This window comes from Hirundo rustica, chromosome 6 (assembly GCF_015227805.2).
Source record: "Hirundo rustica isolate bHirRus1 chromosome 6, bHirRus1.pri.v3, whole genome shotgun sequence".
Lineage (NCBI taxonomy): Eukaryota > Metazoa > Chordata > Aves > Passeriformes > Hirundinidae > Hirundo > Hirundo rustica.
In genome coordinates this window covers 52,910,593-52,982,155 of record NC_053455.1, presented here as the reverse complement: position 1 = coordinate 52,982,155, position 71,563 = coordinate 52,910,593, and the positions used below count along the sequence as shown (strand labels likewise).

At 44.1% G+C, this 71,563-nt stretch overlaps 1 protein-coding gene and 1 long non-coding RNA gene across 3 annotated transcripts; one reads left to right on the top strand and one right to left on the bottom strand.

Annotated features, from left to right (window-relative positions):
- Positions 1-16,316: 16,316 nt before the first annotated feature.
- LOC120754796 (uncharacterized) lies at positions 16,317-32,562 on the top strand. 2 transcript variants are annotated; one of them, XR_005701566.2, is made up of 4 exons: positions 16,317-16,489; positions 24,049-24,207; positions 27,849-28,106; positions 28,405-32,562. It is a non-coding gene; the product is annotated as an uncharacterized LOC120754796 (long non-coding RNA). The 2 variants fall into 2 exon arrangements; XR_005701567.2 differs by lacking the exon at positions 16,317-16,489 and adding an exon at positions 23,841-23,908.
- Positions 32,563-35,176: 2,614 nt separating this feature from the next.
- Positions 35,177-70,830, bottom strand: SWAP70 (switching B cell complex subunit SWAP70). Its single transcript, XM_040067814.1, has 12 exons — positions 70,599-70,830; positions 62,157-62,297; positions 57,321-57,494; positions 49,407-49,634; positions 46,793-46,939; positions 46,425-46,533; positions 45,012-45,193; positions 41,245-41,352; positions 39,881-40,047; positions 38,975-39,173; positions 37,526-37,622; positions 35,177-37,203 (listed from the first exon to the last, which is right to left on the bottom strand). Exons 1-12 carry the CDS (start codon positions 70,695-70,697, stop codon positions 37,094-37,096), a joined length of 1,761 nt encoding a protein of 586 aa, XP_039923748.1. The 5' UTR covers positions 70,698-70,830; the 3' UTR covers positions 35,177-37,093.
- Between the last annotated feature and the right edge of the window lie 733 nt (positions 70,831-71,563).

The window sequence follows — 71,563 nt, the reverse complement described above, 5'->3', positions numbered from 1 at the left end:
GTTTCTGTGAGCACTGGGGTCAGTCACCTGGGGCTCTGTTTCATCCTGCTGGCACTGTCGTCACGGTGTCTGCTTTTGTGCCTCAAAGTGGCTGGTGCCTAGCAAAAGTCACACAGGTTTTTGAGGTGGGAACCAGGCTCCAGCTTCACTGCAAGAAAACTGAACTCCCATCTCCTTGTGCACAACTGTGAGAAAGCTCATCAGTAGCAGCAAGAGAATTTGAATTCACAAACAGCTTTTGGGTGTTTGAGGTGTTTGTTATATTTGTTTGGGGTTTGTTTTTTTCTAAAGAGAAAGTGTGTGGTAAATTATAGATACAGGTAAGTCCTAACACATGATACATTGTGGATCATACATTCTGATGATAGAATCCTAGCATGGGGTTATGTTGAGGATTTGTCAGAGACTCATCATAGTTTAGACTTTATCCACTATAGGTTTAGGTCTGATTCCTAAAACTGTAGCTTGTACATGTCATCCTTTCCCTTCCTAAAGCCTCATTAAATGTATACTTTAGTAAATTGCTTTATGCTTGTCGTACAGTTGACTGACCCCTAGTGCTTAATGGAATTTAGCAGGAGAGCTGGAGCTGCAGTGGGGTGATGGATGTCATCAGACTCTAGGACAGCTTGCAAGATGCATCAAATGTGAACTCAAAATGTGTGCACTTATGAGGGAAAAATGTACTCCAGCAATAAAAATAGTTCCCTAATGCCATATGAGTTAGTATGTCACAAGGGCATTAATCAATATGTTTACTCCAGGAATTATTCTGAGGCTGAAGGGCAATCTGATCATCAGCAGAAGGATATTTGGTACTGCCAGAAACAAAGCTGCAAACAGCATAGGAATTTGAGAAAATGCATTCAGTGCTGTATTTGTAATGGATTTACATATTTGTATAACTGCAGAGTGAAATAATTTTATCCCCACTGCTTACAATACAAGGAAATCTGGGAAAGTAATATTTTCCACTGATGGTGATAATAAATGTGATCTGTATTAAGTAGTTAAAAAGTATTTGAACAAAAATTCGATAAAAAAAATTGGCAAGTCATGTATGGGCAGTTTTTCCTGAAAACTGGCAAGAAAGTGAGCTCAAGGAGTGCTGATGGAAATCTGCATGTTTATCCATGCTTCTAATGCTGTTGCAAAAAGCCAAGAGGTTTTATACTGGCTTATGAAAAAATATGCAAAATTATGAAACCCTACAGGAAACAGAAATTATTTCCCCACCACCTTTACATTGCTCAATGCAGCTGCTGTTCCATCCACCTCATTACTGAGGCCAGGGCCACTTTGTCACCCCCCCTGGGCTCCTCCATGCCAGGGCTGGGCCAGGGGGGCTCTGGTTGCCTGTCTCGGTTTTGAAAGAGAGTTGTCTGCCGCTTTGTACACTTGTGCTTGTCGGTTTGCTCAGTGCAAAACCCATGTTCGTTTTCACTTGTTCCAGCAAGCAAACATGCTACTGCAGCAACTTTCCTGCTAGTTTCAGTACTGGTATCATCATTCTGATGATACAGTGTGTGTTTTCCATGTCTGCAGCAGCAAGAGCATGGGCGCTTATGGCTAGTTCCTCTCTTTCCATATTCGAGCTGTGTCTTGGATTTGAAAGACAGCTGTCTGCCAGGGAAAGCTAGAGCCTCCCTTGGAATGGAGAACGTAAACCCCCTTCCCTCCAAATTATTATAATTTTGCAATTAGGGGCTTTCAGGTAAAGATATGGGACTAGGAGCAACAGGAATAGGAATATATTAAAAAAAAAAAGAAGATACAAATGTAGTAGTACAAAACAAACCAAGCAAGGAAGCAAACAAAAATCCTGGAAAAACCCTGACAGAGTCAGGAATATGACCTGGCACCTCGTTGGTCAGGGTGTTGGAAGAAGTCCAAATAAATCCTCCTGGAGTAACAGATGTGGTTCTGTGGAGTAGAGATGGTCTTGTAGAAAGTGCAGAGGTGGCGAGATGGGTCCGGTCTTCCTCTGGGAATCCAGTGGAAAAACAGGATGGTGACTTCAGTCTCAGTTTTTATCTAGCTAGGAACAGCTGGCTCCTCCCCCACTGGGTGGAGCATCTCCCAATGGGATGATGGAATGTGTCATGTCATTGGTGGGCCCTAATAGCCCATTATCAGAAGATGTCCCCCTGGAGGATGGAGGGGTGGTGAAAGAGATAAGAAACACTGCCCCACCTGGTTTTAATGGCTGGGCCATTATCAGAAGGCATTCCCCCTGTCCCCTCTCCACTGGAGTCGCAAGAGATAAGGAAAAAAACATCTCACAAAAAACAGCTTTCAACAGATGAAATAGAATACACCTTTTTTTTGGTTACATAACCCAAGACATTGCTTCTGCTCTGCCCTGCCAGCCCCTGGCACCTGGGAATACCTCCTCAAGGATTCTCTAAATGCTTTTGAGTTGTGAGGCAGGGATATTTCTTCCAAAATCCTGTGGGGATTTTTGGTATGTCCATACAAAGGTATTTTCCCCTCATTGTTTGAGTGGGGAAGATTTCAAAACCTTGTGTGTATTTATGTGGATATATAATAAAAAGTATCTCTAGATAGATAGATAGATAGATAGATAGAAAGAGAGCAATATATATGTGTAAAATAAAGATGTCTCTGACCACACATATTTAGAGATGAGACTGAAGTCAAATCTACCTTTAAGCCCCAGATTGTCCCAGTCCCTTTGCAGTCAGCAGACAGACAACAGAGCCAGCTGCAGAGATAGGAGCCAGTCCTGCTTGGGCAGGGTGATTAAACCCTCCTGATCTGAACTCCCACTGACGCCCAGCACTTCTGCTTCAGATCTGAACCTGGGGGCACAGGCCAGTCTGTAGCACCAGTGCAGATAGCTGAACCACTCCAGCAATCGCAGCTAAGCCCTGGAAAATGGAAGGGGTGAGTCACATGAGGGAGATGAAAGCCAACACTAAGCGCTGTGCTTATTCTATCAAAATGAGTGCTATAAACATACAGTTAGAAGGGGGAAAAAAGAAAAAAAAAAAAACACCACAAACCTATCCAAACAATGCCATCAGGTGACATTAGCTGGTGACACTTTCTAATCTGGGATTATGAACTAGCTGGCTGCGTGTAAGCTTTGCTTTGCTTTGCTTTGCTTTGCTTTACTTTGCTTTGCTTTGCTTTGCTTTGCTTTGCTTTGCTTTGCTTTGCTTTGCAGCAAATGGGAGTAGAGGGGTAGCTGCGCTCACCAGGCTGGGCCCACTGAAATTCAGAGCCCAAAAGAGCGTGGTTTTGGGACCCTGATGGGCTCATTTCTGTGTTGCTTGGGATGGTAGTTTGAAACTTGTTAGTGCCTTTCTGTATACACTGAACTTGCATGGCAGAGCTGTGCTATCACTGTAAGAGGCAGAGCTGCACTTGGGCAAGTTCAGGGGCCCACCGTGGTTTGGGTCAGCAATTGTGGCTCGCACAGTTACAGCCACTACAAAGCCAAAAAGTCCAATTACTGCAGTGCTTTGGTGGGCAGAGGAAACCCACTCCTTTGCTGTGGTGGCTGCACTTGCAGCTGCTGTGTGGCTCCCCTGGCAGCTTCAGCAGCTGAAGCCCTCCTCTGCAGGAAAAGTCTGTCTGTAACCAGGGGCACTGGCTGTCCCTTTCAAAGAGCTCCAGAAGAGGAAAGGAAAGGTTTTTCTCACACCACTGGCTCTCTTCAGGAGAGTTAAACCCTTTTAAAAGTCCTCTTAAATGTCAGGATGATGTAAGGTACCTGTGTCCCACCCGTCTTGGGTGTTCTTGGCTCCACTGTCCTTGACCCCAGTAATTTCAGTACTATTTGTTTTGAGTAATTTTGGTTTTGCTGCTGCATGTCCCTGTGAATAAGAAACAATGTTTCTATTGGCAGCAGTCAGTTCTCCATCCACCCATGTCTCCTCCTCAAGTACAATAAAAGTGCAGAACAGGCGCTCAGTCTCTGACCTTTCCAATGAGTGTGCACTTTGACACCCAGGTGGACTGAGAACAGCATTACATCCTTCGAATGCTTATGCGTCCATGCCAATGGCAGAAGGCGCAGGATTTGTGTCTAGGCTGTGAAGGTACCTCAGGATCTGGATTTGGAGGTTTGATTGTTGATGACACTTGTAAATCCAGCTCCAGCTTCTGTAACTTGAGAGCTGACTGTGTGAAGTCACTGGGAGCACTGCCATGCTTATTTGGGCATAACAGCTTCACACTCATAATTTCCTGGGTTTGAGATTCAGTGCTTCTATTCCAACCAACTTTAAGTAGGGAGAAGCAGATTATTAATAAGGTTAGATCTCCAGGGCTTGGTGTTTTTTTCTTTGCATGTTGCCATTTCTGGGAACTCCACATTGCAAAGCTTTGGACCAAAGGTCTTCTCAGGTTTTAAAAAGCTAGAAGGCTTCCTACAAGTCTGTGGGAGGCATCCTTCTGGCATCCTCATGTGCTTGACTACAATCTTCAAGCCTCTTGGGAAGTGAGTGAGAATCCAGCCTCCTGCATGCAGTGTCAGAATGCCTGCTTGCTTTAAAGTTAAGGGGTTTTTAAATTGGCTAAAATATTTTCTGCTTAAGAAGAATGAATCTCTCAAGAAGGATGTCTGCTGCAAATGAGAGGACTGCATTTCCCATAAGCTCCTCCAAAGTCTGATGGAAGTTTCCTGCTAGATCTGTAAGCACACCCGATCAAGTTCTAAGAAAATATCTCTGAGTTCAGATTTCAAGACTGTTTGTTCACTATATTTGTTTACGCTTCACTGAAATGTTGGATTGTTAAATTTATAACACCTGCTGATGCCACTGGCTGCAAAAGGTAGAAGCTGTCACTTACTAGGAATGTGACTAGACATGCTGGATGACTTTGTGGGGTGCCTAGTTTATTTTTCTTTGGTACTGTTCAACAGACATGGTTTTCATCTTGCAATGTTCCTAGAACCAAAAACAAGACCAACTCTTGCATCTTCCTCATGGCCTAGAAAGGGAAGTGTAGTGCTGCTGTTCACAGGGGAGCACAGCTCTGTGGTGACAGGGCTGCATGGGGACTAAAGGTCCTTCTGGAACTGGGTGTCTGCCCCATGGCATTTTCAATTCCAAGCTCTGGTTTCCTTTTCCTAGACAGGATACTCCCAGTCCATGCTAGAGTAGTTGCTGCTTGGTGCATGACTGTAGCAAGATGATTGTGTGAGGTTCTTGCTTGGGCTGTGCCCTGAACATAGATTATTATCATTCCAGAACAGAAAAGTATGTATTAAGCATATACCTCTACAGGGTATATAAAAAACATATGTACCTGAACAGAAAAATATTGATTCTGTTTGTAAGTGGAATGAAGTGAGGCCGGAGCAGTTGCTTTGTTGTTGTGTGCTTACCTGGGTCTTATTTCCTTTTTTCCCCTCCCCTTAAGGAAGGCAGTAAGAGCCTACATTAGAGAAAAGAACTCTCCGAACTTCTTGTCAGGGTCACATAGTGGTTACATGATAAAAAAAGAATGTATATCCTTGAGCAGACTGTGACTTGCTTGACCTGGTGAAATGTTAGGGCCTGTGATCCCATGAGAACCAGACAAATTGTGGAGTTTGGACTTTTTCCTCTGCATCCACACCATTTTGGTCAGATGTTCCCTTCACAGTGCTGTTGCTTCTATGTGATCCTCCTAAATTCCTCAAATTCTTCACTCTTCTGCTCAGTAAAATACAGAAAAGGTTCATTTATTCCTGCCTTACAGGGTTAGAGTGACTAATGTGCCCCGTGTGGTGAGATGCCCTGATGAAAGCTGTTGTGTAAACTCTGATAACGCAGCATGCCCACATTGAAAAGCATGCAGTCTGGAGAGCTAGACCTACTTTCTTCTCACTTGCAGAGAAGACAAGCCTTTCAACATGTTTTGGGTTTGGATTTTGATCTTTAACCTTGACACTTACGATGATTTGGAAGAGGGAGAGGGTTGGCAAGTGTCTTTCTGCTAGAGATTAACCAGACCGAGAGCAGTGGAGCAGCTGGGGGGGATCCCAGCTCCTTCCTGCACAGCACACCTAGCCCAAAAGTAAAGCCTGTGTCATGTCAACAAGAGAAGATCTGCCTCCGCTTGGCAACAAAGTCTGTAACACTAAACTTGCTTTCTTGCTGTTCTTTCTCTCTGCACTGCTGGTATTTTCTTCACCTTCCCATGACAGCTCTCTTGACCAGGCACAATGGGGGATCAGCACTGTGTTCCCTTAACAAATTGGAGATGAGGAAGCGATGCTAAAAATGCTTTAACAGCACTTAAAAATCCTTCTTTACCCCCTTGTGAGAGGGGAGAAAATGATGTGGAGACATTTTGGGGTTTTGTTTTGACCTTGATTTGCCAAGGTGTAGAAACTACATGAAGTAGCCCACGGTTTTAACTTCATTTGTTCTGTCCTCTTTTTTCTTCATTTTGGAAATGTAAACAATGCACAGAGTATCTTGTTGCAACATCTTCCAATAAGAGCAGCATAAAAGCACCCTGGCTATGTGACTCTCTTAGATCCCTGCTGCCTGTAATATCCCTTCTGATGAAGTAATTCAAAAATGTATGGGCAAATCAAGAGGTTCTCCATCTCTCCCAATGCCATAGTGGCATCTACTGACAGAAAGACTAAGCCTTGGCCCCATTTCTGCAGTGAACATCTGTGCTCCTGCAGCTAGAATGTCGATATAGAATTCTGAAAGCAGCTGATACCTTTGTGCCACTGGGGGAAGGGCTGCTCTGCTCCTTGGCTTGCCCCAGGGGAGGGACAGGGCGCACAGGCAGGGTCCATCCCTCCCGGGCTGGCTCCTGGATGTGCGGAGGAATGCTCCCCAGGCGTGCTGTGAATTATTCACACCTACATCCCCCAGAAGTTCCTTCTTGGTGAGGTTTTGTATGTGTCTGTGCAATTTCCTGGGCAAAGCCCTTCTGCTGTAAATCTATTACATTGTCTTTGTGCCGACGATGCAACAGTCATAAACAAGTGACAGTTCTCACAATTAATGCCAGCACATGACTGGACTCCTCCACTCTAAAGTAAGTAATTCCATGGTCTAGTGAGGGCGAATATGAGGAAAGAGATTCCGAAATACTAAGTACTTGAGGGAATTAGCAAAAAAATGCAAACGTTTGTCTTTCAGGTTAATAGCCCCTGTGGATGCTGTCATTCTGCCCCTGGGAACCTGTGGGTTGGCATCAAGGCCGTCTCTGAGCGTGTTGAGAGTAGTTAAACTATTATTAATATGGGCCACATTCCATGGATGTGCAGCTCTGAGGTGCTGAGGACACCCTTGTTAAAATCCTGGCAGATCATCACAAGCATCTTCCATGCTTTTGGCCTGAGGGAGATGTTCCTTTATGAGCTGCATTAGTCAGGAAAAAAAGGGGAAGGTTTCAAAACAAAACCAAAGTTCAAACTCTGAAAAAAAAAAACCAAAAAAAAACCCAGAACTTTTTACACTAGGATATTATTCTGGAGCACGTTGTTGCAAACCATGCAGGCATGTGCAGAGGCATAGGGAGTGTTTGAGGAAAGTGTAAGCTTTGCTGAGAAGGGAGCTCTCAAGCTTCCTGCATGGTTGACAAGTACTGACTCCTCTGTTAAAGACCTGCACTCTGCCAGGAAGTTTTCCAGCTGAAGTGGACATATTTCTACCACTGAGATAAAACAGCTTACTGAACTTCAATGAACTTCCAGAAAGTATCTGAAATTTTTTTGCTCTAAAAGCCTTTTCACTGTGCAAATGAATGGAATGCATAGGACTTATGACTAATGGCAAGAAACTTCAGAGCAAAATGAGGGCATCACACAGTCACAAGTCTGTTCCTCGGCACCTGGCCTGTGCAGAAGCTGCTCAGGGGATGCCTTCTTTGGTTGCAGCCCCATGAGGAACCTGCTGAGAAGTGTTCATGTAACAAGTACCAGTTCTGCCTGCTCTGCAGTGGGGAGCCTCAGGGGCTGGGTGAACACATCAGGAGAGTGTCCTATGCAGTCTTACTCTCCCAGTCCTCCTCCTGCCAGCACAGGTTAAACATTCATAAAAGTGGATGTTAATCCTCTGGAAAGGGAACAGACAGGACAGCAATTTAGAAACCCTTGTCCAGTTATACTAGAGCTTTATCTCTTGTTGTGTATTTATTTTGAGCAAGAGTGATGGAGGCTGGTTTAAATAAAAGCATGCTTAAACTTCCTCTGTGCTTTGTAATAAGTGCTTTCAACCCCAGCTCTCGTGTATGGAAAAAAAAGTCCAAATAAAATGCAATTGTAGCACAGAGTTAGCTTTTCTCCTCACTTCAAAGCTTGGAATCTGGTTGTTTTTACAGTTTGTAAAAATTAATAGCATTGTCAGGCTTGGTGAAGCAATACCCACTTTCTGTATAGCTGAGGACCTTCATTCCACACTGTTTTCTTCAGAGGAGGGAAATGCTGACCACTGTCAGGACTGTAAAAGCTCAGGTGGTCCTTGGAGTGGTCACCAGTTCAGACAGGGCTGAAGTTTGAATATTGCTGAGGGTTTGATACCAGAACTTCCTGGTGGTGACTGGTACAGCAGCTGAACCTGTGGCTCTGCTCTGGTGCTGGTGATAGCCCCTGCTTCCAGCAGGAAGCTGGGCTCAGTGACACCCCCTGGACCTGTGCTCTGTAGCAGTCCATAGAGGTCACTCTGAGGTTCAGTAAAATGCAGAGCCAAGAAGGCAGGGTGCAGAAAGAGAAGGAATAATCACAACAGCATCAGGCCACAAAGGGACGTTGAGGGGTGGCACTTTGGGTTCCCGTGCCTGTACAGATGCTGGGGTTTGCCTGCTTCCAACATGTTAATCTGGAAGTGGAAAATGTACTGCTCCATCTCAAGAGATATCCAGCCTCCTGGAAATATTTATAGCTGTTAAAGTTTCTGTGTTCAGAACAAAAATATTGGTGTGCTTTGGATGAGTGTGTCCCTATTCATATTTCAAAAAATGCTTACCAGTTAAAGGACCTTCTGCAGGCTGCTAGAAAGTGCCAGAGAAGGGCTTTTATACATTTGTATAAATTGCATATTATATATATGTAACTGTACTGGCTTGAAAGCAAAACTAGCGAGAGACTCTAAGTCAGAAAAAACAATTTAATAGGAGGAAAAAAAAGGTAAAATAAAACAAAACAAAAATCACTGACAGGGAATACAACCTGATACCCAGTGGTGGTAGCAGCCCAGATGAAGTGGTCTTGTTGAAGCAGTGATCCCATAGGAAGGTCTGGCAGCTCTTGTCCTCTGGGAATCCAGTGGGTAAGGCTGCCTGTGCTGTCCCAAATGCCAGATTATATCCAGGTGGGAATGCTTGGCTCCTCCTCCTGGGCAGAGCATCTCACAATGGGCTGATATCATTTTATCAGTCATGCAATGGGTCCTTGATTGCCCATTAAACAGAGATAGCTCCTGGAGGGAGTTATCCATGAGTCATGCAGCAGGGCATTGATGGGCCATTAACAGAAGATGGTCTGGAGGGAGGGGGCACGGGAAACACTGCCCAACCTAGTTTCAACAGCTCATGTAGATGGTGATAGAGTACATACTTTGGGCACATCTTACATTGTAACCTAGGACAGTAACAGAAATACATATAAATACAACATTGTTGATCTTGTATCTGCCATCTGATTTTGAAAAAAATCAGTACAAATAGAGGAGAAAATGTTTCCTATTTTAAATCTCTTTGATTACTTGCCCGTGAACAGTTTATGAATCCAGTTAGCCTGCTGTAAATCTGGGAGGGGTTCTTTGGACAAAATACCTAGTGTATTTTGTACTATTTTAGCCGAAAACAAGTCATCTTTTTAATTATCACTTTGAAAGGATGCCCACTGGCTAAAGTCAGCAAAATTTTGCATGCATGTTGGGAGAGGTTAAGAGCAGCCTGAAAACAAATCTATTTGCTCTGAAGAGAAAACTTTCATCAGGGTAAAGGGAAATTATTTGGGATTGATACTGGCCTTTTAGTTATTTCTGGAAGGCAAAAAAAGTGGGGAAAAAATCAGTTCTGCCCCACAGCCTATGTTGGTGAGTAGAGGATGGTCATGCTCAGCTCACTGCACAGAAAAGGGAAACTACACAGCAGGAGCTCCCTTGTTGTCTCTGATGCATCTGCAGGAGAGCTTGGTGGCTCACCACATAAAGTCTGAAAAGCTTAGGCATCACTCATCCTCTTCCCTGGGCTTCCAGGTGGGTATAAGGCTGTGCTCCCAACCACTGTCCAGCACCCCATGAACATCCTGGGCCTGGGGACAGGTAAGAGCTGTCCTGCATGGGAAGCAGTGCCACCTTTGCATCTTTCCAGCCTGCCAGAGCGGTCAGTGGCAGCACAAGGGTGTCCCCAGCAGCTGTGCTGGCTGCAAGCCACCACTTTGGCAGGGCAGGAAGCCACAGCTCAGCAAAAGGCAGAAGGGAAGACCCAGCCCAGGGGAAGGAGGGTGATGGTGTGCTGGGTTGGCAGGAAGGGATGTGCAAGGAGCAGTTGTCTGACCAAGGCGGTGTCCCACGGGAGATCTGGGGCACACTCAGAGTGCGTTTGCTCAGCCTCTGCCGAAGGCAGGCCCAGGGACCTCGCTGTGTCCCCCGGGGTCCTGCTGAGGCAGTGGAGCAGATATTCAGGGCTCCACTGGAGCAGAGCTAAGCCCAGCAGCACACAGCTGTTTGACCATCATAGAAAGCCTGACTACAGAGAGGAATTTTTCCTTGTGGATTTGTATGATTTTCTTTGGAGAGCAATGGTCTTTTGGGCTCTCTGCTTTTTCACTCATCTGTTTAAAAAGCCCCATTTTGGGACATCCCAAATCTTTCAGCCAAGAAAAGCTGGATTCTGCTCCTGGCTTGCTCAGAAATGGTTGCTCAAGAGCAAAATGAAGCATTCCTGTCAGGAATTGGATGCACAGCATCCAATGTGCTCCTGGGGTCAGAGGAATAGGTCTTAGGCTTGCGGAGAAATCCTCCGCATGGCAGTCCATGACGTCAGTGCAGAAAGGGCCCGTCCAGCTCTGCATTCCGAGAGAAAACACAGCAGCCAGGTGATACATCCAGCAACAGGCCAGCTTAATAAACTTCCTGCTCAGCTTGAGGACAGAATAAATAGTTCCATGATGTCTGCTTAACAAAGCCAAATTGCACACCTCTCTGTATTGCAGAGCTGCTCTGGTTAAGGGACTGGTCAACATTTCCCATCTGGATGGATAATTTAGCTGCTTTCCTTCACATCAGGATGTTTCACTTACCCAGTCCTGCTACAGGATTCTGTTTTTACAGAATGTAATTTTCATCCACTGGCTGCGTCATCTTTCGGCTTGAAAAAGGAGTTTTAAGCAGTATTGGAGTAAAAGGATAATGAATATTTAAACACATCAATTTGCAAACCCCTGAGAATAAGAAGAAACTTAGAAGCAGACACATACCAAGTCTGGAGATGGCAAACATTCTCCCCTCCTTGCCTTTAGTTTTAAAAGGCTCCATGGGATTGAACTATTACTCCTTAGGTTCTGCCCCCACCCCCAGCTTTCTGTTCCGTGCTGGATGTGCAGTGTTTGCACAGAAAGCAAACTTATTGCACTGTGTAATAAGATTTGAATACAAACATTTAATTATCTGTTCAGAAGCATTGTTAAACAACAGTTAACCTGAATGAAACTTTGAAACTGAAGGTTGGGGTTTTCTGTTCTGCTGACCAGTGCCATGGATTGATGTGCTGTTGATACAACCGCTTTCTCAGGTTTCATGTATGGAAGTCTGTGATGGAGAAGTAACTTCATTAATTTGGCCCATACTGATTCAGCTGAATGCTAATATTTTGACCTTATTCCCTAGGAAATATTCTTCCCTCTGCACAGACTTGGAAAGCGTGACCATCCCTGTGTTCTGAGCCACATTTATGACAAACTTTCAGAAAGATAATATTTCACACGTAAATATGTGAGTGTTGGTTGTTAAGATTTTATATATTAACAGAAAAAGGTATGAGTCCTCATTGCTCTGTAGTTTTTGAGTGTTCCTTTGTATTTTTCAGCACCCTGAGGTGTACTGCCTGCCCTCTTAACACAGGAGGGACAAGGATGTGTGCAGCTGACCTCACCTGGGCTTGACACAGTTGTGAACCTCACGCTCCAGCACAGAGGATAAAGATGTAGAGGTACTTACAAAAACAAACAAACAAACAAAACAAAACAAACAAAAAAACCCACAAAAAAACCAAAAACCACAAAAAAACACCTGAAATGCAAAGGTCTTTAAGCAAATACCTCCTTTAGTGTCTTTGTGCATCCAAAACCCTGAGGTGGATCCAGAAGGATCTGTTAAGTAGGAGTGTGGAGAAGCTGAACATTGGTTGCGCATTGACTGACCCACATAATCTAACTCAGTGATCACTGAGGTGGAATCTGCCTGGTTATCTCAAGGAGGAGGAAGAAATTGGGCTAGGAATTATGTTTTGTCAAAATACAATACAAATTCCTAACCCAGTTTTCAGCTGGGAGAACATGTTATTGTTGAACAATTGATACCACTTCATGGAAGCTTATTTTCTGTGCCTTAAGGGAAATTCAATTAAGTGAACTTCTATTTTAGAACACTGCTCTTTCCTGTCACTGATGAAGCAATAACAGTTGCAGAATGCGGGGTTTTCTGGGAGCATTGGTTGTTGCACTAATTCATTTTAATTTTTCAGCCTCTATTTGGATCTTCTCTATAATACTCTCTTAGAGAGCCCACTAGAGACCTAACCGATTTCACTGGTGACTCCAGGCTGCTGTGTGCTTGCTGCCACAAGGCAAGGAGAAAGACATGTCCCACAGCTGCAGGAGGTAGTGCCAGAGGTGCTGTGGCCCCAGTGAACAGGGCTGTACATGACAGCAACGGAGGTTTGTGGTATGCTCTACAGATAGGCTCTTGCTGACATCTAGACGAGCCTGTTCCTCCACATAGTGAACTGCTTGTGTCACTATCCAGCCCAGAAACCAAAATGTTCACAAGTGGTGCAAGTCCATTGTCTAGTCATTGCATTTGCTGAGCTGTAATGAGCATTTGAATGGAAAGGCAGAGCTTTGACTCTCACAGGACAAGAAGTGTCAGGATTGGGAAGTAATTCCCTGTGAAACAATTTTGGTGATGGGATGCTGCCAGGAGGCTTGACTCTGCATTCTTCAGACACCCCAGATTCCCACAAGCTGCAAGAAGAGGACTGTGTAGGCAAGGAATGCAGCATGAACTTTTAAACTTTGCAGATACCTTAGATATCTTAGAGATATCTTAGCACCTTAGTGGGATGGTCTCAAGAGCCTGCTATGCCAAAAAGGTGACCCTTCTAGGACTAGGACCATTTCTAGAATGCTGGGTTTTAGTGCAGGCACATTTTTATGACTGACTCCTATAAAAGGCTAAATACCAGGTTAATTAGGCTTGACCATGCTGACAGGATTTTAATGAAATCACTGTGAACAATATCATTGTTACATAACTCTATTTCCATCAAAATCACCAGACATTATGATATTTTTGTTGCTCCTTGTAAGAGGTGAAGGTCTGTCGGAGAGCTTGTTCCCATTTCCAGTACTGTGGGTTCATTAATTTGTCCATAATCCTGAACTTGCTACTCCAGTCCCATCTCTCTTTGGTTCTCTGTTCCGCTTGCTTAGCACTGACATTTCGGCTCATCGCGTATCGTGCTGTATTGTGCCTTTCCTGCAAGCCTTCTGTCCCTCCATCCAGCCACAGAAATACAAATGTGCAGTCCATCAGGAAGGACATCTGCAAAACCCTACCTACCACGAGCTTGTATCTGGTGTACCTGGTGTTCAGCACCTGTTTTTTGGGGTTTGGGGTTTTTTTTGGAGGCTGAGTCCCTGTGCAGAAGTAATTTAAGCAGGGTGGAAATCCAGCCTGAGCCAGGGCCACTCCGGGATGTTGGCAACCCACGCGACTCCTGGGTGCTGATTAATTGCTGGGTCTGTAAGAGTTAAAGAGAATGCAATGCCTGGTCTTGCTGCCAGAGTCTCCTGCCTGTCTGTCTGTAAAAGGGGAGCCACTCCATGCCAGCCTTTGAGTCATGCCAGGAGCACAAGCCAGGGCAAAGCCCTGGGCTTGCTGCACAAATCCCTGGAGCAGCTTGCTGCTTTCTCCTTTTCGGTACCTGCGCTTCCTGGCACCTGAACCAGCTCTTAGCAGAGGTGAAGACAGGAAATGATCTTGTGAGTTTTGGGACTTCAGCCTTCTGGGCTTCTAGCCAGGGGACAACAGCAGTGGATGCCTGTTGTCCCCTCCTGTCACCAGCCATCTAGGGAGCCCCTGCTTTCTCAGCGGGGAGCAGGCAGCACAAGTCTGGCTTCACCTGGCCTTATGCCACCTGTGGGTCACCTCAGGAACAGGAAATTCCCAGCTGGTCCATAAGACGTCCCAAATCTGGAAATGGTGCAAGGGGAACTCGACCTGGACGTGATAACTGGGATCTGGCCTGAAATCTCCTCTTCAACTCAAGAAATAGTTTGCTGTCTCTGTCTAAACGTTTTTGTCTGTCTCTGCTTAAAAGCTTTAAATAATGTCGTAAAACTACTCACACATCCCACACTGTAGAACAGATAAACAGTGAGAGGAGCTGGAACACAACCAAAAACAGACCTAAAGCCTGTGATCAACTGGTGGCACACAGGAGCCACCAGAGGGTGATGACAAGGGTCGACTCAAGTTCTGTTCCCCCTTCTGCTTTCTTATCCAATTCTGCATCTGTGATCTCCAAGTTAATTATTCTTTGATTACTTAGGCTGATCAAGCCTTCAGCTCTCGTTGCTGCCACTTCAGGGAACATGTGGATCAAGTTCTCAGGATCTTGAAAGAGCCACCATGTCTTGAAATCCCATTTCTTAGGCTGCAGTTCATCTTGCCTGTTCTCCATAGCTGCCCTCTTGCCCTCTTGCTTTGTGTTCGTACTCAGCCCTTGTGATGTAGAATGCCAATAAAAAGGTTCTGTGGGAGAATACCAGAAGATTGTAATCTTCTTATCTCTCATTCCAGACATATCCTGAAATGACTCGTTCTTTCTTCTCTTTTTCATTTCACAATGTAAGCATTTCGCAGAGGAGGTGACATCTTTCAGTGCTCTAGTATTTCATCTCCCTGTGTCTTCACATTTTTTTCCACTTTCTCATCTGCATGTTACCAACTTAATTATGCTGCACAATGACTTTAAAAAGGCAAACTCTAACAAAGGCTAACGAGGATGTTTCTTGGCAGCTGGTCATTGTTTCGCCTTGGGCCCATAACTTTGCTTGCCGCTCTCCGCTGGGCACTGAAGCTGTTCTTGTATTTAAAGATAATTGCTCTGAGCAGGATTATATCATATTTTCTGTCTATGCTTTCAGGAGGGTTTAATGCTGTATAATCTGCCCATTATAACCACATCTCCAGACAATAGCAGACTGCAGAATACAGTGTGATAAAGTGTTAGCAAAACTTGTTCGTGTTCATTCCCTGTCATTATAATTAGGTTCTAATGGTTTAAGAGGACACAGAATTTTTTTTTTTTTAAATGGGGCTCAAATTAATGGCTGCAGATGTGCCCAGCTTTCTTCATCTACAGCCAAAGATGACATGGACTCTAGAAGAGGTGCATGATATTTTTCTGAATCTGTCTGTCAAAGCTTAAGTAAGATCTTGCTATCTAATGGTGCATATTGACTAATCATGTTGATGTAACTGAACCAACCTTCAGTAAAGGCATTGGAGAATAACAGCAGCAGCTACCACCTTCTCCAGGGAACTCCAGGTAAATTTCTGAAGCTCAGCATGTCCTGTCTTTTTATGGCCCATTTTCCACAAGCAGTACCACGATGCTCATTTCTTTTGTAGCAGAACAATTTCTTGTGATTTACTTCCCTTCTGTGAACGTGGCTGGTAGCTGAAGTAGTCAAATTCCTTTCAAAATTGAGAAGAAGTGGCTTTGCCTCAGTTTCCCGTCTTGTTAAAGATATAATGAATGTTTAAAGACTCAGGAAGCTGTGTTTCTTGAAAGACCAGTTCCTTTGACTACCTGCATACATATTTAATTTCTGAGTGCCACGTGTCAGTTTAGTCCTGAAAACATGGTGAAGACACATTATTTCCACGTGGGTCAGAACCATCTTTTGCAAGACTAGAAAGGATCTGATCAGTACTCCTGGTTCCTAGAAATACTCTTGCTAGGAGATAAGGAATATGATGTAACCATGGATGTCCCCTGGGTATTCTGGATTGAATGAAATCCTCCTTGTCTGCTATGAGAGTGGTCATAGAATAAAAATTCCAGATGGGCTAATCATAACACAAACATATACTGAGGTTTCAAGCTGGGACATCTGGGACAACAACTATGGAGCAAAATGCTAAAAAGAAGAGGTGCATTCATCCTAACTGGGACCACTTTTATCCCAGAGCAGCTGGGGAAGTGCTGTCTTCATTTGGCCAGCAATAATTAATGTCGGGAATAATTAACCGGTCTACTCTTGGACTTGAAGGTGAGCTCATGAAGGTACTTACTGGGGGTGAGGAGGGGTCTCTTGGGGGGCCTTGTCCCTGGAGAAGGGCACTGTGGAAATCTCTGATGCTTGGGTGAGACCTTAAAGTGATATTCCCTGTTTGTCATCATTAATGTTTATATCTACCATGTGAGGCATAGAGCCGACCTTGAGTTTGCTCTGTGTGCCATCTACAGGTACGGGGATGAGAGAGGCTTCTCCTCCCGCTGAAAACATCCTCATGCTTCGTGTTTGATGTAAACAGTGTATTTAGAAATGGATTGTCTGTGGCAGACCTGACATCACGACCAAATTCTTTAAAATAAAATGTTTAGGAGGAATGGTGTGTCAGCTACCTAGCCCTGAAATGTATTGAATGGAATTAAGCAAACTTTTTCTTAATTAAAAAAATGAAAATGGATTCTGAACTTTATCTAAGGGTCACTTTGGGATGATTTTTAGACAGAAAAAATCTTGGCTTTCTGGCAGGACAGCTGTGAGGGAGTGTTCTATTCATTAGAACACAATTTGTCCAGGAAAATACGTTCCAAATCCTAATCAATTTAGATGAAAACTTGCTGGACAGGGTTCAAGCAGTCCAGTTATGGAGTCTTATAAAGCCAAACCCACATGTCTCAGTGGGCAAGAGGCATGATAATCTTAGTTTACAATGGAATGTTTAAATTTATACAGCTAAGACACTGACATAGGCACAAGGGTTGTTTCTTTCGTAATTTTTTTTTTTAACCCATCACAAAGATGAATTACAATTTTTAAGAAGAATTGGAATTTTTAAAGAGAGGGAATATCCCTTTAAGATATAATCACTCATGCCGAATGGACTGTGGCCAGATCCATCCTTGCTTTGGCATCTATAGAAAGATTTTTGGAAAAGACCAGCTTCCAAAGCACTAGGAATGGAGGTGTGCCTCCAAATAAAGGTCCTTGGCATCACAGGCTCTTGAGGAGTTTTATTATTCCCAGCTGTATGAGGAAATTTTATTTTTATTATTATTATTTTTTTTTTTTTAATGAGCTGCTTCAGCAGTGGAAATGGAGCAGTTTGGAGACATTGCATGGTGAGCCCCTGGGAAGGTGACACCATGCACAGCATTGTTCTGCTGTTAAATGCAGCCTCTTTATGATGACGCGTTGCTACTGAGCACAGAAAACCACAGCTCAACACACCCCCAGCCCTCCTGGGGTTAATGATAACTATTTTAGGGTTTGCTTTTCTGTCATTCAGTTAGTTTCTCCATTATTGCAGCTGGTAGCTTTAAAACAATGTATTTGTTTTAAAGATCCTCACAAATTCCCATAGGGATGAGATATATAACCTGAGCAGTCTTTAGCCTGGGGAATATTTAATTTCTTAATCTGAGATAGTTTTCTAACTTGTAGTCTTAGTTAAAGTTGATCTCCATCACAAGCATGAATCGAGGGTGCCTTTCACGGTAACTTTCGATGCCTGGCAGAAAGCCACAGCAACAAGTTGGTCTCTGAAGTGCCAGTTCACATTCACTTCTTCACTAACGGATCCTCTGCTCTCCTGCATCCATTGCTGGGAAGGGATAAACACAACATTTCTCTCATGACTCTCTTCTGGCACTGGAAGACCTTCACTGTCTTCGCGGGGGAAAAAATTCTTTCTAGCTGTAAGTGGCCCTGTCTACATCACAGGGCAGCCCCTCAATCCCAAACTTGTTACTGACCAGCCTTCTCCTGTCCAGGGACTGAGACCTGACCCAGGAGCTGTCTTTTCTCTTCACAACTCCTGTAATTTCAGGGAGCAGTGTGAAACAACCCTTCTGCCAGTCCTCCTCCTTTGTCCAACACCACCATCCTGCACCTGCATCCCCTCTCTTGACTCACAGAGGGATTTACCAGCATGGCTGGGGCTGGGTGCGAAGGAGAAGGATCTCACATTATTGTTAAGCAACTTGTGGTTAAAGTCACAAACTCTGGAGACTTCTTGACTAGTGTAAATGCTAGCGGCTCGTCCCACAGCCTCTTCCTTCCTTCGCACCCCTCTCTGCCAAGTCAGCCACCTGAGACTCTGCCTATTGCTCTTGTTTTCCCTGGCTCTTCTCACTTGTTTACTTAAAAATCTCTTTCCCTCCCCTTCCCTTCATTTGAATTTCTCGCAGGAGGGTCTTGTAAGGACACCTACTTTAATCAGAATTTCCTGTGAATTAATAGGCAGCTATTTTTTTTTTGAGCTTTACAAGTTTTGAAATAAAAATGTGATGATTTCCTCATTGCCCCTTCCCCGAGCTCTGTTTGTCTTCAACAAACCCTTTTCTTACGGAAAGCCGTGGTTTTAAAGGCCCAGCTTAAAAGGCAGGCTCTGTCCCGCAGAGAAGGAGGAGGAGGGGTACTTTGGATGCAAGAGGACAGCCTGTCACCCAGGGGAAAACAGCCGACACACTACTGAAGCTGGCCGCATATTTTTGTTTCAAAAAGCGCTCCGGACTCAAACCACCTGTGAGTGAGTCTGGCTGGCTGATTTAGCAGGGCCTAGTGTGGGGTGTCCTGTCAAAAGCCACGCTTGTTTGCACAAGGGCAAATGAATCAGGTTTTATGTGGCAGGGCGACAGCTCACCGGGACACGCTCCTTAAAGCTTTGTAAAACGAACTGCAAGCGAGAGGTGCAACATTTCCTTATCCAAACCCGGAGAACAGACAGGCGTCCTATGGAAAAGTGAGTCATATTCTCTGCGGTACATTCTGTTCATTCTGTTATAACAAACACGAGTGTTTGTTTGCTGAGTCCATCAGCATCCAGATCTAAACTTGATTAGGAGGACAAGCTCCTCAGCTGCCGTCGGGCTCGCGTGCGCACTGCTGTCTGCTCGCTGTTTTGTGTAACAGCACCGGGCTGCCATTCCAAGAGGAAGTAACTGCACTTCCCTCATTTCTTTCAAATCCATCCCGAATTTCTATAAAAGATATCAAAGCACTTACTCTGATACTTCCCATGCTTTCCAAGTGACTCATCTTTTACAGAAACTGCTGGAAAATCAGGCACAACCAAGGTTTCTCTGTTCCAAGGTTTGAGACTTTTAAGAATCTCATGGAAACAAGTCCAACTAAGAAGCCACAAACTCACCTTCTCATAAAACCCTTCTCAATGTTTTATATATTTCTCTGCTACCAGTTGGAGTTGGTTTTACAAGCTACACTGCCAGGAGATAAAGCAGGTTGTTAGTCCAGCTCCATGACTGCAGAAGGTGAATTAGCTGGCCAAATGTGTTTATTGCTACTGCTGTTGGAAAATTACTTTTAAATGGGAAGATGCTTGGCTGCATCTAGAACCAGTAGTGAAATAAGGGATTGTCTGCTGGGAACAAGGGTACTTCTGGGAAGGAAGCTACTAAGCAGCATGAGTAGCATTTTGTAAATCTGACTCTTGCCCTGTTATAAGAATGGGCAAGCTCTCCAAAATGTAAAATGTTCACTGCATTTCTAAGAACTGTAGGTGGGTCGGGACGGATTGCTTCTGACTTCAGTGGGAAGAGAGTTGGAGATTGGCTATGGGTTAGAAATTTGTTGGGCTATAGCTTGAAGCATTTCAGCTATTTCCATAGAATCACTTGCTAATTACAATTGCTTGTCTAATGCAGCGCTCCAGGAAGTGAGGTTACTGTCCTGTAAAATCTGAAAGGAATGGCTAGGGACAACGAGCATCCCCTGCCTGGCTCTTAGAGGTAGGAAATCCCAGATTCTGAGGTGCGTGAAGGTACCCTTAAGACTGCTCATTTTGCTGACTTTTTTCTTCCACCTTTACCCACATGTGGAAGGAGCAGTGGCATTGCTCATGCAATGCCTCTCTCATGCAAGAGGACCACGCACCAAAAAGCTTTGGGGTACCAAAAAACATAAGACTGTGGGTAAAATGGCTACTTCGCTCCTCAACCTGAACCTACCGGAGGCACTCATGTTGAAAATAAAAACTGTTTTGTCTTTTGTCTCTGACAAATACATGGTGATACTTTTTTTGGTGTTTTCTGCCCCAAAAATATTTTTGTAAAAAAAAAAAAAATCTCTGCAAGTTATCCAATCACTGAAGTCCATTCAGCCTTTCCTGTATTAGAGGTATTTTTAGCAGTTGAGGTAAACTCTGTATTGTCCCTCCTCAAAGTCTCCTTGTGCCATTGTTGAGGTTGGAAGTGCTTCAGAGCCATGTAAGATGCTCTCAGCATGCACAAGGCAGCTCCAGAAGCTAGTTCAACTCCAGGTTCCCAGAAAGAGCCCAGAGAGGTGTCCCATCCCACGGGGAAGCAGCATCAAAAGGTTCTACTCACTCACTTCACTGGAACTGAAGTGTCCCAGCTTCTCTCTGAGTCGTGTTACGGGAGGGCATCTCTCGACCATAAGTGGGCTGTTTAATAAATCTGAGGGCTTTAATCTTTAGATGTTCACAGCCGTTCACAAAAACATAAAATACATAGTCCAGCATGAGCAGCTACACCCTGGGAGAAAAAATACAGAGCATTGTACTTGATCAGGGGCCAGGATGTCTCCGTGGGTCCTCTGGCATGCATAAGTGGTTGGCATTGTATTTTTCTAGGTAAAATACAAGAGGGTTTTCCAGTAATAAAGCCTGTCGAATCTAGAGCAGCCTGACTTCTTGTAACACCCCTGCATGTCCATGCCTGTGTTGCAGGTGGGAACACCACATTTTAAGAAGTGAAGGATGACTTCAAGTCTTTGCAACCTAAACTGTTCTATGATTCTAAGATCACTGAGTTGAACTGACTGATTTTTGCTTTTTATCCCTATCAGTCACTGCCTTCTTTCCACTGTGGAAAGTGTCACCCTGTGACCACATTGTTGAAGGTATTATTTTTAATTCTTTTTTTTTTAAACCTGCTTGTTATGGTTTTTAAACCATTTTTTTTAAATTTTATTTTTTATTTTATTTTATGTGTGTGTTTGCTTAGACAAAAGCAGGGGTTGTTGGAATCTGTAGGTTCCGGGCTTTGCTGTGCTGGCTCCTGGTGAGGCACAGATGCATAAAGCTGTTTGGTATGTGCTGCTGCAAGAAATACACGTACAAGCACGATGAGGTACCTGTGGGTGCAGGAATATCTCCCAGGAAACTTAACTGTTTGGTTTGCTGACAGTATGGTCCCACCGAAGCAGCTTTCTGTTGCTTTCTACCTCATCTTGTTTATCTGTAGTATGGAAATGGGGAACTTCCTAGAGAATCCAGAGCCATATTTTTAATTACTCATAGCTTTTGCATACCCTTGAGAAGAGCATAAGCTGTAAATCTCTGAAGCTGCATACCAACATTTCTGTGGTTTGAGCATCAGGGGAGCCCCTTTTCCACAGACACTGCTGTGTTCTCCTGGCTGTCTGTTTCATGGCAAGCCTGTTTTCAGCCCCTGGCGTGCAGACCGAGCACTGGGACCCCTGACCCCTTTCTGTGTCCGGAGCCAGGTGTTTTCCTACAGAGCCTGTTCTGCTGGGGGCTGCAGGCTGGAGCTGGAAAGGTGCCTGTGTCCTGCGCTGTGCCCTGGAGGTGCCAAGAGAGGTGTGTGGCAGACCTGAGCTCCACAATCTGGGGGGCACAGGGCAGTGGCCCCCTCCCAGCGCCAGCACGGCCCTTCCCCAAGCCCCAGCCACGCTCTGCACCCAGGGCCAAGCCCTGCCGGGGCTGTGGGTGCACACGGTGCATCCCAAACAGGATGGAAGGTCGCTCAGGTCACCCTGTGCCTCTTGGTAAGTGGCCACATGCTTTACCATCAGCTCCCTGGAGGCTGTGACATTTGAGCTTGCACTGGCTGCCCCAGCTCAGAGAGGTCAAACAAATTGAATTTCTCTCCTAATTAGCTGTCTATGGCTTTGATCCCTGTCTGTTGTGTGTGTTAGCTGGAAGAATACACGCCACGTTCCAGCCCCCTCCCACAGCCAGGGAAGAGGTGATGGCGCAGCAAATGCTTGGAGGGGTGCTCAGCTGGAGAGCCATCACTGGAGCACGGCCTCTGTCAAGAGGGATCCCAGCTTCCCTGGGCCTCCCTCTTACAGAAGTTAATTCCTTCCTATTGTCTTTGCAAGTTCTAACAGAATAGTAAGCTGCAGTAAAGAGAGGGGATATGTTCAATTTAAGTGGTGAGATTACAATGTTCCGAATAAAGCTGTATTTATTAATACCTCTCTGCCATGACTTTAAATTCAAGCAGCTGGACAGCCTCTGCTCTTTATTAATTTCCTTGGCTCCTTGGCACGAAGTCCTCAATTCCTGTGATGTAATGGTATAAAAAGTTGGCTCCTGACCGAGATCCCACCCACAAGTTCTAAATTTGGAGCATGGCAAATTTCTGCAGATTCCAGAGACAGGCTATGCTCAAGACGTGCTGATGCCTTCAGTCCCATTCTATTGCACCAAATGACAAGGTTGTGTCTTTTTATAACGGGGATCATAAATATGACTCAGATGCACATGCTGTCTATGTAAGCACTTGGGGTTGGCTATCACTTTATGGCACTGGGAAGAAGCCAAGCCAAATAAAAATTGTTTTGAGTAAATATTACATTTCTAGAGCATGAATAAGTTTTCTCTGCAGCCAACGTGTCACTAATGGGAATAAGGAAGAAGACGGGGTGGGGGGGAAAGCAGTAACTAAATCACCCCTCTGAACACAGACAGTCTGCAGCAAGACCTGTTGTTCGGACTCATCTGGGGTGTGATATCCCAGATAATTCGTAGCAGGTCTCACTCAGCAAGGCCTCGAGAGATGGAAATAAAAATAGCTGTACAGCTCAGCACCATGCTGCTGCACGGTTCTCTTTTGGGTGGGATCTCCAGGAGTGGTATGTAAAGCAGGCAATCAGAGAACCCAGTGTCCTCCTCTCCCCCGCTCCCAAATGTGCATGTGGATTGCTCAAGCATGTGGATTGCTCCGTGGAGATCGGTGTTGCTACTCACATGCTCAGCACTAAGCATGTGCACATGTCTGTCCAGGATCCGGGCCAGAAAGAAGGATGAGTTTTTCATCCTGCAGTTTTGGGACCTTGGGGGAGATCTGCACTGCAGAACAGGGGGAAACAGAAAATGAGCCCACGTGCAACTCTGCATCCAGAAGGAAGCAACTCCCTGGCAGCTCTGTGGGGCAGAGATGTGCCATTCCACCACCAGCACAGGGCTGGTTCATCACAGCTGCTGGCTCTGCTCCAGTTCCTCCAGCAAGCTGATAAGCCTCAGCATCCCCCAAAATCCCAATTTCTCCTGTCCTTGAGCAGTACTCAGGGTGCAGCTTATGAACTGCTTCATGTACCTGAAATGCAAAGGGATTTATTAAAAAAAAAAAAAAAAAAAAAAAAAGCTTTTTCTGCGAGAACTTTTCAGGAAACATTCCATGATAAAAGGAATCCTGAAGTCCTTCAAAAATAACAGCCAGAGAGAAATAACAAGTGAGAGTCTAGCTTTGAAGATCATTAATGCCTTTCCCATTTTCCTGATGGGCATGTGCATTCCTTTCTGTTGCACCTGTGAGCTTCCACATGTCAGGTAAGTGCTTCCCTGAGCTTTGCTGTCCTCTCCTTTTTTATAGGCATCAGATAGCAGGCAGAAAACCTGGCTTTAAAAGAGGAGCTCAGACTGGGAGCAGCAATGTTCCAGGAGGATTTCTGAGTCAAGCAGGAGAGCGACTGGCTTTGTGAAGTGTGAATTTCAAAGATCCTTAAAACCCTTGGCTGCACAGTTGGAGCAGGTGAGCGGGGAGGCATCAGGAGCCCTCGACATTCCCATGTCCCACCCGTCCCTATCAGGAACTTTTGAAGAGCTTCTCTGTGCAGTGGGCTGAACCAGGGCTTGCAGATAGAATGTTTGAAGGGCTGTGAGCCCTGCAGTAATCACAGCAGGCTTGATTACTGCTGGTCAGCAGACCAGTACCTCCAGGGATTAGTTCTGAGAAATCAGGGCCGGTTTGCCCAGCTAAGGTGGTTTTGACTCTTTGAAGGATCTGGGTGATAAGTCCTTTTTTGCCTGCCGTGAGCGCTGCCAGTGGTCATTTTCTGCCAGAAGAGCAGCCCAAACAGCGTACATGGACCTGGCTTCCTCCCCTTTGTAATGCATTTTACAACTTGGAGAAACTTTTGTAACACAAGAAAGTGTTTTTACATATTAGAGCTTCTAAATTGTTGGAAGAGTTGGAAAATCCTAATTGCCTTTAAAAGTCAAGGGAAAAAAAGCAAAGAAAACATTTTGGATTGCGGAATTAACAAAACTGGGAGCTGAAGTTTAGTTTCCTGGACCGAAAATTTAGTCAGGGAGTCCTGTTGTACTCGTGACTTTAAAACAAATACTTGAACCTTCAACAAGGGATTTGCACCTACCCCCAAACTTGCTCTGAGCTGCAGAGCTTAAGCTCTGAAAACTCTCCAGAAATGCATTGTTGAGGCTGGTCATGTTTAGATTTACCCCAGGGCTCCACATGCACAAGGGAGGGGAAAACCTACCTGGGATTGATTCAGCAGCTTGAATGAGAGATGACAAAAGAGGGCTTGGCCGGACTGCTGGCCTAATTGCCATGAAATTTTGGGGGAGCTATGCGGTGATTTAACTCCAGTTAATTTAGAAGCTAAAGGCTGCTTCAATTTGTGGTTGTTACCCAAGAGCACCGAGGAGATTTTCTGGCTGCCAGGGATCAGGAATAAAGGTGGAGGAGCTGGAGGTGACACTGCCAGGGGGGTCTGGTCGTGCCCTGGTATAAGTGGTGCTTTCCAGGCCTCACTCAGCAATCTGATTTGCACCTGGTGAACACAGGTTCAGGGTGTCACTCAAAGAGTCCTCTTTTTAGGGACAGTTTACTGCTTTGCAGATGTCTCTGTGCTTTCCTAATGGGTAATCATCACTCATCTTTCATCAATGCCCAGCAGAGGCACAAGGAGGTTAAGGGACCCAACGAAGGTGATAGCAAGTCAAATTGTTCGGAATTTTGTAGCTCTGAAATATCATCTTTTTAAAACAGGAAACCCTCTCAGGAGTTGTAGGTTTTCATTAAAACAACAGTTCAAACCTGTCGATCTTGATCTGTGAGGAAAAAGAGGAATGTAGAAAATGTGAGAGCTTAGCCTCCCTTAAACTAAACCACCAGATTCACGTTCCTATGGAGAAACAAATACCCTGCAGGCATCGTGGTGTCTTTGATTTATTTTTGGAAGTTGAAAACTCCCCCTCTTGGTGTCTGAGCTAAGAAAAAAACAAGAATTTTTTTGAGCCAACAAAAGGTTTCTGGAGGAAGAAACGTACAGTCCCACTTCTCAAGGGCTTATGACATGAGCAGTTGAGCTAAGGTAATCCAACTTAGCCTCCCCTACATTTCAAAATTGGGTTAAAGTTCCTAAGTCATTGAGGGAAACTGTTACTCAACAGAGTAATGACACTCTAATTGGCGTGCCAGGCCTTGGCAGCGGCGGGTGCGGACCCTGGTTTCAGGCACCCGAAGAGCTCAGGGTGACCGGCGTGTGCCCGCAGGAGGGAGCGGGGGCAGCGCGGCTGCACAGCCGTGGGTGAAGCCCCGAGTCGCGATGCCCAGCTGCGCTGGCAGCCTTGGTCATCAGCTGCCAGCTGCTCTCCCTCCTTTCTTTGCAGGCCAGCGCAGCCCCAGGCAGAGGTTTTGGCTGTTGTTGGGTGTGGGTCTGTAGCGAAGCAGCGGCAGTGCGCTGCCGCACGTACGCGAGTGACGCGGCTCCGAGCGTGGGACCGGCTCGGCGGTGAAATCCCCGCGCGGTGCCGCATCCACGGCTCCGTCTCCCCGGGCGGGATCCGCAGATGTGATTCATTAGGAGCCTGCCGAGCAGGGCCGTGCTCCCCGGGCTCTCCGGGGCCGTGCGGCGGTGTCCGGCTGCCATCTGGTGTCCGGCGCCCGGGAGGGGGGCCGGAGCATCCCCCGCGCGTCCCCGCGCGTCCCCCGCCACCGCCGCCGGCGACAGCGCGGCCTGAGTGGCATCCCCTGGGCTGCGGCCAAGCCGTGAGCAAATGCTGCCCAGACTCTCAGGGCCCCCCGCCACGGTATCTCCCGCATTCCTGCGGCAGATCTGGTATTCCTTATTGTTCTCCCCATCTCTGGGGGAGCAGCTGCCGCTGCCTGGCCGGCCTGCCGGGGCAGGAGCTGGCGGAGCCCTGGGCTGCGGGTCCCACGAGTCGCTGGGGGCTTTGGAAAAATCGTGTCAGTCTTCTCACCCTGCTTGGCACGTAGGGACTTGGGGCTCATCAGGAGGGGCGAGATGAAAATGAGAAAAGAATGGAAAACTGGAAGAGCGGCGAGGGGTTGTGCAGCTCCACTCTCCTGGAGGTGGTGTGGGCTCAGCTGCCCCAGGCTCAGCACTCATTCTGGAGCTTTCTGCTGAAGTAGCTGTGCCAGCATGCAGCACACAGCACCTCGAATTTGCTGGCAGCTACAGGGACACCAGTGGCAAGGGCTGGTCAGAACGGGACAAGGGGGGAGGCAGAGAGAGCTGCCTTGGAGCTGTGCAGGACGGGTCCCCAGTCTGCCCCCACGGCACAGCTGCTGCTGAGCAGCCTGGCCCAGCACGGGGGTCCAGCGCTGTGGCGTTTCCTTGTCCCCTGTCCCTCTGACAGGCTGCTTCTCGTACCGTGCCCCATGCCCGCACCACTCCTTGAAGTATGATTTCAAGGAATACGTTTTCTCCTGCGGGTGGGAAGGATTTGCTGGCTGGAGGTGGACTGAGAGCAGCTGCAGGCTAGGCTCTTGCCATTTGTAAGGGTGACAGTGTGCTGGAGCACAGGCAGGCTGCAACTTTCTTTTGCCACGTGGGCCAAGTGCAGCTAACCTGTGAGACCAGGCTTGAGGCGTTGGTTATTTTGGCCAAGCCATCTCCCCAGGAAGCTCCATGGGCCAGCAGAGACTCCCTTGGACATCGTGCAACCCTCACAGACAGACAACGGCCATGCTAAAGCAAACCAGCAAACACAGAATGTGCCACCTCCATCCCCACAGGGAGCAGTGCCACACCACTCAATTTTTGGTGGCAGGCTGGGTGTGAACAGGCTGTACCCTGCTCCCATCATTTCCCACCTCCTGTCTGGGAATAAGCAGTCCATGGGCCACAAGGATCTTTCCAGCGAGGAGGAAAGCCTGGCTGAAAAAATGGGGCATGCTCCTCCCTCACAGAGAGATGTGGTGGTTGACTTCATGCCTTGGAGAGAGTAGAATGGCCCAAAGCACCACTGGAACAGGAAATGGTTCCAAGAACACAACCTGGCACTTGCTCCAAATGTAAAAATCTAACCCCAGTGTGAGAGGGACTTTCTGAAAATGTCTAAGCAAAGTCTGACCATAAATAAGTTTTTTAAGTGTGGTTTGTTTTGTTGTTTTTCCTTTTCTAGTCAGGACCGAAGAACCAGCACCCCAGAGGACCTGCATTTCCCCGGCACTTGCACTTTGAGTCATGGCTGAGCCGCACAAGTTTCTTCAGAGTGAGAAAAGAAATCTCCATGCTCAGGCAGGCATTGAAACAGCTAATTTATGTCAACACCAAGTCCGGGCTGCTTTAGAAACTGTCTCATGTCTATGCCTGAGCCTTTAATCCCATCTGAGATATCAGCCTGTGCTCAGAAATAATGTAACAACAAGAGTGACAGCAGGTGAGTGTTTGCATGAAGACTTTGTTAGGCCTGGATCCTGTTAAAGCCTTTTGTGTGCTGCAGCCACAGCAAGCAGCTCTAATAATTAGAAATTATATTAACAACTGTGTGTAAAGCTGGTGCTAGATCAAACCCATTTGGTAGGCAGAAGAGTGATTTGAGCTATAAGCACACTGAGCAGGGTAGAATGGGTTACATTTTTGTGGGTTTATTCATCAAGGAATTCAAAGTAACATTTGATGGGGAAAGTGAATGTAATTGTGCTGGAGATCATGATTTCTTTTTTTCTTTTTATCAGCATTATGACCAGTCTGCCACGGGCTTTTCTCTGACCCTGCTGCTCATATCCTTTTACATTTCTTCTGTCAATTAGGTTAAATATGAGAAAAAAGGCAGGAGAAGGGCTCTTGTCAACTGGGGTACTAGCACAGCGCCTCGGGAACCAAGGGGGGGCTGTGGCCCACTTCTCCAAACAGGTAGAAAATGGTGCCCAGGGCTGGCCAGGATGCTTGATCCAGGAAGCCCAAAAACTCACCCTTGGGAGACACATTGTAGTGTATGTACCCCATGCCGTAGCAGCTGTACATGAACAATAAGGGGGACATTGGCTATCTGGTAACTGTATGCTTAAATATCAAGCAACAGGCTGATGTTACCCTGAAAACAACTTCTGTTGTTAACCCTGCCATGTTTTTTTCCTCCACCTTAATTGACCATGAACCTGAACAAAACAGACAATTGAAGAAGTCTATTCCAGCCAGCCTGACCTGAAAGACGTGCACCTGGAAAATCCAGATTGGGAGCTTTTTACATATGGGAACAGCTTTATGAGAAATGGCCAAAGGATGACAGGCTATGCAGTGACCACGCAGGATAAGGTGATCGGGGCAAAGGCCTCGCCAGCAGATGTGTCATCACAGAAAGCCCAACTGATTGCACTGATGAGAGCCCAAGACCAGAGCGAAGGAAAAAAGGTAAACATATGGACAGACTCTAAATATGCATTTAGTGTTGTCCATGCCCATGGAGCCATCTGGAAAGAGGGAAGACTTCTGAACGCTCAAGGTAATCAAATCAAACATGCTGAACAAATACCTGCCCTCTTAGAGAGCATTAAAAAACCTGCAGAAGTAGCTATTATGCATTGTAGAGGTCACCAAGAAGGGGAAACCACCCCAGAATTAGGAAATTGTTTCGCTGATAAAGCAGCAAGAGGGAATGCAGAAAAATATATTCGCAGTAATTCCACAAAAAGAGATTGACTTATTGGGGTTCACCCCAAAATATGACCAAGCACACCACAAACTAATCAAGTTTCTTAAAGCTGAGATCACAAAAAGTGGGTGGGCTGTTACACCAGCAAATTAGGTTGTAGTCCCACCCCTGATACTTCGACAGCTAGCTCAGAGAGAACATGAAAACACTCATATTGGGGCTGAAAACCTTCTGAAACATCTAAAAAAGGTAGTAATAGGAAAGGGAATTACTGACAGTAGTGAGCAAATGTGAAATCTGCTGTAAAAACAACCCTGATGTGAAGAAAAGAGTTACATTAGAAGTAACAAAAGTGGGGATCTTCCTGGAGATTACTAGCAGATAGATTTTGTGGAGTTGCCACGCAAGGAGGGAGAGCAGTACATACTGGTGTTAGCTGACACCTCCAGTGGATGGCCGGAGGCTTACTCCTGTCGCACTAATACAGCCAAGGAAGTGGTAAAAGTTTTGCTCAACCATATAATTCCAAGGTTCAAGGTTCCCTTGGGGATGTCATCAGATAGGGGATCACACTTGGTTGCAACAGTGGCTAAAGAAGTTAGCCAGATTTTGAGAATTACTTGGGATCTGCATACACCTTATAGACCTCAAGCGAGTGGTAAAGTTGAATGTATGAACAGGACTCTCAAAACACAAATTAGCAAAATTTGTCAGGAAACATCTATGACATGGGTTCAGGCCTTGCCTATAGCTTTTCTGAGAATCCACATTGTAATGGTCTTGATTTAATGAAACCAGGCAGAAACACCAATTAATGTGGAGGTTTTAGTATTTATTCTTTTTCTGTGGGAAGGAGAGATTAGGAGAAAAAAAACCAAAACAGGCTTAAGCTTAAAAATGAACAAAAATAGTTTTATTAACACACACTAAAGGAATGAAAAAAGTTGAGAAAAAGAAAAACTAAAACAGAATGACACTTTAAAACACCCTTCTCTCCTCTTACAAACTATTAACTTTCTTATTAAACAACATAGAAAGACACAAGTTGAGATTTTCAGTCAGTTTCACTATTTTGACATAATCACTCATTACTTTAGGAGAAGAGTCTTTCTAAGGTCTTTTTTATGAAGATGTTTGCCACAAGACAAAATAGTCCAGTGCTTCCAATATCACACATCTGCTGATGCCCAGGGTTTTTGCAGACTGTGATATTCTATCATCAAGACCTCTCAGCGTATCTGGGGTACTATTTACAAATACTTCTTCTAGTCTAAAATCATCTTTGTCTCAAAGGCTGAGACCTCCTTTTAACCCAGGAGCGGGGGCTTCGAAGTTCTCAGTTAAATCTCAATCACATCAGTCCTCAGTTTTGATTAGAACTAGCATTCTCTGAAACAACACTAAGATGGTACAAAGAACAGCCCATTTCTCCATAGTTTACCTTAGAGAATTCCAGTTAAAAATGTCCACTTCTTCAATCCTATTCCAATATTATTGGTTCTTTCACTTCTAACCCACTGACTTCATTTGGTGTCTGTTCTATGTACTCTCTGTTTTCTTTCTTCTTTCTCTCAAGGAAGAGTTGTGCTTTAAAAGTTCCATGTTGCTAGGAAAGGGTTAAATCTGCCCAGGCCTGCAAGGGCCACGTGCATGCACCGGGCTGCATGGGGCTGAAGAAAATGCAAAGCTGTGCTGATGGAGGAAGCTGGTGGATGTCCTTTCTTCCACCCCTCGGTCTCATCCAGGGCAGTCCGGTTCGGAGCTACCACAGAGCTGTAAAAGGGCTCAACCCGGGCCGCTCCCGTGTGGGCAGCAGCTCTCGGAGCTCCGGCTGGGCCCAGCCCAGAGGGCAGCAGGGCCCGACCCGGGCCCGGCCCGGCCGCCCACGATGGTACCTCATGGCTGATTCCGAGAGAGAGACCCATCTGCTGCAGATTAGTTTTAAATGCCCTTTCCAAAGTCACATTGACATCCTTACTGGTCAGCCTAGCTGCCAATATCTTGGCTAGCTCTCTGATACGTCACTGTCCTCTCCCCAAAAACCACTCCATGGTCCTGGCAGGGAAAAACATTTCGCATTTCTCTATAACCAGAAAACAAAACTGTGCCAACCCATGATACACATACAACCAAGGCAGAGACATAACATCAGTCCCTATAAAATACTGTATGGCAGACCATATCAGATCCCACATGTTCCATGTGAAATTCACATGAAGGGGAAACTTGGTTTACAGAGATATCTAATGGCTCTAGAGATATCTAATGCACTTTGCAGAAGCTCCAGACTTACATTGTGCTATCCAGACCCATAGGATTGGACACACCTGCACATCCCTTCCAGCCTGGAGACTGGGTCTATGTTAAGTGGTGGGACAGTGATCCTCTACAAGCCAGGTGAAGAGGACCGTTCAAAGTTCTGCTGACCACCCTCACTGCAGTCAAAATTGCTGACAAAAGACCCTGGATTCACTACTCCAGAGTTAAGAAAGCTTCTGCTCCTGAGACAACTGTAAAAACGGAGGCTGATGCAGAAAAAAACATGCTTTAAATGATTCCTCTTCTGTGCCTAAAGAACTGTTAACAATCATCATTATTCTTCTTTGCATGATACCCAACTGTACAAAACATTATTACTGTTAGATGTTTATTACAGTTTATTTTTAATTATTGCTAGATATTAATATATTATTAGATATTTACTGTTGTTAGATATTTACTGTTATTAGATATTTATCTATTTTAGATGTTTATTATTGTTATTTATTATTGTAAGACATTTATTTGTTGTAGAATACCTATTATTAGTAAATATTTAAAATAGAGACTCGATAAGGAAAAGACCCCCTCTAAAGGGCGGAAACAAAGCTTTAAGTTTTAGCTTTTGTGTTTTTCACATTCTGTGTTGCCTAGGGGTGTAGTTCTGAGCCTCATTTAGTGCTAGTAAGCTCTCTTCACAGAGTAGGTAGACAAAACAAATCCTTTTCCTGCTGGAGACCAAGGACAATGAGTACAGCTTTCAGGCCCAAAAGCCCAAACAACGGTAGGCTGAAGAGAGAAAACAAGAAGGATGAGACCTCACAACCTGGAGCTGTAAGTGGACAGTTAAACCCCAATATGCAAATGGACCAAAACTTATAAACGTGTAAGACCTCATGACCGGTTGTCAATTTTGATGACTGCTCTAAGTTCACCTTGGGTGTAGTCCTGGCCAGATTCTTGTATTGCCCAAGGTGTACCCTTACAGGCCTTTCAATAAATATCTATTCTCTAGCTCTGTCCAGTCTTTGTTTCAGGTCAGACTTCCCAAGGCATACCCTTAAAGGGCTTTCAATAAATATCTATTCTCTAGCTCTGTCCAGCCTTTGTTTCAGGTCAACCTTCCCAAGGCATCGTCACAGTGTTCACAGTGAGAGTGAATGTGTGGAAACCGCAGCAGTCTCTAAATTCACGAGGTGTCACAAAGCTTCTGTTTGCATATTATTTTGGCCTTCATGGCCACATTACCCCGAACCACGGGCTGATCCCCTCTGCTCACACACCCACCCTGTTGGTGGCTTGAAGAGATGAGCGGGAGTGCTGCTCCCAAAAGGGGAGTACGTGATGCTGAGCCCATCATCGGCTCAGCGGCGCTCCGGCAGCCTCGGGGCGTGTGCACAGGCACCTGTTGGCAGGGAAGTAACCTGCCGCAGGCATTTTTCCTTGCTCTGCTTTACGGCCCTTAGGAAAGCCGCATGGCAGCCCGGGCTGCGCCGGCAGATTCGAGATTGCGGGATGCTGTATCCCGCTGTAAGCATTATCCTTCTGCGGCGCGCCGCGGTTTGTTCGGAAAATATGTCGTAATTAACTCACAGGTCCGTGGTAACAAAAAATAATCCTTTTTTTCCGAGGCTGAGGGATGTCTGTGAGTATACTGGGCTGGCAGAGGAACCGACCGGGCTCCTGGACCAGGGGCAGAGCTGCGGTGGCCGCGGCAGGGAGATGGTGACGGCGCTCCAGGCGCGGCACAGCGCTTTTCCCCGGCATCCCCTGCTGGGAGGGGAAGGAGCGGCAGGGCGGCTGTGCCGGGACTCCTCTCCAGCCTGGGAACACCGCAGGGCCACCGTCGGGGGACGCCGGGCTGGGCCACCACGAGGTGGCAGCCGGAGACCAGCGATGAGGCAGCCCCGGGTCCCGGCCCGGCGCCCTCCTGCCCCGCGGTCCCGAGCTCCGTGTGCGGGGGGCGCAGGGGGTGCCACAGTGACCCGAAAAGATATGTTTAAAAAAAAAAACGAACAAACAACAACAACAAAAAAGTCAGAGAGAGCCACAATTACCAAGTAACCAGCAAGTAACGGCAGACTCGGAAAGCCCCTAAAAATCCTGTTAAGTGTTGAAGGCATAAGCCATTCTCTGAGAGGACGAAGTTTACAGCACACCTGCCGGCCGCCCTTCAGCACCCTTTCCTTTGGGAACAAATAATGACCTCTCGCCCCGAAGCAGCTGAAAGGCCTTGTGGATATCCCCCTTCCTTGGTCCTGCACTGGTTTGCTCAAAATTGTTTATGTAACTGCTTCACGTATTTGAGATAAAAATCAGGGCAGTTATTTTCGGTTCACTTTCACTGAGACGGATGGTGCAGCTCCTGTTCCAGGTGTCCTGCATGACTGAGCCACAGGATCACAGGATGGCCTGAGTTGGAAGGGACCTTAATGAGCACCTTGCTTCCACTCCCCCTGCCATTAGCAGGGCCCAACAGGCGCTTCTTTCGGCCCCCTCCCCCGCCCCAGGATACAGATTGTGTCCTAAGCCACTCTTCCCTTCCCCCACAGAGGCTTCGCTTTTGTGGCTGCTCATGCAGGACAGTGAAGCAGGAGTAACATGAGCTTCTGGAAGCCAGCCTGTTACAGTTTGGGAATGTGTGATCCAGTTAGCACCATAAAATGGTCACAGGGGGAAAAAAAGCAGCAAAACACAAGCAAACAAACAAACAACAACAAACCAAAGCCCATCCTGTTTTTAGAGGGAACAGCACAGTTTTGGGGTTGTGGTTTGCAGGACTGTTCCAGCAGCAGCAGGTAAATGGAATCTCAATCTGGCAGACAAAACAAGAGGGCTGAGCTCTCCACTGCATCTGCCAAGGGTTCAGGAGCAGCAGCAACAGCTTTCCCTACACCTTAGAGATCAGTTAGGGCACAGCAGTGGCATCCCTAATCCCACAGTTCGGTGGGGATATCCTCCCCTTGAGCAGGCTCGTTGGTCTGTGGGAATAGGAAAGCAGTAACCCTTGGCCCCAGCGGAAATGATGGCACATCAGGATGCACATTTCCATGCTCCCTGATCCGTGACTGGTGGTGGCTCACAGCTCTGTCCTCTGCTTGGATGCTGCCCAGCGTCGCTCTAAGGGGCGCATTCTCAAGTGGTATTTTTGCTCAGCATGCAAGTGGTTTAATTTTTAAATCAACCACTCTCCCCAGCTTTACTGAGCAAAGCTTCACACAAAGCTTTCTTAATTCATCAGAGCAAGCAGGGACAACAAAGCTAAAAGGAACCTTGTCTCATTTCCTCTTCTGCCAGTGAGTAAGAGCTGAGCCCAGACAGACAGACAGGGCTGACACATCACAACAGTCCCTTTGCTGAGCCTGCCCTGCCCTTTTGTCTCAGGCTGCAGCAAGGAGAACTGAATATGAACATTTAAGAGCAGGAGTGCTGCTAAAACAAAGTCTATTTGTGTTAACTTGGGACCGCTGTCTTTATTATGCCTTTAACATCCCATTGATCCGACCATTAAATTTCTTCCACACAACAGTCACTGGATTTTGAACTCCAATAGGCCAAAAGAAACCTAGGCAAAAAGACATCCATTAATTCCAAAATGTAAATAACTTTATATTACTTTATTAAACAGCCATTTCTAAAGAACAGTAAAAAATATGAAAACATGCAGCATTTGGTGTTCTTAAAAAAACATTGTCCAAAATAAAGACTGTTAGAAAAATTAAACAATTTTAGCCCCAATACCCCTTCTGCTCTCCATATAAAATGTTTGGTAGTTACACTGTTCCAGCTCCTTTAGCAAAGCTTAACCTTGTGTACATTAGTAATTCTATTACAAGAGGTTGGTTTTTTAATTCACATTGCTTCTGTAAACGTGATCAATTTAAAAAATGCCTTGTTACCAAGTTTAAGGAACTACTGTTTTCCTGTACAATCAATATAAATAGGAAGATCCTGGATTTTCCTGCCATTCTAATCAGCACTCCATTTAATGAAACATTAAAGATTTCAATTAGTATAAAAATATAACCATAGAATAAATGTCTGAGAAGATTCAGTATTTGAGTGAGTCTTAGTTAATAGGCAATTAAAATGCTATTTATGACTTCCAAATCTGGACACCACTTCTGTACAGCTTCTGCTCTTCCAAGACTCACAGTGCTGCACACCAAGGCACTGCTTATCCTCCTGAAAAATTCATTTATTTACCACAAATAATTTAACATGTAGCTGAACTAACAAGCAGGTGAGAGATGGATGGCCAGGGTACAGTCAAAACTGCTCACAAGCCACACCAGTGGGCACCTGCTCCTCGAGGGGGGCACCTCAAAATGTCTGTAGAAGTTGTCAGGAATCCTGTTTTACTGAACAATGCCGGTGTGGGAGATCTGCAAAGCAAAGTCACAGGCTTGCTCCTTTTCCCTTCAGAAACAGAAATAACTGGCTTGGTCCCAGGAGAGAACGGTAAGGCACAACAGCAGGCTCTTTGGGAAGCCTTGGTACTAGAAAGACTGAAGTTATTTCATTGACAGGAATTACTATTTTTTTTTCTCTAAACAGTATCATTACACATTTATATTTTTTGTTTTAAAAAAATTATTCTTACCTTTATTTTAACTGGCCTCCAAGTAAAAGTAAGACAAAAGTGCTACATCTAAAAATGGTGGGATGTCATAATCAGATTTCTTGCACAAACACAGCCTTGGTACAGAGGATATTTACCCTGTGTGTGCTACCACCTTCCATTCATCTGCTTCAGAAATCTGTGAGCCAAAACCTCATCTTCTAAACTATGAAGAGAACTCTCAAGGCTTTATTTAGCACTTCTCAAGTATGAGACAGTACAAAACCAGTCTTGCACAACTACTTTTCCCAAATGTCTTACAGCAGCGTTTTCTACATGCTTATCTCCAGTTCTTTTGTTTGGATTCCTGCAAAGAGAGGGAAACAGGACACCAAATCCAAGAAGGCAGCAGGCACCCAGTGATGCCAGCCCCCCTCGGCAAGGGAATGTGTCTGAGCACTAAGCACTGTGCAGAGAGCAACAGAGGGAAAGAGCAAAAGTAAAAGGAGGAAGGAAAGGTAATGCTCTATCTCAGAGTTGGACACAACTCCAGGACTGATTTGTCCTGGGTTGAAATTATACTAAACCGAACCAGCAGAACAACTGCTTCCCCCACTTTCTGGAATGACAGTGATACTGCCTGACTGTTTAGCTGCAGTCAGATTGTTACAGGCTAGTATAGGAACAACTCTGTCTGTCACAAGCTACATTTCAATACAGATTTTCAGTTGTGAAGTCTTGGAAAAGTGAGGAAAAACAGCATGTCCTGTCAGACATCACCCACTGTAACGGCTGAGCTCTGAGCAGACCCTCCAGCGTGGTAAACAGCATTTCATGAGCAGAAAGGCCCAACCTGCTGAGCAAACTAAACTTTGTAAGCAAGAGGCTGCTCTGTGCAAAGCAGATCGAGGGGAGGTGGGCTCCTTTTCCGGGCACATGACAGCTGCCACCGTCACTCTGAAGTGGCCTTCTTCCCTTTCCAGCTCCTTTGTCTCTCCTCCAGTTCAGCTTCAGTGAAAGCAGCTGGGCCCCAGTTTGTGATTAAGTGAGGATTCTTGGAGCCTGGAAGACAGAGAGCAATATTTGATACAGGCAGATCTGATAGGGATGTTACACACCTGCAATGCAGTGTTCAGGCTGATCCTTGTTTTGTTTTAAACATAAAAGAAGCAAATAATAATGAAAATAAAATCACTATAGTAGGGCCAATAGAGGTAAAGACTTGAAAATTCCCATCAGCAGTTGTCACAAAGGCTGGTATTTATAGGCTGCTGTGAAACCAGTAAACTACAAGAAAAAACAGACATCAGTAAGTCACCAGGTGATGTAAGTACATGACACAGGATAAATACATATTTCTGTAACTCTTGTGTTGATAGCTCACCTGGCTCTATTAGTCGAATCAATCCCTCATGATGAGCTACTTTATCTTTCCAGCTCTTGGTGTTGTTAGCTGCCGTTTCCAACTTCTTCTTAACCTCCTGAAATAAGACAGAGCCTGCTTGAAAACAAGAACAGCTTTACTCTATTTATATAAAAAGATACAACACCTTTTAAACCAAAAGCCAGAACCATGCTAATTCCCCCAGCCTTCTGTTTAGCGTGGAACCATCCTAAGTAATTTAGTCATCACCACCACCTCCCCCCAAAAAAAAGTTGTCAAACCAGAACCCCAAAATAACAAGATTTTACAAGATTCTGTAGCTTTTTATTGAAGCTAGTCTTCATTTTTCAACCTAGACTGGTCTTTTGTGCAATTCCAAATAGAAGGCTGGAATGTTTAATTATTTCAAAATAATTGTTTCGTTGATTTTTTTGGGGGGGGTGTGTGTGTGTGTGTGTGTGTGTGGTTTTAGGAGTCTATTGTATTCAGCAAGTCCTCTGGAGTAGTCAATGATGCTTCCCATACAAAAAGCCTGGAGATGTCACCTAAAGAGTCAAATACTAGCCAGAAGCAATCCTGTGGTGGTGTGAGATGTAACACCACCCTGGGAAGTTGGCCACCTGGCCACCCTGGGCCATGACTACCCCAGCTGGGCCCTTGCTTGCAGTGAGTGCAGCATTTGTGTTCTGTGCCAGGCAAGACAGCTCCCTGGCTTGTCCTTCAGAGCTCACCCCGTAAACACCCTTCCCTGTTAAATACAAACCCAGCCAGGCTTTCTTTCCTGACCTAAACAAATGCAGGATCAACACCCCTCTAGCCCTGAAAAGCGTGCAGCACTTCAGCTTCTGTACTTGTTGGATTCTGGCTCTCATTTCTTCCATGAACAGTTATTGACCTTCCCCAAAAACACTCAGCAGGACAGAGAGCAGGACTGGCATCTGGGACACGAGGCACTGCTGCACATTGAGAATCTGAGCTAACTCCTACCTCTCCTTGACTTCCATTCAGTGCTTAAATACCTTTTTGAAGAGTAGGTGCCTACACATTGACTTTTCATCTTTTGAAGACAATACTGTGGCATGACATAATCAAAATACTGCAAGAATTACTAACTAGGAAGCAAAATGCACCCAGTTATGGCACATGCACATGAAGTGAGTCTGCAGTAGAAGACATATACACAGTATTTCAGGATGTGACTGGCCTGCATGCAAATTGTGACAAAAATAAATAAAAGAGGTTCAGAGGTGTGTCTGAAACAGAAACTCTTCTTCAAATGTATCTACTGGTCTAAAAACCAAGTAAAAACTAGAGAAAAAAGCCAACCCAACTATCCTACCTCTTATTGTAACTTCTGTGCGATACTAACCCTTAAAGAAGCATAATATTGAAGAACTTCAAATTCAATCTATGGATAAGGATAAGAGGTTGATAACCAGAGCAGCTCACCTCATACTGCTCAAGGGCCTCCTTTCTTTCCAATTCAAGTTGTTTCAGTTGCTGCATGGCCACTTGAAGAGCCTGGTCCTTCATCATTCTCTGGTTTTCCAGCTCTTGCTTCTCTGCTTCTGTCATCTGAATGGTCTGTTGCTGCTGCAGATGCCATTTTTCCAGTTCAGCTCTCTTTGCTGTCTCCTCTTCCAGCAATCTGCAGTGGGGATTGTGACATTAACTGCACTTCAACATAAGCAGTATCCATGCAGGAACTTTTTTTTTTTTTTTTTTTTTTTTTTTGAAAGAGAATATTATTTTAAAAAAAAGCTTGTGAAGCAGGGAAAAAAAATTGTTTGTTGGCTTGCCTTCAGTGTCATGCAAGCAGTCTGACTGCTACAAAGGGCTATTCAGAAAATGTAGTCAGTAATGCAAACACACAACATAAAGCCCCAGAAGAAACAGGCATGCATAAGTTATCTTCATTGTCTTAGGAGGACGGAGTATATGAAGAAAAAAAACACAAAGCCCCTGTAAGAAGAAATTTAACCCTTTATCATTACAGTTTAAACCTGTGATAAAATACAGCAGAAAGTCATTTTTACAGATACTGCTTTATCTGCTGTACAGAGTGATCTCAGTTTTTCACATGCTGACACGCACAACACCTGATGGGAAAATAACTGCACCTGCTTTTCCAAAAGTGCTGAGCTTGACCTCTGCTAAAGGCTAATCAGACATATTTTAAAAATCATGAACAGCAGCTTCAGCCTTCATATCTTAAGGAAAAATAAATTCTGCCCTGTGTTTGGACTTGAAGATAGCTCCCCATTCCAGGAGGCAAAGAGTCGTTAGTAGCAGGGCACAGGTACTCACTATTGGCAGGGGGAACTGAAACACTTTTCTACCTGGTCAAAGCCATACCTGGCCTGAAGTTTCCTCACAGTCTCTTCATCTTGACGTGCCTGTTTCTCATCCTCCAATGCTTCCTGCAGCTGTTGATACATTTCTTCCAGTTCACGTACTCTTTGTAAATACTGTTCCAGTTCAGATGATTTCTGAGCAACCTGCTCTTCCATTTTTTGTCTTACCTAGCATCATAAATTTGGGACACATGAGCAACCATTCAACTCAGGTTTCCAATTTTTAAAGGAATTGCCAGGTTTCCCTCAGGCCATGTTTTCAGAGACAAACCTTTTCCTGCTGACTGCAGAGCAGAACTGATAAAATTGAGGCTAGATCTGCAGATGTGGAACTAAGAGCATTTCAAAAAATAAATAATAAGACAGGCTACTTATACTGACCTACTTCCTGCAGGAAGTACAGGATTTCTACAGGGGTTCAAACCCAATTTCAGTCAGCTTGGTCTTGTTGCTTAGTTTACAGATACACAACTGAAGGAAGAGAAAGGTTGCAGAGAAGCCAGACACAAAGGTCAGGCTGCTTTAATGGCACTGTTTTCACTCCTCCCCTGACAGCAGTGTATCTTACACACTTAAGTCTCTAGATATAACAGGACGGATAAAGGACTGGAAAACGGTGAAGGAGGTTGGCATGTCCTGTCCCATTGGTCTGCAGCCTGCTCCCCTCTGCTGACCCAAATCCCAGTGACCCAGAAAGAGATTGTATTCAGGAATTCATGCTCAGCCCAAAAAGCCGCACTCTGTGCATTAATGTTCTGAGATGTCCCATCACATCACTTTTCTTTTTTTCTTTTTCTTTTTCCCCCGACTAACAGAACAACCTGACAAAGCCCTTGAAGACTGAAAACCAGTTTTTTGGGGAATCCTCAGTGTAGCTGAATAGTAACAGGATTGTAAAGCAACAGTTATTTCTTTATCTTTTATATTTGTTTGTGTGCATAATTGTAAAAGAACACACAGCACAAAAAAAAATAGTTCTAGGGACGTGTAAAATGCATTTTGATTATGCCCGATTCATTTTGTTTATTCATACAGCAAGTACAGGCTTCAGGTTTTCCATCTCTGAAAACTGCAAGGAGAACTTCAGTCTGCATATATCCTTCAAACAGTCTATTTTTTCCCCAGTTTTCCCATAATATTTAAACTTTGAATGCTGTTCAAATTGTAGCTGAGCTGTTACTGGTGAATTCAAATACTGGAAAAATATTTTATTCCTATATCTCAAATAAATGCAACACAGATTCTGTTCTCCAGCCTCCTGCAAAATCTGTGGAATCCTTTCAGTGGCTGCCTGTGAGGGAAGCCCTTGCTGAACATATGGCTCCCTATGTGTAATAGCAGCAAAACCCCTCATGCACTACTCACCATTTTTTCTCTCTCCAGCTCCAAACTGAAACGATCTTGTAATTCAACTTGAGTCTGAAGTCTTTTCTTCTCCTCCTCAGCAGCACGAGCAGCTGCTGCTTCCAGTTGCTGGAAGAAAAGGGTAGGGGGTAGGGGGAGGAAAAGAAGGAAAAAAACAATTTGTCAAAACTAAATAATTTTGAGGGAATGGAACTTATTTAACAATTTGCGGTTTTAACACAAATGGAAGAAGCCTTCAAAAGCATCAAGGCACCTCTTTGGGTTTTTAACGTCTGAGACTATTCACAACCTTTAAATATAATTTTCTATTTTGATTGTTTGCAAGACAATTTTAAATTTACCAATGAAAAGGCAATTACCTGACTATCTCAAAGTTTCCTCTGAACCCTGCTTTGCTCAAGTGATATAAATCACTGTATTTCCTCCTCTACCTCAATAGGATAAAAAACGCTTATGGAAAACCACATTTCAGGCAGGACTCCATAGGACTTCCAATAGTGAAAACATGCCAGCATACACAGAGTTCATACAGAAACAGAAATGAGAAGCACTGAATTGCCATGGGAAAGCAGAAGCGCTACAACCTTTGACTAGAATAAGTGATTGTGCTATTGTGAATCATCCCTCTAACATCCCCTAAACTGCCAAGTAAGGTAAGTAAAATCCTGGTCCATAATCAACACTTGAAATTAGGAGGAACATTAGCTAAGGCCTGGAAAACAGCTGCTGGTACCTTTCCACCTTCTTGCATCTTACTTTACTTTTGTCGCATCTTGATTTTGCAAATAAAGACAGCGGTCAGAGTTTTTCCTTTCGTCAGGATTTCAATCCCACACAGTTAGAAATTTTCAAGCACCAGCCTAAACTTTATCAGTGCTGCAAACAAAACCATTTTTTCACTAAATTTTCCCAAGAAACTTCTCTGATGCTTCTTGTTTAATATGCTGGGCTGTAGAAATTGTTTCCACAGATCTTCAGTAAGAGCAGGGCACAATATAAAGATGACACGGACCTGTTGGAGCAAGCCCAGAAGAGGTGACACTGAGACAGGTTGTCCAGACAAGTTGTGGATGCCTCATCCCTGAAAGTGTTCAAGGCCAGGTTGGATGGCTCTTTGAGCAACCTGGTGCAGTGGAAGCTGCCTCTGCCCACAGCAGGGAGACTGGAACTGGATGATCTTTAAGGTCCTTTCCAAACCAAACCTTTCTGTGATTCTGCCATGCTCCTGAAGGTACCACATTTAAACCATCCTCCCTAACCAACCTAAATGATCTAATGAGATGCCCCAACGACTAAAACTGCCAAGCTAAAACTTTCACTCTTTTATGTGCTTGTAGTATCCCTCCGGTCTGAAACAGATGGGAAGAAGTGAAGGAGAAGGCTCAGGTTTCTGGGTTTATGTTGCAGAACATAGCACAGAACTGCTCTCCTTTGCAAGGCTTAAATGATGCCAGTGTTTTAGAGGCAGCATTCTTCCTCTGCCAAGACATTCAAAAGCATGTAATTGTAGTAAAATCCAAGATGCTTATTTAAGTGAAATCTCCTCTAGATTTCTTTCCCCGCTCTGAAATTAAACAAACATTGCCAATACTGAGCTGAGAGGGCGAATGTACAGAGTCACAGGCAAGGGCAGGTGCCAGGCCATTGCCAGAAAGTTCAAGAAGAAAATTATCTTTGTCCACTCAGTATCAGCAACTTCCTGCTGAATCCAACAAAGCTGTTCCTAGCAGGTAAGGTTACTGGGAACTGTGCACTTCAGGGAAAAGCCACAAGTGCTGGAGGGGGGAGTCAACAGGAACACACTGTTCCAGCAGGTGTTAGACAGCACAGAGTCTCCAAAGCCCATGCAAGACCCCAAATTGAAACAGAAATGGTGCACACGCCTTGTGCACGCTCTCACAAAAGGAAAAACTTGCCTTCCTGTCTGTTCAATGTGCACGTCAAAATTCCATTTAAAAAAATGAAAAAAATCTATTTTAGACAAAAGCATTTATTCTTTTGAAATACTCTGCTGCAGGAGCTACCAGAATACAAACCAGTCCCAAAGTGCACTTTGGCAAATGCTGCATAAATGGTGGCTCACTGCCATCAGAAGCAAATCAACCTCTCAGCTTCCCAGAACAATCCGGTTTCCTGAAGCATTTACAAAGCCTTTTCCTTGAAGAACATTTTTCTAACTAATCAAACATTTTCAGTTCCTCCAACAATGTAACTCCCCTCTAGTTCCACCTAGGCAAAGTGCAGTAGTTCATGACAGAGCCTAAGATACTTTCTTTGAGAAATCATTTTAATCCAGCCCACTTCAAGAGATGCCACAACTCTCTTTAGTTTACCCATTATGATTTTTATGAAACTGGAGCCTGACAACATCCTACTGCTCCTTTGGGTTTGCTCTCATGTTGTCTTCCCCCCTAAATATTTTTCCATAAAGTAAACAATGCAGAAATCCAACCTTATTATTTCTGTTAACAGGTACATTACTTAACAGTAGAAGGTAACATAGGCTATCCTTTATTGTCTATTTTGCATTCTGAATCTTATACACATGGTAGTGTTGCCATATTCTATTAACTTTCTGTGAATGTTTACATTTTTTAGTGGAGTCTTCTCACACTTGTAACATAAACAAGTGGTTGTTTTTCACATTCCTCTCTGATGAGGGACAACTGATTGACTTCTAGCCTGGCCAGTGAGATGGAGAGGTGGTAACCTTGTTCTCCAATCCCTGGTCATTGTCCAGAATCTATATAAGCAAGTAATCAAAATAAAGTTAGCCTTCTTTTGCTTTGGAGTTGGAGCATGATTATCATTTCTCTTCATGTCCCCCAGTGACATGGTAGACTATAGGTAGGTGCCAAAATTAAATTAAAAATGGTTTTCCACTGTCAGACTCAGTTTAAGGCAAATAGAATAATACCTACATCAGGACTGTCAGTGTAAGATTAATTTTAAATAAGACAAATTTCTCCTTGTGACAATGACAAGACTTTTAAAAATGCGGGGTTTTTTATTATTTTATCTGCTTTCTAGACTCAAAACCTTTAATGCCCTCACAATATTTATAGTTGCAAAGATCACTGGAGTTTCTTCTAAGGGCTAAAATTGGTGGGGTTTATTTACAAAAAAAACCTCAAGTGATGATGCAGACTTGTCCTACATGGAAACTCGAAGAACTTCCATTAATTTAGGGAGGTAGTGGAGACATGTACAGTAAACAAAGGAAGATCTGGACTGCTCTAGCAGCAGGGACTCAGCAGCCAAAATGTAAAGCAGCAGGTGAGGAGGGTTTGAATGTGAATATTGGGTTCTAAGCCATTTTCAAGGCACACTCCACACTAAAAGCTCTCATAGCAAGAAAAGCCACATCTTTTGTTTTAAAGATAGAAATACAGAAATTACATCTGTGAGAAGAGAACAGTTCCCATAAACATACAAATACTCTAACAAAACTACAGAAGAAAAATCTTCATGGAAAGCCCCAGGTTTGACAGATGTGTCTGACAGGATAGGAAAACCAAAAACCCAAAAGCAACTGAAAATATTGGTCTCTCCTGTCTTCAGACACCATCCCAAGAGCTGGCAGGTTCTTCTCCACCAGCCTTACAATCCCCTGCTCAGTACAGGGGCCTGAAACAAGTGCAGCTCCTCTGGAGGAGTCTGCTCAATTTGCCTGAACAGGACAGAGATGCCCAGTTCCACTCCAAGAAGCCCAATTCAACCACAGGGATTGAGCTGTAGGCTGGAAGCTTGGCAGCTCCCAGTCCCACCTTCCGCACAGTCTCCAGTTCCTTCTGCTTGTTCTCGTTGGCTGCCTGCAGCTCCTTCATCTGCCTCTCCAACTCCTCCTGCTCAGCCAGCAGCTTCTGGCGCAGCTCCTTCCGTTTCTGCCGTGCTTCTTTGTGGGGAGGAGGGCTCCCCGCCCGCAGCAGGTTCACAGTGCTCTGGATGGCTGGAGGGAAGAGGGAGAAAACACCATGAAGGGGAATGCTGAACTTTTGGGGTAGACTCTGGGAAGTGACTTGCAGTGCTGTGCTGGCTGTTGGGCTGGGGATTTTTAGTTATATTTTTAGATCAGAAAACACTGTTGTCAGTTGTCCTAATTGTCATCAGGCTGTCTGTCAACACAAACCAGAAGTGAAAGACAGCTCTCAGTACTGGCTGTATGCCACAAGGATAAGGTCTGGCAATTCCACTGCGTTAGGTCAATTCCAATGCTGATTTTTAACAGGCTATGGACATATGGGTCACTTATATGCCCAGCTGCAAGAAAAAACCCCAGAACTCCAGGATTTCTTACTACCTAGACCCAGTGACTAACCAAGGAGTAAGATGTTATCTATCCTCCCTAGAGCCAAGCTTAAACACTGTATTCTTACAGATACTCTGAGGGAAAACTTTCTCCCAGTAAGACAGTAGGTCTCATTCACTTACATGTAGTGAGAAAATATTTAAGACAGCAAAGCTGAGGAGTGGCAGATAAGATTTTGGTACTTTATTCACATACCACACCCATGAAAATGTATCTCCTTTGGAATCATTCATCATACACCTGACTTTGGTGCAATGAAACACATGCTACAGGTAAAGAGGAAAGTGCTAATGAAAGCCCACAGCTCCAAATATTTAACTGCTGCACGTTCTTCAATGGCATTGGTAACAGCAGCTTTGCAAGGGCTTCTACCTCACTCTGCAGATGCATGTACCCATCAAATATCTAGGAATATCTCACAGGACAAATACCTTTACTGTGGGAACAGAAAAGCAAGCCCTAATTCCCAGCTTTATCCTCAGCTCACCAAACCATACTACTCCAAGCAAAACTGTAAAAGCAAAGCCAGTATTTTACAGCGCCAAAATGAACAAGTTTTCCCTTTCTCCCCAAAAGCAATGATTTACAATGTTGCTTTCCTTCCTCATCCCTACAAGTAGAGTCAATATAAAAAACAACAATAATAATCATTTCAGTTTGGTTATGGCTGCCTGAATTGTGGCACCTACATGACAAAAACTGATTTCCCTTATGTGGATCCTTAATTCTTCCTGAGTTTCAGCCCCTTAAAGATCCAAAACAGAGATATCAAAAAAATCAGAAGACCAAGAATTTCAAATTTGAGTAAAGCATTGCTGTAAGAATTCCACTAACCTTAACTTTCACATAACTAGCATTTTTGAAACCTCACCTTGAATCCATTCCTGCTTCTTCTTTTTATCAGAGGCACTGATCTCAAAGGTTTTGTCAAGACATTTTATGAGAAACAGGCATTTCTTTCCATCTTTGTCAGGCAAGGCCTAGAATGGGTAACAAAAAAGATTAGCTTTGCTAACAACACTGAAATCTAAGTTACAAAGTCAAGCAGCATCTATGCAATTATATGTCACAGAGATACAAATACCAGCAGTAAGAGCCTTTATTAAAAGGGTGTTCATGAACTGGTGTCATATGAAGTAAAAAAAGCTCTTAAAAAAGATACCAGGAGTCAATCCCACACACACAAAAAGGATTAATTCTGATCTTTAGAGACATACATAGTTTTTGGAGTGGTTTTACCTCTACACAACAGTTGCCATCCAGTATGATGTCCCCCTTCTTGTCCTTTAAATCTTCACTTACATAGTAGGAAATAATATTGGGTTTAAGCACAAACCATCGTTCCATCCAGTTTTTCCGTTTGTGGCCTTTTTTCAGCATGTAGCCCTGTTAAAAGCAACAGATCAGCTGAATGCCTGGCATCTGGTCTTCTGGTTATGTAAAGGTGTAAAGACCCAATAGAACACATAGAAAAGTTACCTCATAGCCCCAGATACTTTCAAAGTTAGCCAGTATTTCAGCTGTACCTTCCACTTCTGAAATCATATTCCCCCAATACTTATATAAACTTTTGTCTGACATTTAACTTCAAAAAAAGTCAAATCACAGATGAAACTCAAACACCAACATCAATATAAACTATGAACAGGCCATATACAAAGTATACTCAAAGTATTCCAGATTAAGAGGATGAAGATGTTGGAAAGGAGACCAAGGAACATTTTTCTGTAATAGCTTTCATTTATCACAGTTTTTGATACAAGCAAATGAGCTTGTATTTAAATATATATATATATATATATTTATCAAGAAATGTGCTGTGGCATGTTTAAGCCAAAAATACCTTTCTCTACAGGACTGAGGGGAAAGAAAACATTCAGAACAGTTGAAGAAGCTTTTTTGTTTAAAAAACAAACCGAACCAGACAAAAACCCAAGCCACCCCCTACACATACAGCTTATCTGTGCTCAGCTCTTCTAGCCACTTAAACATGCCCAGAGCCAAGGCCATGCCTATTCCCAGGTGCCATCCCACTCCCTCGCTCCAGGCCAGGAATGCACAGAGACACAGCTTTGTTTGCCGCCTCCATACTCGGGTCTGAGCTCTGGGTGGTTGCAAGGCCACGTGAAGGACTCCTGCAGCTTCAATCTTTCATGCTTTGCACAATCTAAGTCAGAGCCAGGGGTTTTTTCCCTTCCTGACTTACCAAATCTGCTTTCAAGGCCAAGTCAGACTAATACAATCCCCTCATATTTCTGCAAAATCTTTTCTTATTATTGCAGTATCAGCTGCTTCTCACCTTTCAAGAATCCACTGAGAGCTCTTGAAAAGCAGGTTTTTTACACCATCGCACAAAATACACATCTTTCAGAACACTAAGTATCACAAATTTAACTATTGCTGCTACCCTCCATAAGCCTTAGAGACCCAGGATGCATTCAATAAAAAGGGTAGCATGACACTTGGTTATGAGACCATGTGTCATTAATATCTTGAAGCAATTATATGATTACTGCAATAAACAGGATGATTCTGTGGATCCACAAGGTATCAGGACACTGAAATCACACAAACTATTTTTAAGTGTCAAGGAACCATCCAAAGGCACTCAGACATCCTTGAGAAAGACGCCCAGGAACCAAGAGAGGAAAGAAAGGAGACATAAAACAAACCAAACCAAACCAAAAAAAAAAAAAAAAAAAAAAAAAAAAAAAAAAAAAAAAAAAAAAAAAAAGGGGTGGGGGAAGACACACAATGCAGTATCAAAACTGAAAAGAAATCTGATTTCCTCACAAGTTTCAAGCAGGACTGAACTGACACTGGTTAATTTATCATGGTATCAAACAGCAGAATGACTTCACTTTGCCCTCAACCGACTATATGTGTGTGCCCTCAGCCCTCACCTCTAACAGGCAACCAGCAGTTAACAAAAATAGACTTCTGCATTGTTCTGTGGGCATTCTGAAAGAATTTCCTGTGCCAAGACTTTCTGATGGTTTCTTCAGAACAGCTTAGGAAAGCCTGCCAAGAAAGCCTTTGTTTCTCTTCTCACCAAGAAATTAAAGAGGAAAAAAATTCTCTTGTCAGGTAAAAGTCAATTTTAAAGAGCTCTCCAGGTAAACTCTGCTGTGACCCCTCAGGTCCCCGTGGTACTTCCAATTCCCATGAAAGAAATGCATTTTTAAAGACATTCCTAAACTGATAATCCAGTCACTGAAATCTGACGAAAGAAGTTTGCTAAGAATACAAAGGCCAGTATGACTTCTGGAGTCTGAGTGCAGGTAAATAAGTTGTCAGTCACCTAGCCTGCTAAGCAGAACAAGGGAGAGCCCTCTGGAGCTCGTCCACACCTTTGTGTCCTGCTGAAGCGGGGAACTTGAGAAGCCAGCCTTTCAGCTGGAGCAATACCCTGTCCAGACCCCCTTGTTGGAATGCAGAGGTGGTGCCCAGCACAGCTGCATTTCCTACAGCCTAACTCAAACTACAGAAAAGCATTTCTAAAGACTGAGGAGTTGTCACCAGAACTGAGAGCACGATGCAGCTATTCTGTGAACAAAGAAGCAGCTGGTACTAGTGTAAAAAAGGCCATAATTCAAGTGAGAGCCCACTTCTTTCAATTTCTAAAAGCAAGCTCTCCCAAGAAGTAACGCATCCATTGCTACAATTACAACAATCTGAACAGCAGCACAATTTCTTTTATAAAAATAAGCTCAAATTAAAGAACTCTTATAGACAATTGACTTAATTTCCTCCTATCATTCTATAGGGTAAAGAAATTTGAGCACAAATTGAACATTTTCTAATTAAAGCAGTCGAACGTTCTACTTTAAAACATTAGTTCTCTGCTTCTTACCTGCTTGAGTACATCTAGTATGAGCTCATTAAAGACTTCATTGATTGCCATGGACACTGTCTGTCTGTCCATTCCCTTACTGAACTGCCCACTTCCGATGAGGTCAATCAGCTCCCACGCAGAAAGACCCTCTCGACTGGTGTTGATAGAAATCTTGTAATGGTCAAACTGCTCTTGCTGCCAGCCTGCTCCCATTGCTTCGGTGATTTTTTTAAGTAAATATTCAATCTGTGCAGAAACACAAACAGAAAGCCATCATTCACAGCAGGCATAGAAATCAAGTGTTTCAGAGCTGTAAAATGAAGCTTCTCCAGAGACTCCCATTACAGCGAGTTTCCTACGCTCATATGTAGGCCCCTAAATGTAGGTGATTTGATTAACAAAGGTTTTAAGCTTCTGTCTCAGCTGAACTCTTGACTGCCAAGCCTGTCCCTCAGCTATTCTCTTCAAAGTAAAACAAAGAATTGAACCTGACAGCCTCATTTAATATTTTCAGATTCCTACAGAACACATGGGACTTTCCCTGCAATGGCTTCCAAACTGTGATGACTGAAGCGTGAGAAAGCTAGAAGTTTCAGGAAGTACTCCTGTAAGGAAAAAGCAAACAAATTACAAAAAAAATGAGAAAATAAGGCCATTTGGACTAGAAGTGAAATTAAAAACGACCAAGGTATCATCTACACCTGACCCCTCTTCTCTAGCTCTCAAGCATTCCATCCCTGGACACAATTCTGACAGTTGTATCAAAAGAAATAAAAGAACAAATCTTTCACATCTGCTTTTGTTTCCCAAATAAATTCTCCTTGTCCTTTAATCTTTCATCACTCTGTAAGCATTACCATGCACAGGATAATAACACCAGTAACACCAGCCAAAACAAACACAAGAATGAAAGAGAAGCAAAGAAGATTGCGGTTCTTTAGTCTGTTTTTTATGTCTTTTTTTATGTCCGTTTTAAATTCATCCCTGTTCATTTGCAGTATTTTAAACTAAGCCCAACTACAGCTTTGAGCACATGCAAAATGCTTTTAAATTACTCTCTAAACAAAACAATTGGTGAGGGCCTTCCTGCCGCAGCTCAGAGTCACCTTTTAGCTGGTCTAACTGGATTTTGAGCGGCCACGTCTCTACACAAGAGATTTGGGTGTACAAAGAAATAAAGAAGTGTTTCTGTCCCCTCACACATCTCACCACAGGGACTCCCAGGCCTCACGGTTTTGAAGCAGCACACATGCCGATATTGTGACTGCTGCTTCTCCCTCCTGCAACTGGCACAGCCAAACCCCTTCTTTTCCCTCAGGTCTACGCACAGGAAACACAAGTGCGTAGCAGAACAGTAAACTCCCAAATTCACCCTGCTATTTCCGCCCAGCGACTCTCTCGGTGTCACAGCCCCTTGTCCAGGGGCACGAGTAAAGCTACAGCAAAATGGAGAAGCTGCAAAGCTGCGGCGGTGCCAGGAGGAAAGTTCCTGCTCCACTGAATGAACGGGAAGTGCACACACCTCCAAGCTGGGGCTGTCACATCCTCCTCAAGTCTCTCTTAGGAGAAGGCAGCCCAGCCAGGCACGGAATATGCCTCCAGAAATTGTAGAGAGCATTGGTTTTCATTTCAGCTTCACAGCGTAAGACACTTCAGGATTTTTTAGCTCCTCATGCAGCTCTTACTAGCGAAGATATAGTCACAGTCTTTAAAATAAGCTTTGCTGATTTTCGCTCTCCAAAATCCTTAAGTTAAAAAAAGTAATTCAAGGCTTTCAAGCACTGACTACCATAAATCCTCAGTATTCAGTAGTATTCAGTTAAGGGCAGGAAGCAGCTTACTTCCTACTCCAGACAAGTTTTATAGGGAAAAAAAAAAAAACCCAACCCAAAACCCCCCTCCACACAGTGCAAGAACACGAGCACTGAAAAGCTGTTTCACAGCAAATCTCCTAAAACCTTGATTTTTTTACCCATGTTCAAAACACATTATGCCACTCTGCTCATTGCCTTTGAGCAGCATCAGTTCTGAACTATAATCCTGGACTTTAGCTGGAAGGAAGGCTAAAATAACTCAGATTAAATGAAGTAGATAATATAGCTGCCAAAATGCTACACAGCAATAATAATAAAAAATAATTTTAAAAATTTGAACTCTAACTTTAAAATCTATTGTTCCAGAATTTCACAACCTCTTACACTGCTTCAGGCAAGGCAGCTCTCAAACTCCTTTGGATAATAATCTAAAAGTACCAGGTCTCACCTGCAGACAGTGGAACACACACACACACAGAAAGAGCATACCTGAATTAATTTTTTGCTATTTTTTCTCAAACCATATAAATAAAATGTGGATCAAACTAATGATCTGGAAATGATGCAATGCAAAACTCTTGGCTAGTACATCTTATCATATAATAACTAAAAATAAGTCAACACGTTGTTTCCTTAAGTGTTATTTGCATACATTTTATCTTATTTGGGATCATAGAATAGATATAACCATTTAAGCCTGTTAACATTCATCTACAAGTCACATATATGACCACAAATACCCTATAATCCCACTAAAGTACATAAAATACTCATTATTTTAAACCCCATTAGCTCTCCTTAACTGAAAAATGACCTGTGCATGTTACAATTCAATTTCTAGTTTTTTTAAAAATAATTAAAGGTTTATCTTGAACTCAGTCACGTACATGGCTAATCAAAGGTCCCAAAAAAAATTTATCTGATACATCTGCTCAATAGCAACAGTGACTTTTGCACAGTGTGAATATGGAAGTATGAGGTAAATACAAAGAAATAAGCCGCACCAGCGCGAAAGCAAATAGCGACCATTCACTAAGTGCACAAATGAGGAACCTCTGAGAGAAAATGACATTTTCCCTCCTCTACAGAGACATGTCAACCCAGCAAATAACTGACAAATTAAGTCTCCTGTCTCAAAAACAATCTACTCTTGTGGTTAAAAGGCGATGTTGAAAAGCAAAAGTGAAGCTACATTTGCTGCTATTCTGACAGGACTTTGCTTTCTGGTCAAAAGTATGCAAAAACACCAGGGAGTTGTTAACACTGCATACACCAGTAGAGACCCAGTGGTTCCACACAGCCAAAACCACCTTCCATCTCAAATCAACAAACTTTTCAGCCAGAATTTTGCCAAGAGAAATCAAAATTAACAACAAAGAACAGAGCTCTAACATGAGTCTATTTGGGACCTTCTTTCAGAAGGCACTTTCTTTTCCCCATGTTTCAGTGTCTATTTGTTTTCCTTTTCCACATATTCCTGCTTCCATGGGGAATGAAGCATCATAGATTTTTTCACAGATTTTTCTGATATACGAGCGGGTCTCAGAATGAGAAAAATAAAGCTAAGGTAGCCTTCATGCCCAGCAGAGCACAGCAGACAAAGCTACTCTGGTTCACACTATTCAAATAAGGTTTGTGATATTAACCAAGCAGATGTCAAAAGTCTACTCACATAGTACAAAATTCTGTGGGAGTATGTGTTACTGGGCCACAGCCATGAAAGCAGTCATATCATCCCTCTCACAGACATCATCAACTCCTTTTCTTCATCCCATCAAAACATCATTTGACTTTTAAGTCAAATATTTGTTTCTTCTTTCCACCAGCAAAACCGTGTTCATTACCCAGTGTAAGCCACTACCTTGTTTCTTTTTTTTTCCAAATTAAATCAGTGTTATGTGAAGCATAGTAAAGGTCAACTCAAAAAACAACCTACTGTGTGAGCTGAAAACTGTATTTCATGCAGCAATCAAGGAAGAAGGCAGTGAAATGGGAAGAACTGATGCAAGTCTTCCTAACCAAGCAACTGATGGAAGTGACTAAAAATCTTCCTAACCACTGTCATCAACTTTTAGAGATCATGGGTCAATTAAAGCCCCACACAAGCAGCTTTCATTCTCTTTCTATCAATTTTGATGTAATTTCTGAAGGGCCAAGGGTCAATTCCCAGTATTTCATTCACTGTTTCGGTTTCTGGTACTAGAAGGCAGAACAAGGAAGCAAACATGGGCATAAAAAACACACTCCAGAACAATCACCACTGGATCAGATTCTCACATTCTCAGGCTAAGAAAACATCACCTCATTTTGACATGCACAAAAAGCCACACGAGGCTTAGTCCTCTTAGGAGGATTAGAAATGCCGTCTGTTAATAAATTTGAAGACTAGAGGACGTGAAAAATGACTTACAAATCTTTCCTCAGAAAGCCAAAAGCTGCAAATATGTTTGGCTTATTTGAAATAAACTGTGAGCACTGGATTACAACACTGAGGATGCAGCATGCAGTGTGCGTATCTCTGAGTTTCACCACAAAGAATGGCTCAGAAATGCAACTAACCACATACCACAGCTCTCAGGCGATAAAGCATTCCAAGGCTGCAGTCACATGTCCAGAAATAAGAAAGGGGAAGTGCTTGAAAACCTTTTCATAAAACAGAAAATGTTTGGTTAAAAAGCGCCAAGACACACAAATGAGTCTGTAACAACTAAGAGGTGACTTGTAAGAAAAGCTCATGACAGAATAGAAGTATTTCTCCTCTTATGGCTTCAGTTCTCTCTACCTTTTGTCCTTCATTTTATCCTTCTCACGGAAGAGGTAATGCCTTCAAGAGCTAAAGGAAACATAGACTTGGATTCTGCATCTCATATGATCTAATGGAAAATCTAGCTGTGGAGAGCGGAAGGAGCTCCAACCCGGTCCCTGCTTTCTGCCTTGGCACACGAGCACCTTTGCAAAATAGACATTCATGGATCTCTGAGCCGTCCCAGTATTCCAAGTGCTCTCAGCTGCCCACAAGTAGGCAGCAGAAGGAACACTGGAGTGCAAGGCCATCACCAGCTGTGCCCAGTGCTCCCTGTAGCCACCAGCTCCTGTCTCTGTCTCCTGACTTCTCCCGTAACACAGAGGGATCCTCTCAAGCTTGAAGTCACATTCCAAAACTGCATATGCCCAACCCAATCCCTTCCCCACACGGTATTTTGCAAATCTTATCTCCCTCAATTGCAGGGCTGACATCCCTGCTTCCAGGTGAGGAGCACACAGGCCAGTCATTGCCTCTGGCTTTCAACCTGGCCTCTGCTAAACGAACAACTTCTTCTGGCCCTTACACCACTTCTCCAGTGCTTTCAGATTCTCTCCCGGTAACTCCTTTCCTCACTTTGCTCCTTCTAAAACTCTTCTCAGCCTGCATCTCTGAATCCTTTCCAAAGCAGCCTCTTTCCCCTTCTCTGCATGAGCTGCAGCCACTCCCCATTTGCTGCCCATTCAACATCTGGGCAAGGAATCAAGACTTACACTTTGCAGCTGGGGGTAACAGCCCTACCACATTCAGCTGCCTAAAAGGAAAGGCCCAGCACGGCAGCACCAGTGCAAAAGTACGTGACATGGTCAAGAAGGAAAGACCAGCACCTTCAGTGTGTTTAGTCAGCACAGTGCAAATAAGGTGAAATTGCACTAAAGCAGGAGGCTTTTCCAGATAGGAGATATGAAAAATCTATGAAATGACTGCAGAAACCACTTATCTCCTTTAAAAAATTACAAAAAAAAAAAAAAAAAAGAGGAAATTCAGACTAATTCAGACTCCCAAGCATGTCTCAAAGAGCAGCTGCTCCAAGGAGGGGAAAAAAGGCATCCTTATAGCCACATTAAGTTGTATTAAGACATTCACTGGAGACTAAAGAAATCTTGTAATTTTCAATATAAGATGCAAAAATTTTCAAGGGATCACCCTTCCAACCTGAAAGTATGTGACAAGTTTCTCAGTTACTTATAAAGTAGAAAAAAAACCCCAACCCCCCAAAAACAAACAAACAAACAAACAAAGAAAAAACAAAACAATGTGGAAGGGAGGGAGGAGGGGAAACAGCTGAATCCCACACAAACAGCTGGATCTCTAAGCCAGAAACTGCAGTAGACTGTGTGCTGCAATATTCTCAGCCAACAATAAGAGCTGCAGTTGGGCAGGGCAGGAGAGCCTTCTCCCTGGGTGGGAAGCTGTAGTCACACATGAGCAATTTACACCGCTCTCAGCAAAATATTGACATCACAAACAGCAGTGCTTCCATCCCCCTTCTCCTCTCCTTCACTTTGTAAAAATCCCCTCACTTTATACATGACCCGCAAGCCATTTTGCAAAAAACGCAGACACAAAACATCTGAGAAAAAGCAAAACTGGCTGAAATTGAGACTTTGCGTTTTTACTTTGGGAATTTTGTGCAGAGAGTAGGTGAGTAAATGCCAAATTTTCCAGAAGTACAGAGAACCTGATGCAGGACCAGTGCAAACCAGAAAGGAGTGTGTTCAACAGAGAGCTTTCCTCCAGTGGCTGATTACATTACCTGTGTGGTCTGAGTGAAGGTGGAGTGAATATAGGCATTGTATATGATAAGAACAGAGCAGCCTTTCTTTGTCAGTCAGGCTCTGTAAAGCTTTCTTTAAACAAATAGCACAATTTAAATCTTGCTGTAATCAAGGAGATGCAGACACAGATCCACAATCAGAATTTTTAAAATAATCCAAGTAGAAGAGCAATACATGTAAACATGGACATTAGGGATGGGAAGGAAAGCAAACAACAGCACATACAAAATCTGGAAAACCTCAGCTCAGTGCTGACTCTGCAGCACATCTGCCAACACACAGACACGTTGCCATTACCGGGCAGCAGCCACAGCAGACAGCACCAATCCGGGGCTTGCTTGGTGAAGGAGTGAGGAGCAATGTCCCAGAGCTGGCAGGGCTGAAGCTTTTAACCATGCCAGCAATTTAAGAGATGTGAAATGTCTGCCCACAGGTAAGCCAGGCTGCGCAGTGGGGAACGTGCTGACAAACCAGAGACATGGATTTGAGTCCCAGTTTTGGCATTTATTAGTGGCTCTGACCAAACAAAGCCAAATTTGGCACTACTAAGAAAGGAGCTGTCTTAGCTTTTGATCCCTGTTTGCCAGAACCAACACAAACAAACGGGAAAGCCAGCAAGACTGTCTCATTTCTCATGGGAATACAGCATGCCAGGTAGGGCCCTGGCATGGGCCAGTCTGGCAAAACCAGAAATGTACACAGTGAAAATCTCCTGCTAAAAAGTGACTGAGAAAGCAAAATGGAACAGTTCATTTCGATAGGAAGGTTATCTGTACTTGAGGGTTTGGCACAACACCTTGGAGTCCCACAGTTATGTTGTTAGTGGCCTGTTAATCAGACTGTTTTAATCCCTGGCTGTTCAACAATTTGCAGATATTTATCATTCAGTCCTCCAGTGCTGAACAGCAAACCCCTGGGATATGTGTACACATTTTGCAAGGGATTATTTATGCCAACAGTTCTGATCTTTCTCCTTCTTTCACCACCCATCCCAAAGGTGAGAACAGTGGAGATATCGAAATCTTGCTATAGGGTTAAAAGAGATCTCCCTGGTATTATTTCTTCAGACATTTCAAGCAAGAGTGTTCAGGGGCTGGCTGGTTTTGATCAGAAAATTTTGCATTATCTTTTCCATAAGGATCATGGCACGAGACTGAAGATTCATCTTGCAAGTCACAGTAACAGAGAACAGAATCACATGGATGTATAACCTTGCAAAATTGTAACCACCTATAAGCAGGTGCAGTGATTAAAGACCACATCCATGCATATCCTGTTTATCCTGTTCAGTCCAGGCTGTTCAAATGACAGACACACAGAGCTATCGATATCTCAAGTATCCTCTGGAAATCCCCACATATGCACCCTGGAAGGCATAGAAATGCATCTGAGGCCTTACAATACCAAAAGAGGGGAATAAAAAAATTAAATTAAGCAATATTTCCTCTTAAATCTCTAGAGAGTACTACACTTCACACAGTTCAACTGGGACATTAGGCAAACTGGTGTTAAAAGAGATTAAGGTTTTGTTTCTTACCTCCTCAGGTACAATGATTAAAGGGTATTTGTCCTCTGACAAGAAGTTAAAAATAACCCACACTTTAAATGCATCTTCATCGCTAATCAGCAAAGGACTTTTAGAGAGGTTCTTTTTAGCACAGAGAGTCCAGCACATCCTGTTGAATTCAACTTTGTCAAAGTTTCCTTGAACCTAAAGAGAAGAAATTGAAGAACAACAAAGAAATTGATATGCGCAAATGGCACAGAATAGCAGACACACAAAGTTTATCATCATACAAAAGGTTTCATCATGCAAAAAGCAGCAAGAAAATTGTAGTTTGCACAAAACATCAAGACCCAAAAGAGCACTGTTGCAACCTAGTCTGACTTCTTGCACAGGGTAAAATAAAGAATTTCTCCTAGCAAAACTGACATCCAACTTCCAATTTCTGGTTGAGTTAATAACACCCTGACTTCATGGAAAGGAGGCTACAGTGCACTCGGTGTTTTCTCTAGCACATCAGCTTCCAAACCATCTCCAGAACTGTCTTAGTTTCAGCTGCCCTCCTATTGCACTGACTTACTGAGATTTTATATAGCAAATTTGGAAACCAGCATAGCCAAATACACATGTGGATATGCTAAAAGTAACATTGGAACAGTTGGGAAGGAATATGTTTAATATGTTTTTTACTTCACATTATGCAAACTAACTCTTGTAGAATATTCACAAACACAGAATAATTTTTTTCCTCAAATCCTAATCCACTTAAAATCTTTGCTTTTTCTCAGGCTTGCAAATCTTCACCTCCAGAAATTTTTCTTGTTTACATTATCCTTTATCATACCTAGCAGCAGCACCTACAGATCTGCAAATTATTTATATAGGCAAGAGCTCTAATTTACTGTTCTGTTTCAAAACCCTCATTTAAGTTATACATTAAGCCTGCTATTTCTTTACCAATGTGTAACTGATAAAGGCAAGTTCAGCACTGTAACGGAAGCCCCTTTGAAATTTTGGAAAACACATCTAAGAAACAGGTTCTTGTACCTCTTGTGGTAGTGATAACAGTAATGGTCAGTGATTTTTTTTCGATAAGCCAAACCACAGATCTCAGATGCTTCAAGAACACCGATGCAAACTGCATGATTTCCTACCCAGCCTGGTAAATGCTCAAATATTGTGACCACACCACACTGGCTCAGTCAATGACAGTCATGAGAAGTCGATGAACTAATGTAGGTGGAGGGGAAAAAGAGGGGGGGAAAAAAAAAAAAAGATAAGAAAGAAAGAAAGACAGAAGTAAACAAGAAACCAACCTGATGACAGTCTCCAGGCATGAAAGTGAGACTATGAACAAAAACCATAGACTTTGAATGTTTGCAGAGGCCACCAACATGAATGGAGATGCAAGAGGCTACAGCTGTCCTTTGAATTAGGTGGCAGCTGTAGGAGCCAGAGCTACTACAGCCACAAGTTCAGCATCTGTCTTGTTTGCACAAGAAACACTGATCTTAAATGAAACACCAACTAAACTAACAAACACCCTCTGGATGACGGGCTAGAAGTCAGGATTCCTTCTTCTTCATTCTATTCAACAGCACTTCACTCCTTGGCTACTCTTGTCTGTGCTTTTCCTGTGTCCTCTCCATCCTGACCAATGAACCATGCTTCTTCCCACCCTGACGGTGAGCAGTTCCACCTTGGAAATGTCCTGGTCATGCATGGCTTCTGCTAACACAGCAAAGCAGAACTGCAGTGCCTCAGACGCTCCTGTCAAAGCCCAGGTCACCCGCAGCACGTCCCTGCCACCAGGACTGTGCAGCAGCTGAGCAGGACGTTCCAGAACCATTTTACCACAGGGCAATAGGTCCTGTGGTGCCAGCAATCCCACTTTAGACATGTAAGCCCTCTTTTCAGAACCCAGGCTTGATTCTGAAATGGACTTTGTGGGGCCCACGTCATCCAGAACAGAGACGCTGTTTAGGAATTATACAGGACAATAATTACATCAGCACACAAGCCCTGGCTCTCCAAAATAACAGTTCCAAAAATATAACAAGCATTGGTAGTGTAACTTGCATTCATGAAGTTGCCTGGAAGATGAGATAACCTGAGGTTTGAACAATGTCCTTCTTTGTCTGCCCCCACCGGGACTCTTCCTTGCTCTAAATAAGGCCTGCTGTAAAATAGCACCACTGCCATCACGGAAAAGGAAACATTTCCAATTGGTATTTGAAGAGATATATCGTAAATAACAGAACACGCTAAAATATGATTAAGGAACCAAGTAAAACAAATTACGAAGATACTATATTGGCAAATCATAGCTCGCTCCTGAAAGAGACATTTACAGAACAAGACAGGTTTTGTTTCAGATGCAAGAAAATTCTAGATTCATCTATCTGCTGAGTAAAAAGATGCATAACACTGGAAATCAATCAGGCAATACTAATTACTCAAATAATTTATTGAAATTACCTGTGTGGGTAAAGGAAATTAGTTGCAGCAAATATACCTCATTTAACTACCTTGTCTTTCTTGACAATTGTCCCTTTCCTGATGATTCCTTTGTTCTGTATAAGGGGGCTATATTGCAGGGTAAGTTAGCACCAAAAAAATACAAAAAGTTACAACTGCATTTAAGAGTACAACAGAAGTTATTTCCAAAGGTTACGAAGTCCTCTCAAGAAAATTCTAAGTCATAGTTATATAACTATTTTAAAAGAAATTTAAGAAATCATTCTTTAAATATTTTATGAATGTCTTAAAGCAAAATATCTTAAGATCAAAAAACCTCTCCTGAGCCAGTGACTCTTGCTCAAATCAATTAGTTTGCCATAAGATGCATGACTGGAAATTGAGTGAACATCCTGTGTATCTGGGGTATAAAGCTTCACTCCTTCTTTGCTTACTAGAATATACTAGCAGCAATTTTTCTACAATCACCCCATCTAAAATAACAGATTACACCTTGGAAAAATAAATAAAGAAAGAGTTTCTTGTTTGTTTTTTTTTTTTTGCTTGTTTGTTTTAAACAAAGGCGACATGCAATGAATTAGTGACTTCATCCCACTGCATGTTGTCTTTTGGCTCTGATGTAAACTCACTTCTAAAAGATTTTTCCTGTCCAAAAAGATAGCCTTCTGTCCAAACAACTTCACTAATTTTCTTGTTTACAAGCACTTAGTCAAGATCAAATAACATGAAGTTACAGGTAATTTAATTCTTTTCCTTAACACCTTCATCTTTTAAGATTAACTGATGATATGGATATATCAGGCAATCACTGGAAGCCAAATCAGTATATGAATAAAACATAACAAGAAAGTATACACAGTAGTGCTCTTCCCCTTCATACTTACTTACATAGCCAGTTCTGTAATTTTCAGATAAAAGTGTTACTTCAATGCAATTTTGCTCTTCATTTCCATAACTATTCTCCCAAGAAACATCCTTTAACAATAAAGCATTTATACATTTCAAAAAGCCATACATATCTCTTTTGGGTTTTCTTTACTTAATGGCTTGCTACTGCCTACAAAGAGTACTAACCCACTGTGGTTCAGCCTTTCCCACTGTAATCCTTTGGTCAAAATAAATTAAGGCCTTATCTTTTTTCCCAGAATTTGGGAAAAAAAGACTGCGTGGTCTCCACAGAATCTCAGACAGCCAAGAGGAAGCAGAAAGGAGATCACAGCTTCTTAGGGACAAAGTAGGATTCTTCAGCATCAAACAACCAAGACGTTAATGAGGTACCTTTATGTGTACTAAAGGCCAACAACTCCCACGCATCAAACAGGACACTCTTGGGGTGTCTCTCATACTCTTTGGGTATGAGAGAAACACAGACTAGAGAGGCAGAGAAGTTGATAAGTCTTTGCTAGATATAAGCTGCCAGATTCTATTATGTAGATCACATTTTCCACCACTATTAGATAAAGGAGCAAAAATCAGCAAATGGGGCTGAAGAGTTTGCATCACCTGCAATTGCTGCATTGGACTCCTGGACAGCATGTCAGTTCAAGACTTTTTCACATAACAAAAGAAAGCAAACACCCCTGTATCTCTGCAGCCACAACATCAAAGTTTGAGGGTTTTTGGGGCTGGCCCTCAAGTGTATGAGAAATCACTGTCTGGAAGCTGATTTCTGGTTTCCACCATCACGTGAGCTGCTTTTGCTGTCCAGGCCAGTATGTGAACAGAAGACAGAAAAAAAAGCAGGAAGATCATTGTTTGGGGTTTATTAACTTTCCAACCCAGTGATCACCTATTTTAGAACATGATGGAGAGGAGAGGAGGTGAAGTCCTGCTGGCTTTCCAGAGTTTCTCCTGAAACAAGGCACAACAGAAGACTGAAGAATGCTCAGATATGAAAGGAAGGAACTTGCAAGACAAAACTTCACAATATGCCCTAATGTCACCCACTGTAACTCTCTGAAGGGATCTACTTATTAAAGTACTTTGTGACAAGCAGTGAAGATATTTTTACCCTTTCTGTTTGCAAAGGAGTCTGTGACAATATTGTTACAGCTGCAGTATAAAGTGGGACAGCCTATAGCTCCCAGACACTTTTCAGATAAATTCACATTGAGGTGCTTTATTAATATGAGCATGGTTCTGCATGAACGCAGCTTAGGCAAGGCCCAGATGTAACAGGAAATAGAAACCAAGGAGAGAAGAGGTAGAGAAGTGCACTCTTCCAAATTTAGGCACAGGCCCTCCAGAGTAGCTGCCCTGTGAGGACCCCAGGGACACACTGCTAACCAGCGTCTTCACACCAGCAGCAGCCTCCTGCCTGCACCAGTTACTGCAAAGACACTGATAAAAGCTGATACGAGAAAGCACAGAACACGAGAATTCAAAACTTACCTTTTCCAAGATGAATTTGTTTAGATAAGGCATGTAACCCTGATTGGAAACTGGTCCTTCATCATCATCCCTAAAGTGCTCTTCCAAGGCCACTGGATCATGGGGAACGTTTAACACTGTGCACAAGTTGTGAGAAAGGACCTAAGGACAGAAGAGAAACCAGTGACACTGCTGTCAGCCTTAACCATGGTGTGTTCCCTCCAGAGCAGACCTGTGACTCCAAAACAATGTGCAAAGGAACACTTTGATGTCACCACAAGTTCTGTCTGACAAGTTTTGTCAGAAGGCAAAACATAACTAAAAGATCCTGATTTGATGGTTTCAGAGAATTGCATGTTACAGAAGCAATGTGAGCCCTAGAGAGCTGCAAATGCAGCTACCGAAGCTCCCCTTTGTACATATACCCCCATGCAGCTGAAAACCAGGAGAGGCATGCAGGAACACCAGAATAGTATTTGCAGTGTGAAGTCAGATAGCTATCAAAACAACCACAAACACCTTGCCTTTGAAATTATAAATATTTATATCTAGTGAAAACTAGTAACAAAGAAAATAACTCAACACGTAGCTTCCATTTACAAACAAATTACTATTCAGATTAAAGCATTAACTATGGATTTATCTCATCTGCTTGCTTTTGGGCTGCTTCTCGACACTGACCCTATGTTTCAATTTGTAACGGAAAATAATGTTACAGAAAGGGGAAGGATTTAGGTGTGCTTCTCAAAATTTTTATTTTAAAAAGCTATTTGCATGAAGTATGTCACCAACTTGACACCCACTAACACTCATGTCTATTCTTGAGAACTGGCCTTCAAGAAGAGACTACGCACTTGACTAATTTTAAGGAAGTACTGAATTACTGAAAACTAACTGATAGCCAGCACATCTCAACTTCTTCAGTCTGACCTGAGCGTTGCAAGCACAGACCAACACCTCAGTACCAACAGAAAGGCAGAGCCTGGGCAGTAGCGACTCCTGTGCCACCAGCACTTCCCAAAAAATGGCAAAGCACCATCCCTCCTTTTGGCTGTTCACACTGTCTGGAGTCAGGTCAGACCTGTAACAGGCTGCCCACTGCACCCCAAGCACTGGGGAGACCCCTCCCTTGGCATGATGCAGAGCTGAGCCTCTGAAAATCACGTACCACCACCATGACCCGGGTTAAGGATTTAATATCACACACCCTGCCATGGTTTGCATGGAAAAATGTAACAAAGGCAAAAAATACAGCTAAAAAATATTGCACAGAGGTAAAACAGATCACATCATTTGAAAAGGTATGCTGCCAATGCTATTATTCTTTTTTGAAACTGAATTAAATCAACTACATGGAATCAAGTGCAACTGAATTTTGTGGGTTTTATATAGAATTTTAGAACACAGACCCAAGTGATGCAAAGAGAAAAAAAAAAAAAAAGTGCAGAAAACTTATAAGCATGTCTACTTAGGTGAGGAGACATAAAGTGGATAAAGATGGAGTAGTTGTAAAAGAAGTGAAAGTCTGAAGTTGTTAAAGCCTAGGAAATCAAACCAAGCTACGCACTTAAAATGTCTGGGCTTTCCCCCACCCACCGGCCCCCAAGAAAAAAAAAAAAAAAAAGTACATTTACTATTCTGATGCATGGTAAGGAGACAGCAGAATCTTATGTGTTAGTTAGCAGAAAATATTGCAAAGCCCAAGATGTATATTCAGTTCAGAGGAGAATTCTTCTCTACATACCTCCAAAGTTAAACTTGCTTTTAGAAAAGGAGATGTTTCTATGAGAAGTATGGATTTTCACTGATGTATGGTAACACTAAGTCATTAGAGCTAATACGGTGTTTGTAGAAATTTAAAAAAAAGTTAAACAGCAGCATCAGCCATAGCACAACAAAGCTGCACTTCCCAAAGCTGCAAAAGAGCACCTAGAAGTTACCACATTTCACACCACTCTCCATCGACAGTGTATTTCACTGCAATCCATACTTGTCTCTAACCACCACATCAGATCAAGTATTTGAATCCATGTGATTTACATATGGGGCTGGGGGAATGTGCTATCATGTGTGTTTCCCCTTCTATTTAAGGCTTCTGCTGTTATTTATAGAAGCCTGAGGGATTCTTGAATTTCTGAGAGAGAGATGATCACTGTTTTCCAACCACACTGTAGTTGCTAATACAATAACTAAAAAATACTCAGCTAATAAAAATATTCTAAAGCATGACTGATTTCAGCTTACTACCAAAGTAGATTAAAAGTCTAAATAAAATACTTTCTCATCATGTCCTTTCTACATATTTGTCTTCTCCTTTTTTGGTGTCTTTGCTGTGCTTGGGCTGTCAGAAACCTAGGTGGTTTCCACATCAAGTGACCAACCTACCAGGAAAGAATTCCACTTTCAATGATTTTCTAAGATCTGCCTTATCTGCGATCTCTCTGGTGCCCAGTGCTCTCTTTTCATAACTCAGGAAATTCCTCGGCGCCTGCCTAAGCCTGGCCAAGCTCCAGCTTAATTCTTCACTTGTAGGGTAAGCCAAAAAAATTCTGCTCTCAGGTCTCATTTGGTTTGGTTTTGTTCTCCCAAATCACATCATTGGGACCAGAAGATACTCTACATTAATTAACATTTTTTTAAAACAAACAAACAAACAAACAAAGAAGTAGCTGAGCACCAGGTTAATTGGGGTACAAAAAAATCACCTTGCCTTGCAGAAGCTACACCTACCACAAGGACGTTTTGCACCAGTTAGGATTATTCCCCCCGTGCCCACAGGGCTGCTAGGCAGCTTTCTCCTTCCACATTTATCATGGTCTTCATGCCAAAGCCAACTCCTGCCCCAGCCCAGAGACTCATCTCTCCTGCAGCACATGGGTACAATGGTGGTCCCCAAACTGGAGTGTGAGACAGCACAAGCAGCCTGCAAGGGGTTCATGACACCAGTGCACTCCAGGTACAACTCCTTCATTTTCAAGGAAAAGTTTTGTAAGAAAGATGCCTGGTGGCATCCCGTCTTTCCCTGGGAACACTGAAGATGTTACAAATACAAGCAAGCTGAACGCCAAAGGTCATCACAGACGTTGGATTTACTATATTTATGCCCCGTTCCATGTTGTTTTACCTTCAGGTCTACTCTGCCCAAGCTGCTCCCCTCTTGAGTTCCCATTCTGCAAAACTTTCAGCACATGCTGAATTGTTACCATCTGAGTAGTTCCATTTAACCATGTCCACAAAAGTGATCTGCATTTCTACAGGGAGGGAGGATCTGCTAGACTATTTACTGCTCAGTGACAAAAATTTGGCCCACATGACAGTGGGAGCATAAGCACCAGAGCAGATGAATCCTGCAGCAGCTACTGTCAGCTTCTTGGTAGTTTTCTCATTTTCTTTTCCAGCTTTCAGGGGCGTCTTCCCACTCCCCATCTCTTTTTCAGATTTTAAAATGCTGGCATCCCAGATCCCGACAGCTCTATTCACTGGCTTCGTGTGAATTCATTCCACGACATTCTTGGCTCATCTCTCCCTAACATCCATGTCAACAGCCTGCCAGCCAGCCAAAATAAGGCTACTCACAAGCACTTTCTCTTTTTCTTTTATGACCAGCATTAAAGTAGCATGATATAAGTCCCTTGCCACAAGCACCAGGTCTTTTCATCCGGGGTACACCGTACGCACACCATACCCTGCATCATCACATCCCAAGGTACAGCTTCCTTATCCACCCAGGTGGATAGCACATACCCCATCTGGAGCCTCATTATTTAATGTCTGGGCTACTGCAGCAGCCTGGATCCAGCAGCCTTCCCAGCTGGATGAGCTTATTCCAGCCCAGCCTCCACCAGCCCAGGTTCCTGACACTTGTGCCCTTTGCCCACATTAGCTCCTGTTCCTTCATTCACTTCTTTCACCCCTGGGCCTTTGCATACCCCTCATAACCATTTTCAACAACCTCACCCTTCCTTCTGCCTTCATTACCTGCACAATCCGTCTTGGCCTCCAGTCACAGGCTGGTATCAGCCTGCTTCTGCCCAAGTTGCCAAGGGAATTGCCTTTCTGTCCTGGGGCTCCTAGGCCTTAGGAAGAGCTCCTTGTTAACATACTCCATGTACTGCACCTTTCTTCTACATCTTCCCTGAAACCAGTTGACAAAACAGAATCACAGAGTCCATTAGGCTGAAAAAGACCTCTGAGATCATTAAGTCCAACCTATGACTGAACACCACCATGTCAACCAGACCATGGCCCTGAGTGCTACATTCAGTCTCTACTTAAATATCTCCAGGGACTCCATCACCTCCCTGGGCAGCCCATTCCACTATCTAATCAGTCCCTCTGTGAAATGATTCTTCCTAATGTTCAATCTGAACATCCTCTGGTGCAGCTTAAGACTTTGTCCTGTTGCCTGGAAGAAAAGACCAAGCCCCACCTGCTACAATCTCTCTTCAGGCAGCTGTAGGGGTGGTAAGGTCACCCCCTGAGCTCCTTTTCTCAGGCAAACACCACCCAGCGTCCCCTCAGCTGCTCCTCACAGGACTTGTGCTCCAGACACTTCCACCCACCTTTGTCACCCTTCTCCCAGAACTTGCATCCAGCACCTCAAACATCTTCCTAAACCGAGGGGCCCAGAAACTGGGGCACAGCACTCGAGGGTGGCCTCACCAGCGCCCAGTGCAGGAACACCCCCCTGCCCCTGGTCTGCTTGGAGACACCTGTTGCTGACCCAGGCCAGGATGCCACTGGCTGCCTTGGCCACCTGGGCACAGGCTGGCTCAAATTAAAACAAGTTGCTGATCCACTGGGAACTGCTCCTCTAAAGCCAGCATCGTGGCCCTGTCATTTCATCATGCTCCCTGTTTTTAGTCTACTAGGTCTGCCTGGGCTTTCCTGGCAGAACAGCATCCCTCCTTCACACCTCACCGACAGGACTGCTCCTGGCTGCCCGAAGGCGCACACCGTGACCCCTGTGCCAGCACCGGACCGGGACCCTGTCCCCGTGAGTCACGGTGACTAATTTCCTACCGCCCTCCACCGCCGCACGAAGCCGATCGTCCGGCCCGGGTCCTGCCCACCCTGCGCAGGCTCCCAACCCTGCCTCTGCTTCACGACATTGTTCAAGGTCTTCCTCTCCGCTCAGACCACCCCTCTCACCCCTGATTACAGCATTCTTCCGCTTCCCACAGGCCACTGACTTCACATTTAGGGGAAAGGCAAAGCAAAGGTAAGAGGTACAACAATCAGCCTATAAAACCCCAGACACAAGAACACACCAGTATAAATTTTCTAAGCCTGACAAGTAGCTTCGGTCACCCGAAGTTATAATACAGGCCTGAAAGTGAGAGTATTTTCACATGTGGCTCACCATCTACATTCTGCAGATAGCATCCAGGAATCCAAGACTTAGAAAATACACCCCAATGCAGCATGTAAAACAACACAAGAAATAAACCGAAATAAACCGAAATAAACCCACTGTCTAAGCAGAGACAAGTCACAAAGCAATGTGTGGAAGAGCTTCCAGAGAGGGTGTAAAAACTAATCAGTGGATCTTTCCAAGATCAAATCATACACACACACACTACAAGCAGTTTTGCTGGCTATCAAGTGGAACCGCACTTAAAATTACAGTGTTTCAAGATCCAGATGAAAAGAGGATTTAATGCTGGCACCTTAGAGAAACTTCTAAAACAAGTTACTTTTAAAACTGCAGATTGTAAGAAACATGAAATTGGATCTAAGAGTAGGAAAGGAAGTAATTTGCATGTAGCTCGTGCTGGAATCACAGCAGCAGCTATAACTGTGTACACAGAACGTACACCTGAGCCTTGCTGTATCAGTGTTTGAGTGTGCCAAGAAACACACTGGCAAAACAATGACTTGTGTCCAGCTTTAAAGCTGTAATTTAAGAACAGAATACACAAATGTTTCTGCTGATGTAGGAAAAAAGCCTAAGAGCTGCAGCCAGCATAACAGTAGAACTTATGAAGACCACCAGTTGAAAAAAAAAAAGTAGAAAACCCCAAAAAACAACAACAACAAAAATAGTGCATACTGGAAGGAGACAATGTTCAAAATTGCACAGAAGACTGATTTGACTGTCTTGTCTCTCAGCAGCTCAGAACATATACAAAAGATACAAATGGATAAAAGACATTTCATGACATCCTTACTACTCCAAGCAAGTCCCATTTTTGCCCTCAAGCATTTGCTGTCTCCAGACTACAAAACAGACCAAACTGACTCACCTCCATCCATCTGCTCTAGATCTACTGAAAACAAATGTGTGATGCAAACCCTTTGCAGCAGAGCCTCAACTACAGAACACACACACACGCTTCTTTTTCTCATAGTATTTAAAGTTAATTAATTTTATGGAAGGATCAAAGGTCACTTCTAGGCAAAGTAACTAGAGATCACTCCCTTTAACAACCAAACGTATTATCCTTAGGAACTTCCCTACAATATGATGGCAGCATCTTATACCGGATTACACAAACCAAAGATGCATTTCCAGTAAGTTTTCTTACTGTGAAGGGAAGAGTTCAGCAAGTTACAACACTACCATTCTCACAAAACTAATAGGATTTTATAATCTAAAAAAAAAAAAAAAATTGGTTCCACTAAATTATTAAGCATATTTTTCTAATGTCTACTAACCTGTTGATCTCCAAGCATCATCACTCCATCTTACAGGAGTGTTGTATCTTCCTCATGATGATGAGAAACACTTCATCGTGAAATACCTTCTCAGGACAACATAGCCCTATCTCTATCATAAGGAACTTCTCTTTTGCTGTTCCGCCTGCGCTTTTTAAGCATGTGGGGCTACAGCCACCCTGCACACTCTTCCTACCCAGCAGGACCATCAGTTTTGACACTACATTGAGCATTTGCTGACAAAGTTTATGTAAGAACACCCTCCACTCCCTCCTGTGTCTCCTGAAGACTAATTCTCGGTGGCCACGGGAGAAGGTTTCAGGCTTGTTTCTGCACTCCCACATCCTCCACCTGACACTTCCACAGGAGCCTTTAGGTCACAGACAGAACTGCACAAACACACAAAGCCTAGGTTTTTTTGATGACACTGTACCACCCCCCCAGCACACTGGCAGCTTCTTTAGCCATTTCATTCAGCTCAGCACCTGTGGACCACAACAGGTTTTGCACTGGCCTGCACAACAACACATCTACAGCCACCCTCAGGCGAGTGCATGGAGCACATAAGGTGTGGTAGGTAGGATGGCAGGAAATCAGGATTCCCATAAAAAGCAGGAGAATTTAAAAAAAAAAAAAAAAAAAAAAAAAAAAAAAAAAAGCTTCTCTGCAACCCGCTTCAGTTTGTCCTGCAACCCTGGAACACAAATACTCACTTTCATTGACACTCCCTGTGAAAAACCCAAGACCTGCACACATTTTCAGCTCAAGTTCACAGCCAGGTCTGGCATCTTCCCAAATCCTGCCCCGCAGTCACTTCTGGTCGAGTTTGGCTCTATCTCACAGCCCGATCACCCCAGAAGAAGAAAAGGAGAAGAGGAACAGGCTGCTTGCAGCATACTGCCAGGTCCAGACCCTCATTACATAATGCTAAAACTACAGTCCGTGAGCGACCAGTCACACTTGGAGATGGCACCCACAGCACGGCCACTGTCGCACATGGAGCGAATCCCACAAAAGGCACAAACCTCGGCTCATTGCTGTGACCCACACAGCCCCAGCGCCGAGCACAAGGAACAGTCTCGAACCTCAACAGGTGTTGCGATCTCATTCAAAATATTTATTTAGCCAGATTCCTGCTATTATTTCCAGGCCAAGACGGTCCCATAAAGCAGGGCCAAGATGGGACTGGATTCAGCGAGCTGCCTGAGAGCTCTTTTAAGAGCACAAACACTACTTCAGGGTATAAGCTAAGGAAAGAATGGCACAGTTGGAGCCTCTTGACTAATTCTCCTGTTTATATCCAAATAAGAGGGCACTGTGGAACCTCTCTCTCCACTTGGCAAGCTGTGAATTTCACTTGGATGCAGCCAGCCCCTATAGACGGGACCTTGTGGCTACCCCACAAAAGATTTTGGCCAGAAAGGGTAGCGAGGACATGCGGTTGAAAGCGGAGCAGAAGCACAGCAAGTATTTGTGCACTGACATCTCGGGGAGGACGGAACGCCTGCCTGGGCAGAATGAGAATCAGCCTTCCCGGGCTCCAGGACGGGTCCGCGCCAGCCTCCCGCGGGACGGAGGCGGCCGGGGCCCGCACGGACAGCGGTGCCGCGGGACGAACGGCGGGGAAAACGCGATTGACGGCGCCCAGGAGGGCCCCGAAAGCGAGCGCCCGTGTGCTCCCAGAGGCGGCCGCCCCAGGCAGATCCCAGCCCGCACCCCGTGCCCGCGGCGCCAGCGCTCGGCGGGGACGGCCCGGGCCGCGTCCCGGCCCCTCGCAACCCACCGGGCTCGCCGCCCCTCACTTGCCTTGAGCTGCGACTTGGACACCTTCCCGCTGCGGTCGAGGTCGAGGGCGGTGAAGGCGTGCCAGATGGACTTGAGCAGCTCCTCCTTGAGCCCCACCATGGCCGGCACGCTCCCAGCCCGTACCCGCCGCCGCCGCCGTGGCCCGAGCTGGGCCGGCCCTGCCCGGCTGGCGCCGCCCCGGCAGCCGCGCCCCGCCCCGGCGGCAGCGCAGCCCGGCCCCGCGCCCGGCCCCGGCCGCAGTGCCCTGCGCCTCAGGGCGTCGTTCGGCGGCCTGCGCGGCTTCCTCTCCCAGCGCACGTCTGCCTTTAATTCTTTAGGAAATGCACTCGGGTAAATGGACAAGTGCGAGCTTTTGTCCCTTTCGGTTTATTTCTGATGGCTCGCTGTAACATGGATGAATAAACTAACGTTTGTCACTTTACTGTTCTTCAGCACAGTTAAAACACTGTTCAGTGTTTTCACCTCAGCTGAGATAGTAAATAAAACAGTCTTGTCATTGTGATTTGCTACTGGATAGATAATATAAACACTACATGGTAATGAAAGCTGTCGTGAATGTGTTAGTGAGCCTGATACTTTTCTGTCTTTCCAAATAATTCCCCCTAAAAAAAAACCCTGTGGGTTTTTGAAGAACGGGAATACAATTGAGTCTGTGAATGGAATCTATGAAAGTCTCAGGTCCAATGTTCCATTGCAGCAGGATATACCTCACACTAAGGAGAGCAGCTTTCCTCTTGGAATTTTTCTGCCCCAAAAACAGCTTGGAAGAAAGGCAGCGTGCAGCTGGAGAGAGTGCAGCGCAATCCCAGTGCAGGAGGAGAGTTAAATGACCTCTTTCTCCACGTCCATAGAAGCCAGAAAAAATGTGATCCAGAGGAAGGATTGTGTTGCTGGAAGTTTCTTTGAGAGTTGCTGGGAGTTCGGAGTTTTTGTGTTATGTCCTCTTTAATGCTGTGGGTTGGGAA

Bases quoted from the DNA above. Each gene is read 5' to 3' on its own strand.
- SWAP70 (XM_040067814.1), bottom strand. From the start codon at position 70,697: ATGGTGGGGCTCAAGGAGGAGCTGCTCAAGTCCATCTGGCACGCCTTC. The intron at 49,635-57,320 runs GTAAGAAACAAA...GTTTCTGCACAG, and splicing joins TAATCATTGTACCTGAGGAG to ATTGAATATTTACTTAAAAA. The intron at 40,048-41,244 runs GTGAGTAGTGCA...TTATGATGCTAG, and splicing joins AGCTGGAGAGAGAAAAAATG to GTAAGACAAAAAATGGAAGA.